The sequence below is a fragment of the Lontra canadensis genome, unplaced genomic scaffold, assembly GCF_010015895.1.
Source record: "Lontra canadensis isolate GAN:19392208 unplaced genomic scaffold, GSC_riverotter_1.0 scaffold7, whole genome shotgun sequence".
Classification (NCBI taxonomy): Eukaryota; Metazoa; Chordata; class Mammalia; order Carnivora; family Mustelidae; genus Lontra; species Lontra canadensis.
Window position 1 is genome coordinate 28,790,120 of NW_022631001.1, and position 64,320 is coordinate 28,854,439.

Sequence of the window (64,320 nt, forward strand, 5' to 3'; positions counted from 1 at the left end):
AGGTGCCCCTGACTTACTCTTTCCTGATAGATCTTTAAGAATACATCCAACTGAAGAAAGTTAAATTTCATTCAGATGTAGATATAGTGTTCCAAATTTTTCAAAAAGAAGGAATGTTAAATGGAAGTTTAAAAAGCCAACTGACAGAATTCAGGGCAAATACATTCTCAAATACATATATTAAACACACAGGTGTCTTTGTCTTTTCTTTGCCTACTTATTTTATTTGACTCATTTTCTATTGCAATTTTTGTCCTTTTTTCTTATTTATTTATTTATTTATTTATTTATTTATAGGACTGCCTCAGTTATTTTCCCACTATTAAAAAAACTGCTTCCAGGCTGATACTTATCATTTTACTTATTTTATATTTGTCTATACAGACATTTTCTATGAGGGTATAATTGTGCTCGCTTCCGCAGCACATATTCTATGTAGGTATAATCAATTGGGTAAGCATTAATCTTATTATTTGTACTTTTTGAGTTCTAATAAGAAATAAGTTCTTATCCAGTTGTCATAAATTTATTTTCCTATATTTTATTCTATATATTTTACATGTTTGCATAGAATATGAAACACCCCTCCCTTTTTAAAATGACAAAGCTTAAAAAGAAGGATATGGTAGAGAAAGCCACAATCAGTTTTTTGAAACTCTTTCAAGCCAGCTCAAGCACACTTCTGCTCCTATGTTTAAGAATGCTTTTTAGGCCCCATAGTCCCTGTTAGCTCCTGGTTGTTGCCTCCAGACTTCACCCCACTGAATTTTACCCATATTCCAAAACCCCATCAAGAAGAGCACCCCCTGGACACTACCCACTCTAGAGTCCCCATCAGATTAAGGAAACTTTCTCTTAAGATACATATCACTTAAAAAGTATAATAAAATACTCATTTGTAAACAAACTGAAGGATTTAACTTCTCTCTGAACCCTCTGAAATTCAAAAGGTTTCAGATACACTTGGAAATGTTGGTTATTTCACCAAGGCTTTGACTGGAATGTCATATTTGAGAGAGACATGCATAGACTCAGATATGACCAAATAGCTCTGAGGAACTAACACGGCTAACTTTATGAAACCTAGAACCACAAGGCTCCTTGGAAATGTTGGCCTTGCTTACAGAGTTCCCACCATCCTCACCAGAGACAGACACAGAGAGAGAGGGAACACAGCAGAGGAAGTGGGAGAGGGAGAAGCGGGCTTCCTGCAGAGCAGAGAGCCCATTGTGGGACTTGATCCCAGGACTCTGGGATCATGACCTGAGCCAAAGGCAGACGCTGAATGACTGAGCCACCCAGGTGCCCTGGATTTCTCATTCTTAATAGCCATACTGATCTTAATGTGTTGCCTTTTTTAATCTCCTTCTGCTCGAAGTTGAGACTCCATCCCTACTAAGACTTCACAACAACAGATGATCCCTATCACCCAGAGATACTTCTGTCAGCGTTGGATTCAACTGCCTCCACTTCTGTAATATGTTCAGGGTGTCTCTACACCCCTACAGCAGGAGGATCTTACAGAAGATGAGAAGTTCTACCTTCAGCAACCTCAGATTTAAGGGTCAAAATTGTTCAGGGAGGAAATGAGGGAACTGAACTCTAGCTGAGGACAAAACATAAGCCTGCACCCTGCAACCTCCCCTCCCACCCCCGGGGACTCTTGGGTGGGACATGTATGACAATCTTCCAGGAATCTGCCAACTGTAGTAATGTGCTGGAGGGGAAAACAAATTTAAGGAAAGGCAAGGTCTCCAGTCTCTTACGTGTATTGTAGGTTGGTTCTCCTTAGCATATGAAAGTTCTCAAAAGAACTTTCCCCCAACTCCCAGTCCTCAAGATCCTCATGCAGCAGTTCTCTCTGCCCCCGGGTTCTGTCCCTGTCTTTTAATAAGCTACCATTTTGCACCCCAAAAAAAAAAAAGAATGCTTTTTAAATTTTTTTCCATTTGGATGTTGTTTTATTTTCCATATCTGTATTATAAAATAGGGGAAATTCTCCCCTCAGTGTCCCAAATGAGGTAAAAATTATGATGAAAGTTTACTATGGGTTCACAGTTTCTCCCTAAGAGATGCAATCTTGTACATAAAAGGATCAGAATAGCTCTGTTGTGAGAAATGGCATAAGGCTAATCTTTTTAAAGTTTTGTTAGTGAGACTATATCTGTTTATTTGATTGTTATTTGCTTCTATTTGTTTCTGTTTTTATTTTGTCTTTTCTTCATCACTGAAAGAGCAACACCTGGTTGGGGCTTAGATGTTCATGGAGAATTGAAGAATCCCACCTTAAAACAGAGAGCTGAATACTGGATTAGTGCTATTTGAACACCATTTATCATTATTTTAATAATGAAGAGAAAATCTGTTAAGACTTATGACCAGGGCTTATCAATATGTCCTGAAATTTCAATCTCATTTTAATATTAATATTAAGACAACCAAATTAAGGAGATGACATGGAAAAATGGATAAGACCTGCAATACTTTGCCCTCTGTTAAAGTTATGAAAAAAATTAGATAAATAATTAGGGTCAACTTATTCATAATTCTGGAAGTTAATCAAATGCTTGAAGCCACTTGCAGAGCATTTATTCAAGAAAAATGGCTCAACTGAGTCAAGAACAAAGAGCTTTGTGAAGTTTTAAGTTGTCTGAAAATTATTCTCCTCTCTCCAGCTATGTAGAGCCTTAAAAATAACAGCTTACATTCCCAGAGAAGTTTGGCAGCCACTGGAAGAAGCAAAAAGGAAACTGGGCTCATTCAAATCCTCATTCCCAAAGAATTTTCATTATCTGACTTATCTGGTCGTTCCTTGGAAGACCTGATTTACACAGCTGAACAAAGTTTGTCCAGTATTAAAAGGTTTCTGGGGGAAGGAGACATTTATTGAAAACAAAGCTGGCAAGTGTTTTAGTTTTGTTGCTGCTTGAGGCAACATAGAGCATTACAGTAGACAGTAAACTAACCAAAAAAACTGAAATGTTAAAGCTATAGAAATGAGACATCTGTAGAAGCTTTGGAAAAGACTGGCATATCCTTGTAAATCTAGAAGCTCAGAGACATGTGAGGGCAGTGAGCATGCTCAGGAAAGACCTAAGAATGCTCTAAGTTCTCACCTCTTGCTAACCTCAGGCTCTGTAAAAGCTGGAAATGAAGGCTAAGGCAGGGTTGTAAACTGCATGGCTGAGTAGTGACTATGTGCTCTAAAATGCACACAGAGCCCCTCAGTAAAGACTGGGTGGTTTATTGTTCTTGGTATCTACAAAAATCTCTGTTTAATCATTAGCTGACCTCTAGGATAACTGAGTAGGGACTTCAGTGATCACATGTGACAAAGAATATAAACTTTAGAGAATTAGTTCAAGAAAGTGATTGAAGAAACAACAACTAGAACAATTAGCAACACAAGCATACCCTAGGAATAAGGGAAAATCCAATTTCCAGAGTTATCACAGTTTAAACCACTGCCCAGTGTCTTTGCATGTCTCATATAGTTCACAGACTAGAAAAATAATAATCAATAGAAACTGTTCTTGAAAAACCCAGATGTTTGAATTATACAAAGACTTGATATCAGCTATTTTAAGTATGTTCAAAGAGCTAAAACCAACCATGTCTATAGGATTAGAAATATAAAAAAGAAAAGAAAAAGAAAACAAATATAAATACTGGAGTTGAAAATTATAATAACCAAACTGAAAGGGGCTCAAAGGCAGATTTGAACTAGCAAAATAAAGACTCACCAAATGAAAAGACAGGTCAATTGAGGTCAACCAATCTGAGGGACTAAAATTTTAAAAAGTAATAAAAAATTAATAGAGCCTAAGAGACATGAGACACTACCAAATGTTCCAACATATGATACATAATGTGAGTCTGAGAAAGAAAGGAAAGAGAGAACAGTGCAGAAAGAGTATTTAAAGAAATAATGGGAGTGTCTGCATGGCTCAGTTGGATAAATGTCTGCCCTTGGCTCAGGTCATGATCTCAGGTCCTGGGATTGAGTCCCACTTGGTGGGGAGTCAGTTTCTCCCTCTCCCTCTGTTCCTCCCTCCTGCTTGTGCTCTCTCTCTCTCTCTGCCTCATAAATAAATAATAAATAGTGATGGTGATAATAAAGAAAAAAGAAAGAAAGAATAGCAATAAACTTCCTAAATGTAATTTTTCAATGAATCTATGCATCCAAGAAGCTCAATTATTTTTTGGTAGGACAAATACAAAGAAATCCACAATGGGACATTTCATAATGATATTGCTGAAAGCCAAAGACAGAAGGGGCGCCTGGGTGGCTCAGTGGGTTAAGCCGCTGCCTTCGGCTCAGCTCATGATCTCAGGGTCTTGGGATCGAGTCCCGCATCAGGCTCTCTACTCAGCAGGGAGACTGCTTCCCCCCCTCTCTCTCTGCCTGACTCTCTGTCTACTTGTGATCTCTCTATGTCAAATAAATAAATAAAATCTTAAAAAAAGGAAGAAAGAAAAAAAGACAGAAAGAAAGAAAGAAAACATGGAGGGAAGCAACTCATTATGTTCGAGGACCCGTTAATAGGACTGACAGCTGATAATTCATCAGAAACCATGGAGGTGAGAAAGCAATGGAATAACATTTAAAGGGCTGAAAGAAAAAAAAATCTCAACTAAGAATTCTATATCTGACAAAAACTCTTCTTCAGAAATGCAGATGACACTCAACGAACTAGGATAGAAGTTCCCTCAACTCAATAAGTCACATCTGTGTAAAGTTCACAGCTAACATCGTACTTGATGTTGAATGATTGGATGATTTCTCCCTAAGATCAAGAAGGTAGGATGTCTGCTCTTGTCACTTTTATTCAACAGTGTACTGGAGGTTCTAGCCAAGGAAATTAGGCAAGAATAAAAAATAAAAGGCATCTAGATTGGAAGAGAATAAGTTAAACTATCTCAATTTATAGTTGACATGATCTTTATATGGAAAATCCTAAGGAATCCACTAAAAATAAAAATAAGAAACTATTAGAACTATACATGAGTTCAGCATGTATAATTTACACAATATTTAAGGTCAATATAAAAAATTGCTTATATTACTATTCATTTGTAATGAACAATCTTGTAACAAATTAGTAAAATGATTCAATTTATAAGAACATCACAAAGAATAAAATACTTAAGAATAAATTTAAGATGTATAAATTGTATACTCTGAAAAATAGAAAGTATTGTTGAAAAATTAAAGGAGACATGCTCTGCATAATGAATGGGGAAAAATATCACATGTTCATGGGTTGGAAAACTCAACATTGTGAAGATGGTAATACTTCCTAAATTGATCCGCAGATTCAACTCAATCTCTATCAGAATCACAGCCGACTTCTTCATAGAAATTAACAAATTGTTTCCAAAATCCATATGGAGTCTCAGGGATCCAGAATAGTCAAATCAATTCTAAAAAAAAAAGGCAGTGTGAAATAAGAGGACTCATAATTCCTGAGTTAAAACTTATAATGAAACAGTAATCAAGGAAATGTGATGCCAGTGCAAGAATAGGCACTTAAATCAACAGAAACTTACAAAGTTCTTTCACATTCATTATCTCACTTGTCACTCACAATAAAATCATAAACACACAAATCTGTGCACACCACATACTTTCAGTCCCAAGTGCAATTGGACACTCCCTGAAGCCACCCTAACTTTACCAAGCAGAATTATACTTCTAGCCTCTGGATTCCCATAGGTCTTTACACCCACTGTCTTACTTAATTACTCATAGCTGCTCATGGTAAGAGGACATGTTTTCCTTACTGTAGACCTGAAATATTTACTAAAGAAGGGATGATTCTTGACTTTCCCAGTTTTTAAATGAGCAAGATAGGAACAATAGTCCCTATATATCCTTTCCTTCAGGATGACATTTGAATACAACAGATTTTAGCAATGAAGGGGTGAAGAGAGAGAATTAAGGTAAAAAAGGAGCAGAGGTTTGAAGACAGACACTAGACAGATGGTGAATGAAAGAAGCCCAAGAGGAAAATGCTCTAGGAAGGATGAAAGGATGAGAGAAAGAGAGGAGAGAGAGTGGGATTGAAGGCATGGAAGAGAACTAGTATCGGGAAGGAGATGCAAAAACAAGTTCAATGGAAACTCTCACACTAAATAAGAGCCTCTGAGTTGATGCTGACCATCACTGCACCACACTCCTTTGGTTCTCAGAGTGTCTATCAATTGATTTCTTTTCTCTGGCTCTATGCCAGAGCATCTCCTTGTGTTCCTTAGATCCTGTGTTGAACAGAAGCATATTGGCCCAAGTGTCAGGGGAAGGATTTGAAACTAAGGGGGGAAAGGACATACAAAGGGAGGAGAATCCATATCCCCAAAGGAAAAGAGGAAACAAAGACCATATGAAGCAAGACCCTAGATTCAATTCTATGTATTAAGGAAGGCTGAGTTGTGCAAGAAACATTGAATCAAAAAACTGTGAATCTGAGAAGGTGGCCTCAGGGAAGTAAGTCTGGGTCATATATTTTCAAGTTGGAGAGGAGGTTATTAATATGGTGGAATGAATGGGTAATGGGTACAAGATAAGTAGACAGCTCTTAGCAACATTCAAGGAGATGTGAATGATGAAGGGGAAGAGTGGACTAGGTCACCCAAGGGAATTTTGTTCTGCAGGATACAATGGGGGAAGAGCAGTTCGAAGGGTCACTTTTTATAATGGGTCTCTTTTATACAGGTGAGGATTGATGAGCAGGTCATCCTTGGCTTGTAAGAAAGATAGTAGAATCATAAATGGCACACAAGCACTATCCTCTGACATTGAGAAACAATGGAAAAAATGTTTTTATACTGCAATTGAGGGAGCATTTATAAATGATAAAGTTCCTGGATGGAATAGTCAGGTAAAGGACTCAAAAACAGGTGGGAATTGGAAATAGAAGGAATACTTTTTCTGGTAATTTCCCCAAAGCTGAGAAAAGCAAGAACTAGAGGGCAAGAGAATTGGGCATAGATGGAGTAGGAGATCTGAAAACAGGGGCTTCCAGAGAGAAAATTGTGAGTGGAGCTCCTAGGGATACTCCCTAATTTGGGGGTGCAGCAACATCAAGGCTGCCTCAACTGGACTAAAAACACAAGCCCCATGGATTAGCAATAGAGAATTGCTGTAAACTAAGGCTGCCTTGGAGGCTGATTATGGAGAAGGAGAACTGAAGTCAGAGAAGAATGTTGACTAGGACAAATGGGACCCAGGAAGGTGGGAGCACATAGTGGAGGGTGCCCATGGTGAGTGATGTTGGAGGAAGAACGGAGGCAACAATTGGCATGGGCTGTAGACTAGAAGAGAGTGTGAGAACAGAGGTTCTGTGCAAACCCATGGTTTTTATGGCATGAGTGTGTGCCCCTGACAGTGTGAATTTATGTGTCCATGTGAGTGGAGCCTTACCTATTCTCTCATCTTTCTTAATGCTCACCACATGTCAACTCTGTCCCAGACACCAGTAAATAGGACAGCAGCCCTGACCCTTAAGGAACTCACAATATATTGGGGCTGAAAAGATTTCAGTATGGTAAATTCTAGAGGGAGATAGGTGCTTGCAAGGGAACGCAGGTGCCTTGAGGGGGTGCACAGCCCCCCTCGGGGGATGAGGAAAGTCTTCCTGAATGAGAAATATAAACTGGGTAAATAAAAGTGAGGATGGAGGTAGAAGAAGCAGAATATATGAAAGACCACAGAGAAAGAAGAACAGGTTCAGAGACAAGTATTTGATCCAGTTTCAGCAGAGGAAGCAGGAAACATTTGGGTGAATCTTTCAGTCAGAGGGATATTATGATTTGTAATCAAGTCAGTACTGTGCTCAAAATTATCTTTAGGAAACAATTTACATATGGAGGCTGTTGTAGAGACTGGAAGAAGTGCACACTAGGTGGTGGGAGTGGGGGCAGTGTTCAGGTAAGTGGATCTGAAGCCTGGTAAACCGGGTAGATGACAAATACAGATTTGGGAGGTATTAGCACGAGCACACTGAATGAAGCCCAGGCTGTGGGCCAGATCAGTCAGGGCGAGTGGGGAGTGAGGAGAGGTTGCAGACAGCCCAGAGGAAATACCGACAGTCCTGTGGGGACAGTCAAAGGCTTGATGAGGACTGGAAAGCAAGGCCAGGAGACAAGAGAAGAACCAGTGGAGGATAAAGAAATCAAAACCTAAAGAGGTGTTTATGGAAGGACTGACTTTGAAGGAAAGAAGAAAGAACAGTAAGTAGTGGAACAGGTAGTAGAATAAGATGTTTATATGAGAGCTGTTGTTGTTTTGTTCATTTGTTTTCAAGGTTTTAAAGACATGAATATTTATAAATGCAAAAGATCTAAGAAAGAAGATCCAAGAAAAATTAGGAGAAATTGAAGATATAGAAGAGAGAAGTAATAGATGGAACAAAGTCCCAGAGGAGGTAGGAAAAAAAGAGGATTCAGGGAATAGATGGGGAAATTATTCTTTTAGAGATGCATACATACTTACACACATATGCACATATATACATAGGCACACACACAGGAATATGTGTATGTGTGTGTTTACACAGCTAGTTTTAAAAATAGTTTAAGAACACACACACATGAAAGTAATTGTGGGACCTGCAGATCCGGGTCTTTTCTTTTTTTCCCCCACATAATGTCCAGTGCTCTTTCTAAATGCCACAGCAGACTTCACTGCCTCCATACTTGTCAGAGCATCTGTGATGGAGGGAAAAGAGATGCAGTGTCTTCAGTGCCCATTGCCCCCAATCCCATTCTCCCACATTGTCTGCCAAGCAGAGAAAATTGCTCCTTGGTGTGGGGCTGTAGCCCTTCTGTGCAGAGCCTGGGCTATCACAGAGCTCTTTACAGTTCACATACCTGTAGCGATTAGAGATTGCTTTTGGTGTTCTAGCTGTTCCTGTTCTTTTCAGAACCTGTGGCACTGTACTGGGTCTGGCAATGTTTTTGAGCCCTGTGAAAGTCCTAGAATAATACTGAAAGCCTTGGAATAAGAACACAGACCCTTTCTGTGGGAAGGGTCTATAGCCGTGCCCTTTGTGCAGAGAGCCTGTGGGTCATTGTCTAGAGAGAATACGCCTTTGCAGAGCCCAGAGTGGTTGTAGGACCTCTAAGTGTGTGCAGACCTTGTGGATGTTTGCAAGCCTCTCCATGCATTCTGCTGGTGTGTATGAAGTCTGAAGCTACATGTTTCCCCTTTGGTACAGGAGAAGAAAATCATGGCCCTTTCATCTGCCAGCAGCACAGCTGCTGGGAATGACTCTGACACTCGAGTGGCAGGCTGCCTCCTCACTGGCATCCCTGGGCTGGAGCACCTGCACATCTGGCTCTCCATCCCCTTCTGCACCATGTATGCAGTTGCCCTGGCAGGCAACGGCATTTTAATTTGTGTCATCCTCTCCCAGCCAGGTCTGCACGAGCCCATGTACGTATTCTTGGCCATGCTGGCCAGTGCTGATATCTTGCTCTCCACTTCCACAATGCCCAAAGCACTGGCCAACTTCTGGCTGGGTTCTAGCCACATTTCTTTCGATGGCTGTCTCACCCAGATGTTCTTCATCCACTTTCTCTTCATGGCTGACTCTGCTGTCCTGCTGGCCATGGCCTTTGACCGATTTGTGGCCATCTGCTTCCCGCTGAGATACGCCACAGTCCTCACAAGCTCGGTCATTGGGAAGATCGTCGCTGCCACCCTGACCCGCAGCTTCATCATCATGTTTCCGTCCATCTTTCTTCTCAAGCGCCTGCACTACTGCCGGATCAACGTCATTGCACACACTTTTTGTGAGCACATGGGCATCGCCCGTCTGTCCTGTTCTGATATCTCCATCAATGTCTGGTATGGGTTGGCAGCTGCTCTACTTTCCACAGGTCTGGACATCATTCTTATCACTGTTTCCTACATTCATATCCTCCGAGCCATCTTCCGCCTCCCTTCTCTCAATGCCCGGTCCAAGGCCCTGAGCACTTGTGGCTCTCATCTCTGTGTCATCCTGCTCTTCTACATCCCTGCCCTCTTCTCTGTCTTTGCCTACAGGTTTGGTGGGAGATGCATCCCACACTATGTCCATATCCTCCTGGCCAACCTCTATGTGGTCATCCCACCTATGCTCAATCCCATTATTTATGGAATGAGGACCAACCAGATTTGGGAAGGGGCTAAACAGATGTTTTCCCATCTTGCCCAGGAATCTAAATAAATGTTCTCAACTTGACCTCAACCTAATCCTTTCTGTATCTATCGGTTGTTCCTATAGTCACCCTATCCTTATCTCTACATCTCCCAGATATTGCAGAGCTATTATCATCTATGTCCCAATTTATTAAAATAGACGCTATACTCAAACCCACCTTCAATTTCTTTTTTAGAAATCTACAGTAATATCCACGCCACTTTCTTCTACCTGTTATTCAAAACCTTTTGATAACCCACTGTCTTAAGAAAAACTGATTAGGGAAATGTGATAACTTACCTGAATCTACCATCCAAATAAGACTTTTCTCAACATCCACTTGTATCTTCTCCTTAATATATGTATAAGAATATGTATTATATGTATTCCTATTATATATATAATACATATAATATAGAAAAACATGTATCATATTCTATATATATACAGTGCTTGGTATATAATAAATGCTTTGCAAATATAGCTTTATTTGTATTGTTGTTTTAAGTAATAGCTCATCCAACTCAATTAATAGCTAATTACCACATAATTAATAATAAGTTGTCCTGAGAAAAACCATAAAAGACTCTTAATCATAGGAAACAAACGAGGGTTACTGGAGGGAAGTGGGTGAAGAATGGGGTAACTGGGTGATGGACATTAAGGAGGGCATGTAGTGTAATGAGAAATGGATGTTATATGCGACTAATGTATCACTGACCTCTACTTCTGTAACTAATAATACAATATATGTTAATTAATTGAATTTTTTAAAAAATTAGTCCTGGGACCCAAGCAGAATCATACATGAGTTTTACCTCTACATAGAAGAATAGGAAAGAGAAAACAAGATTTAAAAAAGAATTAATCTAATATTCATAATAAGGGAATTCAACCAAATATAATTTTTAAATATAAAAATTAACCATATTTAGAAATTGTTGTAGACACTGTTTTAAGTATACCTACTACAAAATACATAGACATTATTGCTATTTTGCAGACACACCAAGTTCATCTCCTCCTCAGGTCCGGTTACCTGTTAGTCTGACGCCTAAAATACCCTCTTCCTTTATCTTTACATGACTCAACCCCTCCTTTCATTCAGTTTTCTGTTTATATGTTTCTTCCACAGAGATATTCCTATGATCTTCCAATAATAAATACTTCCCTTTTTTTCATGGCAAAACAACCAAAACCAAAGCTGTTCCCCCCAAAAATCCCCAAAATAAAATACCATAAGTAAAACCAGAAGTCAATATCAAACTGGGAAGAAATATTTTCAAATTATATTACAGATGAATGGTTAATTTTTCCTATGATATAAAGAGCCCATCAGGTGTAGGGAAAAAAAGATCAACAATCTAATGAAAGAAGACAAAGTCAATTGGAATATGCTTAACTATTATCAAAAGAAAATATTAAGGCTACACCAAAATACAATTTCTCACCTGTCAGATTGGCATAAATTAAAAGGATTAACACTGTGTTGGCAAAGATTTAAGAAAACAAGCTTTCTCATACATTGCTTATGAATATAAAATATGACAAATTTTTGTGGAATTTGGAAATATCTTAACAAAATTCTCATGCATTTATCCTTCGATCGAGCAACCACACAGGAAATTGCCTTTTAGACATATCTTCACAGGTACAAAACAATATATACACAAAGTTGGTAATTACGGCAAAATTTTTATAATACTAAAGTAATTGAGACACTTAAATGGAGTCTGAATTCTGGAATCCAGTGCTTACTAGGAGTGGTACATTCTTTAAGTTCCACAAAGACTTTAAAACCACACAGATTTGACTTAGAGAAATTCACCATATTCAATACATACCAGCCATTTGTCACTAGGCAATATATTGAACCTCTTTAAACTTCTCTTACTTCTCTGTAAAACGTGGTAAGACCCACTTCAGAGTTGTTTTGATTATTAAAGAGATTAGCCTGACATAACAAAATAAATGGTTTTTAAATGGACATTTTGTTGCTATCAAATTTGTCACTATTGGGGAGCCTGGAGGCTCGGTCAGTTAAGCCTCCCACTCTTGATTTTGGCTCAGGTCATGATCTCAGGGTTCTGTGTCAGACTCTGCACTCACCTGGGAGTCTGCTTAAGATTTCGTCTCTCTGTCCTTCTGCTCGTGTCCCTCTTTCTCTAAAATAACAAGTAAATCTTTATTTAAACAGGTGTCACTATTATAAAATAGCTGGAAATACACTTCCTTTCAGGTGTATTTGTGTGCACCTCTGGGGGAACTGTATTTCTATAGGTTTAATACCTCAAAGTGGAACAGTTGGATGATAGATTATGCATATTTAAAATTCTAATAAAGTACGTCACTTTTATTACTAAGAAGGCTTTTTTAAAAAGCCTTATTCACATATTTTTGTTCATATCAATTATGACTTGAATTAAACAACCCTAGGGTATTTGTTCCATTTTAGCACAGTCTTTGTAATTGTTTTAGTGACTTTTGGTAATGGATTTTCTTTCTTTTTTTTTTTTTTTTTGGTCCTTTACTCCTCAGTCTGAATAACCTTGAAAAAATCAAGAGCCTTAAAGGCCTTGACAGAAACAGAATCTCACCAATCTGAATTAGGAAATAGTTGCTAATGAAGAACAAGGAAAGAGACAACCTGTGTCACCATCCTGGACCTTCTGACAATACCCTTGAGCACCAACTATGCCCCCAGCATCCACAGAGGCTGGCTGCATCCTCACAATCTGGGAGAAGTAAGAGTCAGCCAAGGAAAAAGCCAAGCTTATATTACTGTATGTCATGATTGGATAATCTTCCAACCTAGAACACTCTACCTTTTCTCCATCTGGCCATCCTGGCTGAAAACTACAAGGCGCTGAAGCTGGGTCCTAGAGAAAAACTTCACAAGAATTGTCAAGAAACATTGGCAAAGATTTGGAAATGGGAGAAAAAGACTATTGGTGCTCTTGGAGTGGAATTTTGGATGTTGTCTAACAGACTCTGGGAATTATCTGGTACTATAAGGATGTATTACTGTGATTATCTTTGACTGACTGGGGTCTAGGCTATTTTGAAACCCTGCAAATTGTAGAAAATGTTAACAAAGCAAATGTTTTCTGTCTGGCATTGCAAATGATTTCTGTTCATGGCAAATGAAATTAATTTTGTCTGCTGAGAACACAAATTTCTTGTCAACTGCTGGCTTCCTCAGAGTAACCCATAAATAATCTGCTGATAAAACAAGGCAGTTTAGTCTTAATATAAGAAAGGAGCCAGTGTCTTCAAAGGGAGAGTGGTAAAGTTGAGATATTTATGAAAATTTAGACTTCTATTCAAAATAGGTCTTGCAGTTCAGGGGCTTAATTAAGACTGGGTGAAGATAACAGTTTAAGACTGATGGAAAGAATAAGGTTAAAAGAATTTTAAGGTAAGAAGGCTTGAAAAGTCTTGAGGAGTAAATGCTGTCTATTAAAGTTGATCACATATAATTGTATTTCTAGGTTGAATAATAAACTTATTTGAAATTTTTACCTTCCTGGACAAGAGCCTCCTAAAATAGCAAAATCATGTTGGAATAGTAAGTTTTTATTAATGTAGAGAGTAAGTTATGTAGGATGTAGAATGCTTCCATTCTCATTCCCTCAAGTTGTGTTTTATTTGAACTGATTTTAGTATCTTACTGGCTCCTTCCTTAATTAATGAATTAAGTAGATCTTTGACATGTGTTTATTTATAATTGTGTAAATGTTGTCCATTTTATCTCTGTTTTAAATCCTTTAATGAGAAAGGAGATGAGAACCTAGGAGGATGAGAGGGAGAGAAAAAATTATGTGACATTAAAGACTCACGTGAATTTAAAGTGAGGGGTGCATGTGTGTCAGCTAACTGGAGAGAGAAGCAGCAAAGAGTCAAATAAAAACAGGATTCGTATTTTGCCAAGAAGCCACAAAGACGATGGAGAACGGCAAAGTCTTTGAACATGTCAAAGAGTGATTATAATAGTGGAATTTAAACTGGGAAAATTAAAGAGTAGTACAGACATGGAGGGAGTACTGTAGACAGGGAATAGGAGGCAGGAACCTGTTTCATTAAGGTGGGATTAAAGAAAATTATGGTGATGGCACCTAGAGACAGAGAGTGAAATAATTGAAACCGAGGTCATATAGAGGTTTTGTAATTACGTGACAATAGGTATGCAGCATGACCATGGGAAGGAGAGACTGAGAAAGGATGGAAGACAAGCTTATTTTAGGAAAGATAGTGAACAGAATGAAGGTCAATATAAGCAAGGATCTTCCATGAATAGAAATATTAAAAATCATGATAAGAGAGTTATGGAGAGAGGGAGAGAGAGAGAGAGACAAAGAGCCAGAAGCAAAACCAAGAATGTAAAGATAATATTCCAAGAAGTTGAAAATACAGGGAATTTTACTGATAGATGACGATAAGTCTCAGATGTCCAGTGGAGAATTTCAAAAGTTGGAGAGGTGTGGAATATGGAATTAAAACTAGGGATATCCAGGGTCTTATGGCATGAGAGTCTGCGCAATGACCTTGAATCATGAGATTCTTGCATGTGACATAACAGGGATAAAATGCATAGTGACATTGTTCCTAATGGTCTCAAACCAGTGAGTGGTGGTGACTATCCTGAAGAAGGAGGTGTGACAGGTCAGTCCAGGAGAACTCATCATTGTCTGCTCCAGCCTCTGGAGATGTGGAGGCTGGGGAAGGGCTGGTCTTCTCTGAGGTAGAGGGTCACTGTCTTGATTCCTGGGGCATCACTCCAACATTCCATGCCCCTTTTGCACAAGATAGACATCATCTGTTCTCCACAAAGCAGTTGAGTTCTCCAAGGCTCCCTTCAGCCTTAAATGCACAATGTTAGACTCCAGGACCTCTTAGGTGCTTACAAAATATTTGATTCTTAAAAACAGTATTGCCTATAATATAGAGGAGGGGTAAACTTTAAAAACAAAATTAATCAACAGTTAACTGTCTATTAACCATACTGTTAGGTTTCAATTTGACTGTCCTAGTTAATTATTTTGAACAGGTGGGATGTGGGCATTTTTTCTTTGTTTTAAATCATGTAGGAAAAATAAACATCCCTGAGGCCAAGACCTCAATATCACCATCTCCTAACCTCTGATAATACCCAAGTCCTTTGTATTTGCTGTTCTTCAAGATCCTGTCACAGTGAGGCAAGCATCTCTTCCTCTTTCAATTTTACCATAGATGTTGCAGCATTCCTGACAAAACCCCACACTGAAAATAACTGGATATACTTTGAAAACCTCCCTATAGCAGGCTTTCGGGCTCCTTCAATCCCATCCCATTCTTTCTCTTTTACCCCTCCCCCACCCCCAGAAGTTGTCCTTGCTCTCTGTCCCAATCTGCATATGCAGGTATAGGTGATTGAAACCAGGTGTCCTTCATCCTCCCCCCAGAGAGTTTCACCTCCACTGGAAGACTTCAGAAGTGGGCTGGTATTGAGTGGAGAAGTATAGGGGATTTTGTAAGTTTTAAGTTGTGACCTGAGCTTGGGGAGAGAGCACAGAAAAGCTGATCTTGGGCCCAAAGTAGCTGTGGAAAGGCCATTGACCAGCAGACCCTGATACAGAAAGCTAAATGGAAGAGGAGAGGCAGCCCTGAAGCCCTGAATAAAGGGATGGGGCCATCAGATGAGAGAGACGGAGAGGCCCACAGCCCACATTTCTCTTTCTCTTCCTGCTCCAGGAGGTAAGCCCAGTTTCTTTCTTTCCTCCTAGCTGCCACCTTCGCTGGACACCTTAAAGATCTACCCAAAATACAAGGAGGTACACTTTCCATTGCTTATAGGATAATAAAGTCAATTCCCATAAGGACCCCTGGGTGGCTCAGTCAGTTAAGCATCTACCTTCAGCTCAGATCATGAGCCCAGGGTCCTGGGATCGAGCCCCAGCCTCCAGCTACTTGTTCAGTGGGGAGTCTGCTTCTCCCTCTGCCCTTACCCTTGCTTATTCTCTCTCTCAAATAAAAAAATAAAATCTAAAAAACACAAACATGAACAAAACAAAAGAAAAACAACTCATAGAAGATATTTATTGAATGGAAAGTAAACTAGCAGACACATTACAGAACAAGACCTATTTAGTACCTGACATGCCAGTTAATTTTAGGCAAACTAATGTAAGTTGAATTTCTTAGGGTTTCTTTCTAAAGCAGATTTACATCTTTCACTATCTTTTCTGTGATAAGCTGAATTTTCAGGGGTGAAAACTGAATTGTTAAAGGCCTGTGAAGGGTGAGGGTGGTGGACTGGGCTTGCATGAAGTAGGGTTTCAACACTATGGGGAAATAAGAGAGATCAAGGAAAACTTGTTAAGAGAACGCAAACTGATTTGAAAGATAAAAAGACGTTTTAAAAAGAGCAAAGCAGTGTGGCATTTGACGTGGAATTTTGGAGTAGCTAGTCCCTTGAGAGAAATACAAGTCAGAAGAGAAATGCAAATTTTATCAAATGGAATCAGGTATCCGCTCTGATTTATTTATCCTCATGTTGAAAAAAGATTTTGATAATGGGGCTTCCGGGTGGCTCAGTCGGTTAAGCGGCTGCCTTTGGCTCAGGTCATGATCTCAGGGTCCTGGGATGCAGCCTCACTCATGTCAGGTTCCCTGCTCAGTGGGGAGCCTGCTTCTCCCTCTGCCTGCCACTCTGCTTACTTGTGCTCTCTCTCCATCTCTCCGTCAAATGCATAACTAAAATCTTAAAAAAAAAAAAGATTTTGATGAAAAGAGTTTTGAGCTAATCCCTATGCTAGATACCATCTTTCCTTTGTATCTTTTCCAGACCTAGATCTTAGACTTCTCCTTTAAAAAAATTGTTATTGAAGTATAGTTGACATACAATGTTGTATGAGTTTGAGACGTACAACATAGTGGTTCGACAATTCTATTGATTACTCAGTGTTCACTACAATAAGTATAGTCACCACCTGCCACCATAGGATGTTATTACATATTACTGACTATTCTTTATGCTGTACTTTTTCATTCTGTGACATTTATTTTGTAACTGGAAGTGTGTTAATTCCCTTTACCTATTTTGCTCCCCACTGAGCACACACCCCAGGCCTTCTTTAATATTGGGGTTCCCTTGAGCTTTCTCTTTGGCCCTTTGCTCTGTCTCTCCAAGGTGCTTTCCCTGGAAGGAGGTGCCTTCAGTGTACTCCTTTGAATATCACTTCTTATATCTTCTTACTTGTATTCTTCATCTCTTAAGATGTGAAAGTAAGAAATCTGGATGTATATCTAGAGTTATATATCCTTAATCCTCATGTACACATTATCACCAATCTGTATGGAGAGAAAACAAATTATTTCACAGATCCACTCTCTTTTATCTGAACTCAAGAGCATCTAGTTAAGCATGTTTTCCTCTGTACTAAAGCAATAGCTAGACATTTACTCTCCCTGGATCGAGGCATTTTGTTACTTGCAGACCTCTGTACCCCGCTTACTGCTGCTAGGTGATCTCTTATGTGTCATTTACAAATTCAGAACATGTCATTCCCCACTTGCCCCCTACTATCTCACATCACACACACACACACACACACACACACACACACCCCTGAATAAAACTCTTTAGTGGCTTTTCAGTGATGTTAAGATCACCTGGTGGGGCAAGAATATGGTCCTGGGACAACTGGATATCCATGTGCAAAAGAATAAAATTGGACTTCTATTTCACACAATAAAAATGAACTCAAAATAGGTCATAAACCTAAGTATAAGAGCTAAATCATAAAACTTTTAAAAATATATAAGAGTAAATCTTGATAACCTTGGATTATGTAAAGCCTTCAAAGATATGACAACAAAAGTTTAAGTGACAAAAAATGATGACTTTCAGCAAAATTCAAAATTTGTTCTTCTAAAGGATCCAGTCAAAAAAGTGAAGAGACAACCCTAGCACTGGAGAAAATATTTAGAAATCAGAATCCACAAAGGACTTTTATCTTGAATATATAAACTCTTACTTAATAATAAAATGACAAGCCATTTAAAAAAAGGGGGGGCTAAATAGACATTTCTCCGAAGAAGATATGCAAATAGCAGTAAAGTATATGAAATGATGCTTAACACCTTAGTCCTTTGGGAAATGCAAATTAAAATATCAGTGAGATACCACTTCACACCTACCAAGATGACTATAAAAGTCATAATAACAAATACTGGCAAGGATGTGGAGACATTAGAACGCTTTACACTGCTGGTGAGAATGTAAAATGGTGCAGTCACTGTGGAAAACAGTCTGGAAGATTCTCAAGAGTAAATACATAATCTGGCAATTCTATTCTTAGGTATACGCCCAAGAAAAACAAAAAGCTTATGTTAAAAACAAAACAAAAAACAAACTTGTAAAAGAAAATTCATAGTCACATTATTCATAAAAACCAAAAAGCAGAAACAATCCAAAATACCTAAAACCTGATGAAATGGTAAAGAAAATGTGGAAAATCCATACCATGGAATGTTATTCGGCCATCAAAGGAATAAAGTACTCACACACATGCAACAATAATGAACTGTAAAAATAATATGCTAAGTGAAAAAATTCATGTTGCCCAACTCTTCTGCCCTGACTTTTATCTTGACATCCCCCGCCCCCAATCAGCCTCTCTGCAGGCCCTCCTCCCCCATCCCACCTTCCCAAACCAGGTCAGGTTCATGTTCTAGGTTCCCTTGGGTCAAAAGCTTGCCCTTCCTTTTCTTCTCAAAAGTCGCTGTGCCTTTGAAACATTATAGTTCAGATCTCGGGCTTCATAAGCTTTGCATATATTCACAAGGACGTAAAAACCCATATATACGGTCTCTCATAGGGTTCATAGGTCATATAGGTTAAAATCTTGGTATAATTTTTAAAGTTAACGATGTTTTTGCAAAACATACCATTATGATGCGAAACAGTTATCTTTACCTACTCGTTTAAATTTGGATATTCTTTATTCAGACATTTTAATCAGGCGTATTTTCGGTGTTCCTCAACACTGACACGAAGTCGGAAAACCCAAGGGATGACCACTTGCAAACGCCATCTGCGGAGTTCAGGTGTTTTCCTGGGCCCCAGGACGTGCGGCGCACAGGTAGGCGGAACAGCGCCCCCGCCGGCAGGTGGGGCCCGCGGGACCACACCCCTGGAGTGCCCGACCGGTGCGGCGCTGGACTGGCGGGTCCTATCAGCAGCCCTCGCCCTCCCTCGCCCCGCCTCTGGGCCGGGAGTCTCTCCGCTGGGGTGGAGGAGGCCGCTGCGGTGTGTCCTCGGCTCCGATCCAGGCCCCAGAGCCCAGGTTAGTGAGCCACTCTGTTCTCTGGCCAGCCACCGCTGTCCGCGCAGGTTCTGGGAGTTCGACCCGCCCTGCAGGCTGGGTTGCGGGGTTCGCGGGTGAACAGGAGTGAGGGAGACCTCTGCGGTTTTGAGTTGACTGACTTTTGCATGGGAGCTCCTCAGGCCAGGCTCCTCCTGGTTCGGGACCCGGGGGTGGTCTGTGCAAAGGGTCGTGACAGGGGACCGCAGGAGGTAGGGGAGGCAGTCCTGAAAGTTTTTTGAGTTCGGGAATGCGTGCAAACCATGGGACTGGCGTGGATTCCGAGGTCAGCATCCCCTCCCCCATCTCTGCCTCTCTGCCCCAGGAAGTGACACCGCTTATCCTCCACCCGGGAGGCCCTGACCTCTCCCCGGGGAGCAGGAGGGTGAGGCTTCCGCCCTCGCGGGACCTGAGGGTCTGTTCCAAGGCCGGGTCCTCGAGCCCTGCGTTTCAGGGAAAGGAGCAGGCCCACACGCCCCGGGTCCTCACAGTCTACCCAAAACTACTGGGAGTCTTGACCAACTGGGGCTGCTCCCATCTGGATCCTCTAGGGCTTCTCATTCTGTCGGTATGCCGGTCACAGGGAGACGTCTGCCATTCTGTGACGGGCCACTAACTGTCGCTCCTGGCAGAGGTGAGAGAGCAGTAAAAGATGCGGTCCCTTCGCTTTCCGAGCTTATGACATAGATCATTTTATTTTTATTTCCTTTTCATCCTTCTGACACTAATCTCTTGGAGCTTCTGTTTTTTCTTCCATCTGTAAAATGGACCCAGTAATATTTATACCCTAGAGTTTTGGTGAGTATTAAGTGAGGGAGAAGTTTAACATGGGCGACTGCCTGACAAAATGTAAATTAAGTCTTTATTCTTGAAAAAGTCGATGAGCTTTTAAAAAATGGCAATTTTTTTTTTTTTTTTTTGCAAGAATAGAGGGGGGAATAAAATTTTTTAAAATGCACTATGGTAAAGAAGAGTATAACCAACATCTAAACAAATGAAAGTATAATAAGAGTTTTAAAAATTTGGAATTGCAAGTGGAATATCACAAATGCAGGGGAAAAAATAATAATTTTGTGAATTAGCCATTAAAAAAAAACCACTCAGTGGACTGTCTAAAACTCAGGGAAAAGAAAACTTGTGCAGGACAGTATTTTAAGAATTTGCAAAGTTATTTAATTGTACGTTTCTGAAGTGGATGGGATAGAGATTCTTTTGAAGTAAATTTTAAAAAGAATTTAAGACTGATTTTGTTCCAGTTCCAATATTTATCAAGTGTCACCTGTTAGATAACCATTCCAGATAATAGGTTAAAATAGAATATAACCCTACACAAAGGTTAAAAAAAAAATACAGTTATTCCCTAAGTACAAGAAACTAAACTCTCTTATAAATGCAGCTTCTACCTGTTTAGTTTTTTTACCACATTTTCAGTAGAGCTCCCAGCTGGTGGGTAGACTGCCCATCTCATTTCCAACTCATTCTGAGGCCCCATCCTGGGCTAGCTTGTAGTATTTCTTGCCCTGTCACTGACTTTTATTCTGAAGCCATTTGATATTGAATTGTAAGCTTCCGTTGGAGTGGATACTTCTGATCTAACTAGGAGCTTATCCTCTGACTTTTCCTCCCCACCCCACCCTCCCCCTTCTAGCTGTTTTGCTCCCAGATTGCATCTGCCTGGGAAGGACGTGCCTTTACGTAAGACAGGGCTTCTGAAACCTTGCTGTGCATAGATGTCACCTAGAGATCTTTATTGACTTGCAGAAACTGAATTGTCCAGGATGAGGCTAAGATTCTGCATAAAGAGCTCCAGGGATGCCAATGCTGATAGCAGACCACCAGACATTCTTTTTCAGGCATCTGCTTCTGATTTAATAGTTCACCAGGACATGAATTTGGGCTCTTTCATTTGCAGATTTGATCCACAGGGCTCTGGCATTTCAGCCTCTGGGATCTGCTCTCCTCCCACAGCCAGGTTGTCATCTCTCAGTCTGACCACACTGCTCTTAAGACAGGCTTTCCTGGGAGACTGAATTGACCCACCTTTTTGGCTCCTTCGGGGTGCGCTCTGGTGTCTTGGGTAGTGAGCAACAGCTACTAAACATGCTAACTGTATGCTTCCCTCCACAATTTCTTCCTTTCTGCAGCCTCAACTTTATACCCTCTGACAAGACACATGAACTCTTTCAGCAAAAATCTTTCTCTGTCCTGAATATCTATAGTACTGCATTAGATGGAAAAGAAATACAGAAATATAACAGGACCACATTTTTCATTTTAAATTTTCCAGTGGCCTCATTAAAAAGAAGAAACAGGTGAAATTGATTTGAATATATTTTACTTAACTCAGTGCATCAATAATATAAAATACTAGGATGTGTTATCAATATAAAAGGTGTTAGTGATGTGTTTTAGATTATTTTTTCTAACAAAATCTTTTGAAATCTGGTGTGTATTTTATACTTAAAACATCTCATTTTTTGACTAGCCACATTTCAGGTGGCTACAATATTAGACAGCTCAGTTCTAATTTATGCTTAGAAGATCAGAAAGCCAAGCCTTTAACTTTGCTCAATGTGTTTCTTTGTTCTGTTTTTGTAGTAATCAGCTCTAATGAGCTATAATTTACATCTATAAAATCAATTTTAGGGCGCCTGGGTGGTTCAGTGAGTTAAGCCTCTGCCCTCCGCTCAGGTCATGATCTCAGGGTCCTGGGATCGAGTGCCGTGGTCGAGCTCTCTGCTCAGTGGGGAGCCTGCTTCCCTCTCTCTCTTTCTGCCTGCCTCTCTGCCTACTTGTGATCTCGCTGTCAAATAAACAAACAAAAAATCTTTTTAAAAAAAATCAATTTTAAAGCATACAATTCTGTGAGTTTTGTTTCGTATACAGTTGTACAACTGCCAACACAACCATTTATAAAGGTCATTTCCATCACCCCCAAAAGTTCCTTGTGTCCTGATGCAGTTAATCCCCTTCTCACAACCCTGGGCTTTGGCATCCACTAGTTTGTTTTCAAATAGCATAGTTTTATTTTTTCTAGGATTTCATATAAATGGAACCATACAATAACTTTTGATATCTAGCTTCTTTCCTTTTGTATCATGCTTTTGAGATTTATCTTGTGTAAGTATCAGTTCCATTTTATTGTTTGGTAATATACCATTGTATGGAATATACCACAATCTTTTCATTTACCAGTTAATGGTTTTATGGATTATTTCCAGTTTTTGGCTGTTAATGCATTGCATCTATGAGGCAGAAATGCCCTGTGTCCTGTCCTGTACATGAAGGTCACAACTGAGACCCCAGGGCTAGTGTGTCTTCAATGAGGTGGTGCATTTGTGAGTTGGCTCTTCTTTAATGTCCCCGAGAAGAGTCCAGCTAGATGAGCAGAGCAAATGGTTTCCAAGGAAAGTGATTAAATGCAGAGACACATACTCACTCACTCTATACACACGTAGATACATACATAAGAAAAAATGTCTAAAAAATTCTCATTGTGATTTAAGACAATGGTAATATAATTGCACAACCGAAAATGTCTAATAATGAGAATAAAATAGTGTTTTTCAATGAGGGCATCTATCTTAATTCAGCACAAACAGTAAAGTTAGAGGACATTCTAGGATCTCAAGTGTATAGTTAGAGAAGCTTCTAACTTTCTTTTTTTTTTATTTAATTTTATTTTTTCAGTTTTCCAAGATTCATTGTTTATGCACCACACCCTGGTGCTCCATGCAATACGTGCCCTCCTTAATACCCACCACCAGGTTCACCTAACCTCCACCCCCCTTCCCTCTAAAACCCTGTCTATTTCTCAGAGTCTGCGGTCTCTCATGGTTTGTCCCCCGCTCCGATTTCCCCCAACTCACTTCCCCTCTCCTTCACCCAAAGTCCTCCATGTTATTCCTTATGCTCCACAAGTAAGTGACCATATGACAACTGACTCTCTCTGCTTGACTTATTTCACTCAGCATAATCTCTTCCAATCCCGTCCATGTCCATGTTGATAACAAAAGTTGGGTATTCATCCTTTCTGATGGAGGCATAATATTCCATTGTGTATATGGACCATATCTTCTTTATCCATTCGTCTGTTGAAGGGCATCTTGGCTCTTTGCACAGTTTGGCAACTGTGGCCATTGCTGCTATGAACATTGGGGTACAGATGGCCCTTTTCACTACATCAGTATGTCTGGGGTAAATACCCAACAGTGTACTTGCAGGGTCATAAGGTAGCCCTATTTTTAATTTCTTAAGGCATCTCCACACTTCTTAACTGATCCTTTCCGCAGGCACACAGAGACAACTAACTCAGGTCAAGCTCTCTCACATTGTCCTTAAGTGCCATCTCATTAAATCTTGTTATGAATTTTAATAGTGGATTTTTCTCCTAGTTCCAAAAGAAGTAAGAAGAAATGAAAAGGGGTAAGAAAGTAATCCATAAATTCTTATAACAGATACTTATGAAGAGCTATCTCTCCACCAGACTTTGCTTTGTCCCTGCTAAAAATATGAAGAGGCCCTTTTCCTCCTGGTGGCAGGCAAGAGCACTGCAGGATCAGAGAGCAGCACCAGCGTAAGGGTAACCATAATTAATCTTTATTGAGACTATTCTCTGCATTGGCTTAGGTAATTATCACAACTATACTCCTAAGGGAGGAATTGATCTCAGCAATGCACAAAAGATGGAGCCGCATCTCAGATCGGGAATCATTCCAGTGTTCTAAAACTGGATCAGTATATTTAGGATTTAGACCTGGGTCTACGTTGCTCTAGCACCAGTGCCTTTTCTGCCCTACACTGCCAGGAAAAGGAAAGCAGCTTAGGTCTGTACGATGTGCTGCCAGGAAGGAAGCAGAGCGGAACTGTGGAGGGAGCCTACAGATATCTTAGGAAGAGCTGTAGGGTGCTTTTCAGTGCTAAGAAGAATGGAGCTATCGTATGAATCAGCGCAGTGACGTCACGGCCTGAGTGCCCTTGCAGGTGGTGTGGGTAGCGTGAAGAAAACATTCCCTTTAAGAACCAGATGGGTTCGTGGTTAATAACCTGAGACTGGGAGGTGCATAAAATTGGATTGTAATCTTTACTTTGTCACTTACTCACTCTGAGACTTTCGGCAGTTAAATACCTTCTTAAGAAATTCATTTTTGGGGGCGCCTGGGTGGCTGAGTGGATTAAGCCTCTGCCTTTGGCTCAGGTCATGATTTCAGGGTCCTGGGATCAACCCCGCATCAGGCTCTCTGCGGGGAACCTGCTTCACCTCTCTCTGCCTGCTGCTCTGCCTACTTGTGATCTCTCTCTGTGTCAAATAAATAAACAAACTTTTTAAAAAAAGAAAAACTCATTTTTCACCTTCATAAAATAGGTGTTATTAAACTTCCCTTATAGAATTATTGTGGGATTTGCTTTTTTTACAGTATCTTTTTTTTACAGTTCATCCATTGCCTAGCACTTAAGAAGTGATCAGAAAATGGTCCTGGTGATGATTTTCCTCCTTCCTGTTACTGTTCTTAAAACAAATACCTTCATACATCATTATCTCCCACACCAGCCACAAAACCATGCTTGACTCTCCAGTCTTTTCCCACAAGCACACATCTTCCTGGGGTCCTACACTAGAATGCCTGTGGCCTTCACTGCCACACCTTTCTTTCCTCCCCTTTCCCCCCAGCGCACAGGTCCCTGTCAAAGTTTATGACGGGCCATGTTGAAATTTCATCAAACAGAACCTTTCTCATTTCACATTCCTAAAGCCCTGGGTCTGTGTTTGACTTTTACTACTGTTACCACCGAATGTCTGGTCAAAGTTCTGAGGTTGAGGAGGGGGCCTTGAGCTAGGACTGTGGACATGTTAGGTTCTGCCAACTCTGTGACTTACAAGATGTTTGATTTTATAATGTCATTCATATCTATTGTTTTATCAGAGAGCCTCAAATACTCTTATTTATTTGGAGTTTTTCTGTGAGGGATAAGGAAAGCAGGGAAATGGGAGTTTTAAATCGCAACTAGGTATCAAAGATTACCTCAGGGTTATTATGGTCATTATTTTTTCAGTGTGTCTGGGAAGGTGACCATGATGGATGAGAGGGCCCGGTGAGGAGCAGAACTCTGAGAAGCTGCAAGTGTCTTCACAGTAAAAGGATTCTCACGGGAAAGCTCATGACAAAGGAGGTTCTAGATGTTCATTCCTCAAAAGTTGAGGACCTTAACACACTTGAAACTAATGTAATACCGTATGTTAACTCTACTGGCATTAAAATTTAAAAAGAAGTTGAGGACTTGTGTGTAGATACTGCTATTTCTGAGGATACGGTACTGAACGAAAACAGAACAGTCTCTGATTCCTAGAGCTTATATTCTAGTGGGAGGATTCAGGCAACAAAAGATATACATTAGGTAGTGATAAAAAGAAAAATCAAGCATATGGAGAGTGACTGTGTGGGTGGCCAAGCTTTAGTGAGGCTACACAGAGCCATCTCTGCCGATAAGGGAGTGGGTAAGGAGATGTGGAATGAAGTCACTGAGTCAGGTGGAGATTCGGGTGAATGGTCTTTCTTGAGGAAGTAACAGCAAGTCTAAATATCTGGAGGCAGCACTGTATTTTGGTGCTTTTTAAAAAAAATTTTTTTTAATTTAATTTTATTTTTTCAGTGTTCCAAGATTCATTGTTTATGCATCACACCCAGTGCTCCATGCAATACGTGCCCTCCTTAATACCCACCACCAGGCTCACCCAAACCCCTACTCCCCTCCGCTCCAAAACCCTCAGTTTGTTTCTCAGAGTCCACAGTCTCCATGGTTCGTCTCCCCATCCGATTTCCCTGAATTCACTTTTCCTTTCCTTCTCCTAATGTCCTCCATGTTATTCCTTATGCTCCACAAGTAAGTGAAAAACCATAGTGAAAAGAAGGGCCGTATGTACCCCAATGTTCATAGCAGCAATGTCCATGATCACCAAACTGTTTCAGTGCTATTAACACCAAGGTTGTATGAGAAAAGATCAAACAGATGGTGGCTCACTCAAGGCCACTTCTCTCACGGGCTTCACTTGGTCCCTCCATCCACCAAGAGTGAAGGAAAATCAATCCTTGTTCTGATGCGGGTAGAAATTGATGTCTAATATGAGCTGGGGATGAATAACATGTTTGAAGCTTGCATAAGAAGCCCTTGTGACCCCAGGTATCTGGCCTGTTTGTCCAGGATACTCAGCTACCTTTTATTGACACTCGTTTCTTACCCTGAACCTTTTTTTTTCCCCCCCCTCACCTACCCAGGATTCTGTAAGCAAGAAACACTTTAGAAATTCTGGCTGGGCAGGCAGGAGCCACTAGAGAAGCTACAATGACCTCAGCGCTCCTGGTGGATATACGAGATGAAGTAACCTGCCCCATCTGCCTGGAGCTCCTGACAGAGCCCCTGAGCATAGACTGTGGCCACAGCTTCTGCCAGGCTTGCATCATGGGGAATAGCACAGAATCAGTGATGGGCCAAGATGGGGAAAGCAATTGTCCTGTGTGCCAGACCAGCTACCAGCCTGGGGACCTGCGGCCAAATCGGCACCTGGCCAACATAGCGGACAGGCTCCGAGAGGTCGTGTTGGGCCCCGGGATGCAGCTGGAGGGGATTCTCTGTGTGCACCATGGAGAGAAACTCCAGCTGTTCTGTAAGGAGGATGGGAAGCTCATTTGCTGGCTTTGTGAGCGGTCTCAGGAGCACCGAGGTCACCACACGGTGCTTATGGAGGAGGTTGTCCACGAGTTCCAGGTAGGATTCCAGAGGGAAGGCAGGGAGGAGCAGGGCCCTTGGCAGGAAAGTGTAACTTTTCTCCATGCTGTAATCTCATTTCTTTGGTTTCCCCATTTGCCTAGAGGATGAACCTAGAAAATGCCCTCCTGCCCGAGAGTAGAGACTTTATCTCTTCCTTGCTGCTCAAGACCTGCTCCGCATGAGTACAGGTTGCTGCGGAGGGTAACTAGGGGGCTTGGTGGTTGAGTGTGGGGGATATGGTGGTGGTGAGTGGAAAGTCCTGCATGGATAGGTTCCCTGGGAGGAAAGAGAATCCACCAAAGCCCTTTGGTTTTTAATGCACACCTCCTGTGCATAAAAGAGCCTTAGGCCTTCTTATTTCTCAGTCCAGCAGGACAGGCTTCCGAGGTCAGCATACCCTCCCCCCCATTCACTACGTTCTGAGCACAGAGATGAGGTAGTGCTTCACCCTGCTTGCCCTGATGTTTCTTTAAGGAGAAGTTCCAGGAGTCTCTGAAGAAGCTGAGGCTAGAGCAGCAGGAAGCTGAGAGACTGGCCACGGTTATCATAAGGAAGAGGACATCCTGGAAGGTAAGAAGGATTCTTCCTGAAGGTCTGAAGGTGTCCTGGGAGAAGAATTGGGGCAGGGCATGGGAGTCTGGGTCCTATCTCTTCCTAATTTGGCTGGCAGAGCTCCTCGTTGCATAATCCTTCACTGCAGCCCTTCCCAACAAGGGTGTTATTCATGGCGCAAGGATGGAGAAGGGGGAATTAGAGAATGAACATATCAAAAAAGGAATTCGGGTTTTTAAAGATACTTACATAGGAGGGGAACCGTGGCCATTGGCAGCCGGCAATTCCTGATTCCAGACCTTGTTCTACAGTTGGAAGTTCTGAAAGCTCCCGGAAAGACAGGTCACACACCAGCTTATCATTCCCACATGGGTACTCAAAATTGGAAGGGAGATGGATGCAGAGGCCCAGGAGGCTGGGGAGGCAGCTTTAAATCTAGACCTCCCCTGGGAGCCACAGTCTATGTCATAGAGTCCTAGATAAGGTAGCATGGGGCTCATGGTTTGGGAAGAGCTGAAGGAAAGAACAGGTTCTGAGGGACTTCCTTCCCATCTCTGCTCCTCCTTTCCCGGTGAAACCTGGCCAGGAGAGCAGCACTGAGCCTGATCCTCCACCCCTGCCCACCCCCAGCCCAGTTGGAGAGCAGAGACCCTAGCTCAGCAGATGAGCAGGCTTTTTCTCTTGCATGTTCCCAAAGAATCAGATGGAACCCGAGAGACACAGGATCCAGACAGAGTTTAATAAGTTGAGAAGCATCCTAGACAAAGAGGAGCAGCGACAGTTGAAAAAGCTGGAGGAGGAAGAGAGGAAGGGGCTGAGTATTTTAGAAGAAGCTGAGAATGAGCTGGTCCAGCAGAGCCAGTCACTGAGGGAGCTCATCTCCAATCTGGAGCTTCGGTGTCAGGGGTCAGCGCTGGAGCTGCTGCAGGTAAGGCTACTGAGGAGCCCCTAGTCTGAGAGTCACGGCAAAGGGAGACCAACATTCCTTCCCTTCATGCATGGGGTTCATGACCTGGTAGGGGCGAGAAAAAGATTTATTTGGCCCTGGTGTGCTTCTTGCCTATTAAACCATATGGAGGTCATGGGTAAAACATAGGATGATTAAAGTACAAATGCTTGGGGACTGTCTCATTTTTATTTATTAAATACAAAGTGTAGTCCAACAGTTTGTTACCGTGGAGATCTGTTATACCCACTGATGTTCTAGAGCAACATTTCTGAATCTCAACACTACTGATACTTTGAGCTGGAAATTCGTTGCCATGAGGGGCTGCCCGGTACCCTGTAGGATGTTTGGCAAGCCTCCCTGGCCTCCACGTACTGGATGGATGTCAGTAGCATCTCCCCTCAGCTGTGACAACCCAGAATCTTCCAGATATTGTCAGATGTCCCTGTGGGGTAGGTACATAATCCTCTCTCCCCCTGTTGGGATTCACTGGCCATGTGGTACCTATTGTCTCTGAGGCTGTGTTGGGATTTGTCGGGTACTTTTTACCCCAGCTTAGTCACAGACAAACACACATCAGGCTCAAGTACTTAGAGATTCTTTATGTCATCATCATTCCTTCTTTGCTTTCACTGTCTCCTCTTGGGCGGAATCATTTAACATGTTGTAATAGAAGTATAAACAGGTCTTTTTAAGGCACAAAAAAGGCTGGGCTCTGGGGTGTGTGTGTACATGTGTGTGCACGTGTGTGCACTAGAAGGGTGCAAGGTGTCAAATTTGGACAGATTTGATGCAGGAGCTTGAACAGAAGTTGAAATCTTTTCAGGTGTTTTCTACGTAGAGTGAATGGTGTGACTGATGGTGGAGACAGGATGTATTTTGTAACATTCTGGAAACTTCAGGCTATTCCTTACTTTCTTGCTTTCCTCTTGCTCTCCCTTTGTTGGTAGAATAATCATTTCTTTACTTATTCTTGGGCCCTGGCGTTGGGGTCATGGAGAAGCTACACTCTACCTATTGGGGCTTTTCTCACGCGTTGCTTCTGGTTTCCAATCTCCGTTTTATTCCTCTTGCCCTTTTTCTTCAGCTTGGGTATTGGGTTACCCTAACGCTTCTCCCTGCCCCATTCTAGCCCCTCCACAGATATTTCAAGTTGTAAAAATTGCTCCGTAAGTGCAGAGATCATCAGTTTGTATGATTTCACCCAGGTCCCTGTCGAGAGCCTCACACCTCTTCATATGACTGCCCAGTGGGTCTTTTAACTTGAGTGCTGTTTCACAGTCAGGTTTTCTAGAGCTAACCCAGCACACTATCCTCCTCCTCTTCTCCATATCTGTGTGACTTTGTTGCTCGTTAAGATTTGATAACCGATGGAAGTCTGCAGCTCTCAAGTTTCAGTGTGACCCTTGAGAATAAAGTTAATGGAAGAGAAGGAGCCAAGAAGTGGCCCCAGATTGGCCATCTGACTTCCTCCATACAACCATGCCTGAAGGCTGATGCATCCTGGATATTCGGTATAAATTGACACATCTACCCCCTTTGCTGCTTTCTGTATTCAAGCCGTTGAGCTGTGTTTCTGTCAAATGCCGCTGAAAATAGCCCCAACACAGAGAAAATAATTATTCCTGTGTTGTGTAGATCAAGCCTTTTCTTCAGTCAGTGTGGTGCGTAGAACAGAAGTCAGGGAGACCAAGGGGGAGGCCATGAGGTAGTTTTGCTCTAGGGAGGCTGGCGGTGGCAGTAATGACAGTGAAGGGCAGGTGGCTAGAAGATGGGGACTGGCTTTGTTTGAGATGGGACATCAGGGTGAATAAAAGTTAGTTTTTAGGATCACGCTTTGTCTGAATTTAGTGATTAAATGGATGGTGGCAGCACTGAGGGAGATTAAAGGAAAGAGAACTCACAGTTGCAGGAAAAGTAAGGGTTTTTTTGTTTTGTTTTGTTTTTTAAATGTCTTGATTTTGTGGTGCCTGTGGCTCATTTGCTGGCATATGTGAGAGAGATCTGAGCAGAAGGACAGGTTTGGGAATCATGAACATGGGTGTGTTGAAATCAAGACAACTGGATGAAGTCAGCAAGGGTAGCATAAACGGTGAGAAGAGGTGAAGTTTGAGAAATAACCACTTTTAAGGCTCTTGAATCTTGAGATAGCAACATCTCATCTTTGAGAATGGCAGCATCTCAAAGACAGAAATTATGACTTAATCATGTGGGATTCTCTAGTGCTAATAGATGATGCAAATATACACACTCTGTCATCAAAATAAAGGTACCAGTGAATGAGTTCAGTCATCTCCCAACATCTCTACGTAGGGTCTCAGGGACAGTCTACTCTGAGTTTGTATTCTATTTTGTGGCCTCCATTTTGGGTCCATCTTTATTCCCATCATACCATGAGGTGGTGGGATTGGGATAAGGAACATGGATGAACCTATTACTCCCTGACTTAATATTTCTCTTTCCTTCCTAGGATGTGAGTGATGTCATGAAAAGGTATGTTTAGGAGAGAATACAGGGTGGTTCCCTTGGGTTGACAAAAGATTCCTATACCCATAGAGTTATCTTATGGTCAGTGGAAAAGTAAAGAAGAAAAATCACAAGGCAGGGAATGTTTAGGACTTTGATGTCATGAGTTGCTCATCTTGAGAATTTTTGAGTTCCCTGAAATAAAGGGAATTACCTAGTTTCTATGGTAAGAGAATTTGGGGTAATTTTGGGGGGGATGGACACAAATTGGGGACAGTAGTGTTCTTAAGAATAAGATTTACAGTATCACTAACACCTGTAGTAGCCCATGATGCAACCCTTTGCTACAAAACTACCTGTTTCCAGCCCTGATTTTAGTAGCTTTTAGTATTTTATTGGGGAACTTTCCCATCTGTCTTTCCAAGGTCCAAGAATCAGTGCCTCGGTCATTTGCTTTCAATTTCCCTTTCTCTCTTGGCTTTAGAAGAGTCCTGCCTTGCTACCTATTTTTCCTCAGACATCCCATTTTTCTCAGTTCCAGTAAAAACATAGACATGAGGTCTTGAGAAGATTGGTTTGGGCCCTGGAACAAAAACATGTTCTCTTCTCTGTCCCAGACTCTAGAATCTCATCCATCAAGGTGACCTCTGAGGTTCCCCACACACCTGGCACCTTTAAGCTTCTCACAGACACATGAAATATGGAGTCTGTTGTCACTTCTGAAGTGTTCACTCATGGTTTAGAGGTGAAGATGTCTCCTTTCTCCAACTGGCATGATACTCCCAGAGACAGTGCCTCCTCAAACACTGTTCTGGAGGCCTTTGTTCCTAGGCCTTTGACAGATCTTAAGGCCTAACCTCACTGTTCAGAAGGAAACCCTTTACTAGTACTCTCAGAGTCCCAGCAAGCAGGTTCCTGGTATTCTCCCTGTCAACACACACATCTCCAGCCCCTTACACTAGACCCTTAAGATGGCACTGACTGTAAGTATTTAGTATCTTTCTTAGACTTAGCAAAAGATTTCCCAGTGATTGTTTAATTTTATATAATCTTAGGATGTAGAGAGAAGGGAAATGGTATTTTACAAAAACAAAACAATCCTTTGCAGGATTAGATCTTATCAAAATTTACACAGATGGTGAGAAGCTAATTTCTAGTCTAGGTCTTCTGGTCCCAGTGCCAGAGCTCTTTGCAGACGGATGTTAATTTTCTTCAAGAAAGAATGCTGAAGTTCTCCCAGGAGCTTGGTCGATGAGGGGATGGATGTTGGAGAAACCCAAGGCCAGCAGTGTAGGATATTCATAGGTCTGTTCTCTCTAGAAGTGAGTTCTGGACCCTAAAGAAGCCAGAAGCTCTCCCTACTAAGCTGAAGAGTATGTTTCGAGTTCCAGATCTGAAAAGGATGCTGCGAGTGTTCAGAGGTGAGGAGATTCAGGGGACAGCTTTTTGGAGGTGGAATTGTTGTAACATAAGCAATAAATAGAATAGAGTATAGAGTTGGTGTTTGGGAGTAGTGGTGCAGAGAAAGGACAGGGAGAGAGGGACATTCAATGCTGAAGAAGATGCAGTTCATACTTAAGGGGGAAGCAAGATGGCCAGCTTGCATCCTTATAGAATTCCCTACCTCACCCCTCAACCAAGCAGACCTGACCTATGTCCATTCTGTACAATGTAATTGGCTCTATTTATCATTACAGAACTGACGGATGTCCAGAGCTATTGGGGTAAGTAGCAACCATGGCATCTTTGAGCTGACATGTCCTTATCCTTCCTCATATGCTCCCCCCTGGACATACCACACACTCTGATACAAGGTGTTAATACCATCTCTCCATCGCCCCACATAGTTCCAATTCCTCCACTTCTGTGTTTCCTCTTCTCGGTGTCTTAAGTCCCTCTACCCATCGTCATCTGCTGATTTTGTACCTTTTCCCACAGTGGACGTGACTCTGAATCCACACACAGCTAACTTAAATCTTGTCATGTCTAAAAACCGAAGACAGGTGAGATTTGTGGGTGCCAAGCTGTCTGGGTCTTACCTAGAAGAGCATTATGACTGTGGTATCCTGGGCTCTCAGCACTTCTCCTCTGGGAAACATTACTGGGAGGTGGATGTGACCAAGAAGACTGACTGGATCCTAGGGGTATGCTGTAATTCAGTTGACTCTACGTACTGTTTCAACCAGTTTACGAACAGTCGGAATGTTTACTCCAGATACCAACCTCAGAGTGGCTACTGGGTGATCGGGCTGCATCATAAACATGAATATAGAGCCTATGAGGAGTCTTCCACTTCCCTGCTCCTCTCCATGATGGTGCCCCCTCGCCGTGTTGGGGTTTTCTTAGACTATGAGGCCGGCACTGTCTCCTTTTATAATGTCACGAACCATGGCTTTCCCATCTACACCTTCTCTAAATATTACTTTCCTACCACCCTTTCTCCATATTTTAATCCTTGCAACTGTGTAGTCCCAATGACCCTGCGTCGGCCAAGCCCTTGAACGTTCCTCTGTCTGCATCCACATCTGAGCAGGATCCTTCACTCTGAGATTCATCTGTACCTCAGTCTCTCCTTTCTGAACTTCCATTTTCTCGTATTCTTACATCCTTCCCTTCAGACATTGGCTCAGCGCCAAAATATACCCAGAGGTGATAGTTAACATCCCTAATTAATTACAGATCTTGGGATGGGTTGGGGGGTCGCTTTCAACATGTTACCCTTAAGCATGATATTTGACGGAGTTTTTTTTGTTGTTGCTGATTCATGGGAGCAAATTCAGCAGGTTCCTTTCTATTAATTTGCTATACTTTTTGGTACTGAATGGAAAATTGAATTTTAGCAGATAGTATCTATAATTATTGAGATAATCCTCTGTCATTTTTATTCTGTAACTGGAATACATTGATTTGTTTCCATTTTTAAGTGTAACACCAAGCCCTGGAATAAATCACTGTTCTTCATGTGCAATATTGGATTTGTTTTTGCTAATACATTGTTTAAGTTTCATTTCTATCTCCATTTATGAAAAAAATTGACCTGCATTGTAACATTGTTGTCAGGTTTTATAAAATGCAATGAATAAGCAAAGAAATTACTGTATTTCTGTGTAAGTATATATAGGATAGAGTGCTAAAAAGCATTATACAAGTTAACTTTGGTGGATTTAAATTCAAAGAAAGAAATCTTAACTTCCGTTTTCACTGCAACCTTCATGGATTTAAAAATTTAAGGGTAGTAATTGAAAATTTAAAACAAATTCTCTCAAATTCACTGAAGTAGATAAAGGGAGAGAAGAAAATGATCACTCCAATACAGATTTTTCTCCCAGAATGGGAGGGAAACATACCAAGAAAATATAAAGTGGTTTTAGGAAGAGAACGAGTTTTTCGGGCTTCACGGCCTATCTTTATGCTCAAACGTGAACAGCTTGTGGGTGAGCTGCTATGACTTTGCTAGAGGTGGTGTATGCTTTTGAGCCAGCTCTAGAAGAAATTAGGAGGTGGATGTGAGTGTGGAAACAAATATCAAGGAGTCGACTAGAGCTGCTGTCCAGTATGGTAGCCAAGAGCTACCAGTGGCTATTGAGTACTTCAGATGTGACTAGTCTGAATTGAAGTGTGCTTTATGTATAAAATGCACACCTGACTTTGAAGACTTAATTTTAAAAAACAATGTAAAATATCTTCTAGTATTTCTGTTGTAGATTGCAGTGATAATATTTTGCATATTCTGGATTAAAAATCCATATTAACTTCACCAGTTTCAATTTGCTTTTTAGATACTAGAAAATTTAAAATTACATGTGGCTTATATTGTCTTTCTATTGGACAGCTCTTTCTGTAATGCAGTCTCTATCCTTACCAGGGCCCTAGTGTGGGGCAGATAGGTTCATCTCTATACAGACCCCTTACCCTTCTGAGGTATTTTTGTAGAAGGTAATGGCAGAGAAAAGAAGATTTCAACATGTTTAGAAATTTACAAGGTGGAAGATCATAGAAAGGGATCATGGCCAGAGAAAATGATTCTGCCTAGTCCAGTCCCTGTCTTTAGCCCTCAGTCTGTTGGACATTTGATGTTTCTTCATGGTTTGAGGAAATAGTAACTAGTTCATCCTCAGGGCTCAGCTCTGGTGTCTGTGGGGACATGAAGTACAGGTTACAGTAAAAACCCCATACTGGTTTGCTCTAGGGCAGAATTCTCTTTGGGAGATGAAATTTGTGGGAGACCAGAGGCCAAATGCACTCTTCATCCTGATTTGCCCTTCAGTGGATGAATGGATAAAGAAGATATGGTCCATATATACAATGGAGTATTATGCCTCCATCAGAAAGGATGAATACCCAACATTTATATCAGAGGGGGAGACAAACCATGCATTTCAATTAGATCTATGAAAGGAGATAGAGCAGGCAACTCGTTGCCTACAGAGCTGGTGGGGGTCTGAGGATGAGGAATGGTAGAATCTGCCTGAGTAATTGCTCCCTTCCACTTATTTCCCATGTAATAAGTCCCAGGTAAAAAGGAGTTAGCTCAACTGTCCTCTGCCAGTGGAGGTGTTCAGTGAATGGCTTTAGACAGTAAGGAAAGACAAAGTACTTGCTGGGATTGTGTAGGTGAGATCTGGGGAAGGTTGTCCAGTGAGATTTGGAGGAATGAATTTGCAACCCTGACTCTCCTAGGGGTCTGGGCAGAGGCATAGTGGCCTTGACATTTTGGGTATAATGCAATAGACTAACCTGCTACGAAAAGTAAACCCAAAAACAATGGATCAAATACAAAAAAAAAAAAAAAAATTCTTATAAAAATCAAACATGAGTGTATTTAGTGCTGTGTGGCACTGTTCCATGTGGGTTTTATGTACCAAGCTTGCTTCCATCTGAGTCTGCCATCCCCAAAGACAGTATTGTCTTAAGCATCAAGCCTGCAGAAGGGTAAAAAAACCTGGGGAGGCAGTTTGATTCTTAAATTCCTCTCTTAAATATGGGATTCATAATTTCTGCTTACTTTCTATGCTGAGAATAGCCACAGGGCCATACCTACCTGCAAGGAAAATTGTAGAACTGTCTAGCCATATGCAATTATGTACAATCAAATTTCAAGGAAGGGAAAGTGCACAGATTTTTGTGGAGACCTAGTAGTCTGTTACATGGGCTACAAGAAGCACCTGGAACTTTAGGGTGTTCCTCTTTCTCATAGAAGACCCAGAACCTTAGCTTTTTTTTTTTTTTTTTTTTTTTTAGAACTATGTTTATTCCATCCTGTAGCCTAAAATTGTGAAAGAAAGGGGAAGTGATGAGATGTTTTGCTGTCATACACATGGGCATGGGCTATGTAACAACCATCTTTTTAAATTAAAGGCCAAGCTAAGATCAAATAGTAAATAAGTTAAAGGAGACAGAACAAAAGGAATGGAACTGGTAGAGAGTTTATCAGGATTTTCAGGAGGTTGGAGGACAACAAATTTGGAATGCATGCTCTGCTCTGACTGGATGGACTCCTAAACAGATTGCAAATGGGTTTTGTCTCTTACCTTGTCACTTCCAGGAAAGATTTTGCAGAGATTGAAGTGAGATCTAATGAGAGCTGAGCTGAGGAGGTTGTGCATGTGGACATACACAAAGAGATGAAATACTCAAAAGGAACTACAGGAACAAACATGGATGGATAGAATAATTTACTTAAAAAAGAAATAGATGTCCATTTAGTTACTGAATAATGAAGTTAGAGGGGAATGAAATAGTTGTTAAATACTCACAAGAAGTTGAATGTCAATAAATGATTGAAATGTTTACCGAAAGAAAATGAGGTCAAACTTCCTCTGCCTTCCCTTAAGTTATTGAAGTGATAATTCCATATTACAGGTAGAACCTCTGTTTACCAAACAGTAAAATGGTTGATAGGAGGACAAACCTACAACATTAGAAAAACTTAAGAAGTAATACCGAGAGGAAAACTTACAGAAGTGATACCGAGAGATTACAATGTGACGGCCTGAAGGTCTCAGGGGCAGCTATTTTACCAGGAAGCTCAGAAGTAGAACCACCTTTTTAATATCTCTCCCTGTGACCCACATACATGGGCTACATATTTATGGCTTTTTAAACCTGCACATCCCTCCACAATACCATCCCTAAATGAGGGTTGCACACGTGTTATTTCCAGTAAATGAATTGTTAGCATAAGTGCACCAAATTTCCACTCGAAAGGGAATTAACAAATATTCTAAAATTTGTATGGAACCAGAAAAGATCCCAAATAGCCAAGTTAGTATTGAAAAAGAAAGCCAAAGCTGGAGGCATCCCTGTTTGACTTCAAGCTGTATTACAAATCATCAAGACAGCATGGGTATGGCACAAAAACAGAGACCTAGGCCAGTAGGACAGAATAGAGAACCCAGAAATGGACCCTCAACTCTGGGCAACTACTCTTCGACAAAGCAGGAAAGAATATCCAATGGAAAAAAGATAGTCTCTTCAACAAATGGTGTTGAGAAAACAGGACATCCACATGCAGAAGAATGAAACTGGACCACTTTCATATACCCTACAAAAAATGAATTAAAAATGGATGAAGGATAGTGATTTGAGGGGGCGCCTGGGTGGCTCAGTCAGTTAAGCAGCTGCCTTCAGCTCAGGTCGTGATGCTGGGGTCCTGGGATCCAGCCCTGCATGGGGCTCCCTGCTCAGCGGGGATCCTGCTTCTCCCTCTCCCTCTGCCTCTCCCCCCAAGCTTGTGCTCGCTTGCTCTCTGAAATAAATAAATAAATCTTCAAAAAAAAAAATAGTGATTCGAAGGGGCACCTGCACCCCAGTGTTTGTAGCAGCAATGTACACAATAGCCAAAATATGGAAAGAGCCCAGGTGTCCATCGATAAAGCAATGAATAAAGAAGATGTGGTGTAAATGAAGGGGGAAAGCAGGGTTCTTGTCTTACAGTTGAAGAATGAATCTTGTGGACAATGGAGAGTAAGTAAAGCAACATTTTATTAAGCAAGGATACAGAGGGTCCCAACAGTGTCGCCACTGAGAACTTTTAGGGTTGGTCTTTTACAGAAAGCTAACCGGGGAACTTAAATCTTTCTGGCTTCTCTACTGGCAGCACCATTGATTCACCATTGATTAAGGACTAGTGATAAAACATATTTAATGATTTACTTCTTTTTAGGGTCTGGTTATTTTTTGTTGACCACAGTAGACGGTCGTAAGTAAGACTTACTCCTGGGAGACCTGGGGTGGGTGGTCTGGAGAGTTCCCTTATCTCTTGTTTTCTTACATCTCCACATTGTTTGGGATTTCTGTGAGCATGACATAGAGCCCAGCTTTCTCTCTCTCCCAACCCAGCCCCGCCTCCTTCTCATATATATACTGTGGGGATGGGGTAATTGAGTGATGGGCATTAAGGAGGGCACTTGATGTAATGAGCACTGGGTGTTATATGCAAATGATGAATTACACAATTCTACCCCTGAAATTAATAATACCTTATATGTTAATTTAAATAAAACAAAAAAATCAATGTTTAGAACATTAATTACAAAAAATATATTCCTTCATAATTTGGAAAAACTTGAATTTAAATACATACCATATTAAGTAAGTCATTTAAATGTTGGCATTTTTGATAATAATGTTTTAATATTTACATGAGAATACTGAATATTTTGTCTTAATCTATTTATGCTACCTTTATGAGCCAAAGTTATTGGGATGGCTGTCATCAAAAAAAAGAACAACAAAGTAACTCATAGGAAATTGTAAATGTTGGAAGAAATGTAACCCCTGGGCACTGCTGGTAGGAAGGTAAAATGGTGCAGGTGTTATAAAAAACAGTATGGTGGTTCTTTGAAAAATTAGTAATAGATTTACCATATGATTCATCAAATCCATGCTGGGTATATATATCCAAAAGAATTGAAAACAGGGTCTCAAAGATCTATTTGTATAACTGTTCACAGCAACATTATTTGTAATGGGCAAAAGGTGGAAGCAAACTAAGTGGTAATCAATGGATGAATGGATAAACATGATGTGGTTGCAATATTATAATTTATAAGAAATTTATGTATCTGGTTACCCAGAGGCCCAAAACCCAGTCCTCACACGTATTTGGTCTTCATTTGAGGTTCCTGCGTCACAGCTTTCTAACCCTTGGAATTTCCTGTGATAGGGGCAACAAAGTATCTTTTGTTATGTTAATAAAGGTGACAGTAGGACTCCACCCAGGAGCAAGAGCTGGTTCCCCCAAGGACCAGTTTGTGATTAAGGGGTTGGAACTTTCTCTGTTCTGGAAGAGAGAAGGGCTGGAGGTTAAATCACCTAATGGCCATGACTTAGGATATGTATGAAGCCTCCGTAAAAACCCAAAGACTAGGACCTTGGCGCTTCCAGGTTGGTGAACCTGTGGAGATGTAAGCAGAGTGGTGCACTCAGAGAGCGTGGCTGTGCCTCGCCCCTTCTCCATACTTCACTCTCTGCATCTTTCCCATCTGGCTGTTGATTTGATCCTTAAGCTGTTACATGTGTTTCCCTGCCTTTTGTGGGCCACCCTAGCAAATTAAAGGACCCTAAAGAGGAGGCTGTGTGAGTCAGAAGCCAGGGTAACAGCCTGGGGCTTGCACCTGGCATCAGAAATGGGGGCGGGGCAGTCTTGTAGGACTGAACACTTACTCTGTGCTGACGTTATTTTTAGGAATGTAGTGTCAGAATTGAATTGAATTCTTGGACATCCTAGTGGGGGCCTAGAATTGCTTGGTGTTGTGTGGAGGATCTTCCCCATGCTAGAACTAGGTCTGGGAATGCTTAAATGAGTGGTATATACATATAATAGATTATTGAGCCTTCAAAAGGAGGGGACTTCTGACATATGCTACAACATGGATGTATCTTTAGGACATTATGATAAGTGAAATAAGCCACTCACAAGACAAAGAGTGTATGATTCCACTTGTATGAGACCTTTAGAATAGTCACATTGATAGTGACAAAGAGTAGAATTACTTTTGCCAGTGGCTGGAGGACGGGGGAAATTGGTAGTTTTTTTATGAGTATAGAGTTTCAGTTTTGCAAAATGAAAAATTCTGGAGTTTGCGCAACAGTGTGAACATGCTTAACACTACTGAATAGTACACTTAAAAATGATCAAAATGGTAATTTTTATGATTATATATGTGTGTACACACACACACACATATATATATTTTTTTTATTTTATTTTATTTTATTTTTTTTGAGAGGGAGAGAGAGCAGTGGTGCAGAGTGAGGGGCAGAGGGAGAGAGAGAATCACAAGCAGGCTCCATGGCCAGTGCAAAGCCCAATGTGGGGCTAGATCTCACAACCCTGAGATCATGACCTGAGCCCATGATGCTTAGGTCATCATTAGATGAATGCTTAACCAACTGAGCCACCCAGGAGTGACTTATGTTATACATATTTACTACAATTAAAATTTATTAAAAATGTAAAAATAATAATTATGAAATGGGTAGGTAAAATATGATTTTATCTTAAACTGACATATTTTGCATATATATTGCAGAAAATATGTTTGAAATATAACTATTATAAATCTCTGTAAAAGATTGTTTATGAATATAAAAAATATATAGAAAAGAGCAAAGAAAAAATAAATTAAACCATACTAACAACAGCTGTCTATTTCATGGATTTCATTATTTCTTATTATTTTAAAGTGAAAATTTCATGATTTTATATGATTTTAAAAAGAAAAATATTATAAGAATCTTAATGTAGTACCTATTCTGTCAGATGATCTAACAGACTAATGGAGCAATATATATGGAACTCTGAACCTTCTGTTGATTGGACATGTTGGGGAGGAAGAATTTCTTCTACCCTTCAAAGTCCTAGCTGGACTAAGAATCAAATTGACACGAGACAGATTAACAGGACAAAATCAAACTTAATAGCAGTAGCGTAGATATGGGGAATTCACACAGACATGGAAATCCCAGACTGTGAGGCAACAGGAAGCTTATATGGACTAAGGAGAGAGTTAAGGGTCTGAGGATACAAAGGAGAGAAAGACCCTTAGCAAGTAGGTGAAAGGAGGAGTTTGGCAAACAGGTTGTCCTTTATGCAGATAAGATTCTTAGGTAAAGAGGAATCTCTCTGTTAATAGCTCTCCTAGTAAAGCTGGCTGTTGAAGGAGGGTAAAGAGTTTTTCCCCAATCTGCTGGGTTTTGGTTGCTTTTTACTCAAAATAATATTCATGACAAAGTGCCTTATCTTGGGGCAGCCTGCTCTTGTTCCCTACAAACACAACAATAAATAACTAATTACAATGATGTGTGAGAAATGCTTTTTAAAAGTGTACTTGGGGGCAAGATGAAATGCTCAGTCGTTAAGCATCTGCCTTGAGCTCAGGTCATGATCCTGGGGTCCTGGGATTGAGCCCCACATCAGATTCCCTGATCTGCAGGAAGCCTGCTTTCCTCTCCTATTACCCCTGCTTGTGTTCCCTCTCTTGCTTTGTCTCTCTGTCAAATAAGTAAATAAAGTCTTAAAAAAAAGAAATAAGAGTGTACTTGGCTAAATTATACATGGATAAATTTTAAATGTCTGCAGTAGTCCGCATGTTTGTCGTGGTTATATGTCCACTTTATATTGTTAAGTGAGGAAAATGTGTTCCAGAACAGTGAATAGTATTTGGTATATTTTAAAGGCAAATATGTATCTAGATAGAACACATACAACACAGAAAATATTTAACAATATTATCTGAAATGATAGTAGTGTATATCTCTACATTGAAAAAATAATGATTTTTTTTAAGAAGTAGCCTATGTTCTTTTTTTTTTTTTAAATAAACATATAATGTATTTTTATCCCCAGGGGTACAGGTCTGTGAATCACCAGGTTTACACACTTCACAGCACTCACCATAGCACATACCCTCCCCAATGTCCATAACACCACCCCCCTCTCCCAACCCCCCTTCCCCCAGCAACCCTCAGTTTGTTTTGTGAGATTAAGAGTCACTTATGGTTTGTCTCCCTCCCAATCCCATCTTGTTTCATTTATTCTTCTCCTACCCTCTTAACCCCCCATGTTGCATCTTCACTTCCTCATATCAGGGAGATCATATGATAGTTGTCTTTCTCCAATTGACTTATTTCGCTAAGCATGATACCCTCTAGTTACATCCACGTCGTCGCAAATGGCAAGATTTCATTTCTTTTGATGGCTGCATAGTATTCCATTGTGTATATATACCACATCTTCTTTATCCATTCATCTGTTGATGGACATCTAGGTTCTTTCCATAGTTTGGCTATTGTAGATAATGATAAACTCTTTATTTGGACTCTTGTCAAATTGTTCGACATTTACCTGCCTTACTAAAAAATATATTTAAAAAAAAAGGAATGTGAACCTGTTGTTTTCTCATCAAGACAGTATGATTTTAAAATGCTGCATTGGGAAAATGATTTATAGCATGCTCTACAAAGAAGCTAAGATTTTAGATGGTTGAGATCTGAGTACAGGTTCACCCATCAGTCAAAGAAACAGGATATTCCTGGAAGAACAAAATCAATGAGGATATGGACACAGAAGTAGTAGAAGCACATGGCATGACTAAGGAGGGGTGAATGATGAATTATGCACTGTGTCTGAGGAACAGTTATGAAAGATGAAATGAGAAATATTGCTGGAAAAGTAACCTGCAGCAAAATGCCTAACTACCGGAGGTGGGAATTCTTGAGAAACTTCCCTATGAATCGAATAGTGAGAGTTTCTCAAATCCCATACCCTGGCATCATCTAATACCAATCAAACATTCTAAAGCTACCAAACTGTCCCTGACTGTGGGATCACCAGGCTTCAGGGTATCCAAGCACCTTAAAAATTATACCCAGTGACTAAAGTCATATTTCTATCCTTTGGATAAAGGTTATTCATTCAATCATATTTCATTCAATAAATATCGTGGGCCTACTGTATGCCAAGAACAGTTCAGGTTTATGCTATGAAGAATAGCATAGAATCACGAATAATGATTTTTTTTTAAGATTTTATTTATTTATCTGTCAGAGAGAAAGAGCACAAGCAGGGGGAGCAGCAGGCTAAGGGAGAAGCAGGCTCCCCACTGAGCAAGGAGCCAGATGCAGGACTCGATCCCAGAACCCTGGGATCATGACCTGAGCCAAAGACAGTTGCTTAACTGATTGAGCCACCCAGGCATCCCTGTTATCAAGCTTTTGACCATTTGTCACCGATAATTTATCTAGTGTGCTGGCCCCTCTGCAAAAATGGCTGACAGTAATTCTTGCAACTATAGCAAAACCCTTTCCTTTATGGCAGCTGGTGTGCTGCTGTTGTCCTCCATGTGATCTCTCTCCACCTGGTTTCTTAGTCATTTGTCTAGCCTGAGCTTTTTAACAGGCTGCTGGCTTCCAAAAGGGCAAAATGGAAGTTGCAAGGTCCGTATGCCCTGGAATTCACAGAACATTTCAACCCTATTTTACCGGTCAGAACAAGTCATAAGGCCATCCCAGATTCAAGGGGATGGGGAACAGACTGCACATCATGACGGTGGGAACTGGCTTATGCGTGCTGCCATTTTTGCAGAGGGGCCAGCCACACTATATAAATTATCGGTGACAAATGGTCAAAAGCTTGATAACAGGGATGCCTGGGTGGCTCAATCATTAAGCATCTGCCTTCGGCTCAGGTCATGATCCCAGGGTTCTGGGATCGAGTCCTGCATCTGGCTCCTTGCTCAGTGGGGAGCCTGCTTCTCCCATAGCCTGCCACTCCCCCTGCTTGTGCTCTCCCTCTGACAAATAAATAAGTAAAATCGTAAAAAAAATCATTATTCATGATTCTAAAATTTGCAACTTATTAAAATCCAGGGGATAAATATAACTTCAACCTAAATCTTTATGAGGAACAAAACTTTACAGATAGAAATCATTGGTACATATTTTTTATATTTATATTCCCTTTGAAAATGAGTTAACATTCATTAAATAGGCCTCTAGGAAGGCTAGATTAGGTGGAAAAGGCTTTCCAGGAGAGAAGATTATCAAGAGGAGAGGAGGGGAGATGGGAAATGGTTTGAGAGAGCCAGCCTATTTGGGAAAAAGGTGAGGCTGGTGGAGACTGGCTCTGTCCCTGGAGCCCTAGTGGAAGTGTTCCCTCCACGGTTCCACAAAAGAGGATAAACAGCCCAACTCCAGACCCACAAGCTGAATTTTATTATGGAGTTCATGTGGTCTGCTCCTGGAGACCCAGCGCAAGGCTGGTGAATGAATTAGACATCTGAGGGTAGGGAGGTTTCTGGATCAAGGTAAGGACTGGGCTGGTGTTCTGTCCCCAAGAGACCAGAGGTGACAGGACTCTTGGAGGCTACTGGTACATGTGGACAAAGTGCTAAAGACCAGAGGGGCAAATCTGATTGGTTCTAGCAGATGTGGAAAGCGAGGTCTGGGAGGGGAACTGAGGATATATGGGTGGGATGGAAGCTCCTGACGAGTGGCAAATCAAGAGAAGCCATCCTGTCGGTGGCAGATGCCCTAATAATTACACACTAGAGATGAGCAAACAGAAAATGCATTTGCTTAGACTACAGACTCCTGGAAAACTGCAAGGAGCCCTGAGAATGGCAGCAAGCTGGCCACCTGCCCCAAGCCGGATGGTCGGAGGCGACTCTGGGAAAGGAGCCAGAGCATCTCTGCAGTTGTGAGAACTAGGAGCCAATTTTCCTTCCCAGAAAGAAAGAAATCAAGGCAGCAAGAGAGGGAGCTGGAGTGGAAGAAATAATGTTAGTAAGTATAAGATTTTTCTTGGCCCCTGAGCTAGATATTTTAAGATACCCCTTCATCTAATATCTTCAGAAACCCCGGGAAGAAGGTACTTTATTATTGGCTCCATTTCTTCTTCATTCTGGAGAAAACTGGATGAGATATGGCGCTCTTCTTAGGAGGTGCCATCTGAGCCACACCTGGAACATTTTACTGATCCTGTCTGTGTACATACCCACCACTCTCTCAATCCATAAGCCCAGTTAGGACGGATGCCTGAAATACAGCCCACGCTCCAAACAAGCTTCCTGAATGATTAAGCTAATGAATGAAGGAAAGTTTGCTAGGAAGAAATGGTAAAATTGCATGGTAGTTTCTAGCAGAAGAATCTTCCAAATATCAAGTATTGCACACCCTCCCCCAGAAATAATGCCTTCCCCCCCTCAACTTTGTCATTTCTTATTATTTTTTAATTCTTTTTAAATTTTTAAGTGTCCTTTACACCCAATACAGGGATCAAACCTACACCTCAAGATCAAAAGTTGAACAATCTGCTGACTGGTCCCCCAATTTCAGTCATTTCTAAGCTTAGCTCCCCAGGGTGTGAACATTGAGACACAGAAGACCTCACTGTTACCACTGAAAGTTCTCGTGATCATCTTCCCAAGTGAGCAAAATGTATGTGATGAAGTCCAAGAGATTTCAAAGCCATTCCATCAATTATTGTTGTGAAATTTGGCAAGTGATTCATATTCTCTGAGTCTCTCTTTAGGTGTGAAATGGAGACAATGAAAATATTCATTTCCTAGTTTAAAGGTCTGCTCTCGCTACATGATGCTACATGCAATGTGGATACTATAGTTCCTGGAAAAACAACGACTAGTAAATATTAGTTTCATTCCTCTCTGATTGTATTACATTCAGATCCATTCTGTTCCTAGAACACAACTTACTTTTTAGCATCCAGTTTCTCAGTCAATTACTAGTCTAATAACTCTTCAAGACAGGTGATGGCTGCCCCCTGGGTAAAGGGTGAGGTCTAAGTATGAAGTTATGATCAAGGCTCTTCACTGCCTGTGCGCCCCTCCCTGCCTCTCAAGCATTGCCTGTGCACCTGTCATCCTAGGCTGGAAATGTTTCATGAACATTCACGCAGGGATCTGTATATTCACCTTTTCTTATGCGGCCTCCCTTCTGATAAATTAGTCAACTTCACCTATCTTTTACACTCTTCCTGGTCATGCATAATGAGTTTCCCTATTTATGTATAATCCTCTGTTTGAAAGTGAAATACAGGGGCGCCTGGTGGCTCAGTGGGTTAAAGCCTCTGCCTCCAGCTCAGTCATGATCTCAGGGTCCTGGGATCGAGCATCGAGCATCGGGCTCTCTGCTCAGCAGGGAGCCTGCTTCCCCCTCTCTCTCTGCCTGCCTCTCTGCCTACTTGTGATCTCTGTCTGTCAAATAAATAAATAAAATCTTTAAAAAAAGAAAGAAAGTGAAATACATACAGTAATGTTTCTGACTTTGGTTAGTTGGAGGTGAGTATAATAGGCTGTCACTCACTGAGGCACAGACCATATCTTTCATCTTTGCATATTTTCTATTTGCATGTTCCGAGAAGATGAAGAGTGTGAGATATGCCAAAAGCTCTACTATTCACAAAGAATATTAGAATAATTCCCCTTGAGAATATATTAAAAAGAATATGTATTTTCAGGGTGCCCGAGTGGCTCAGTCAGTTAAGCCTCTACCTTCAGCTCAGGTCATGATCTCAGGGTTCTGAGATCGAGCCCTGTGTCAGGCTCCCTGCTCTTGAGTCTGCTTTTCCCTCTCCCTTTGCCCCTCCCCTGCTCATACTCACTCACTCTCTCTCTCTATCTCAAATAAATAAATGAAACCTCTCTCTCTCTCTCTTTTTAAGAAAATGTATTTTGTAAACAGAAAGTAAGATCCCAGGCCATCTGCTCCAGGCATGACTGCCTTAAACCATACTGGTGTTAGCCACACCGTCTTCCACTTACTGGGCGTCCCGGGGCTAGAGGACCAGCACATGTGGATTTCCATCCCCTTCTTCATTTCCTATGTCGTCGCCCTGCTTGGGAACAGCCTGCTCATCTGCATTATCCTCACAAGGCACAGCCTCTGGGAACCCATGTACCTCTTCCTCTGCATGCTGGCTGGAGCGGACCTGGTGCTCTCCACATGCACCGTACCTCAGGCCTTGGCCATCTTTTGGTTCCATGCTGGGGAGATCTCCCTGGATCGCTGTATCACTCAGGTATTCTTTTTCTCTTCCACTTTTGTCTGTGAGTCAGGGATCTTGCTGGTGATGGCGTTTGACCGCTACATTGCCATATGCTACCCCCTGAGATACACCACTATTCTTACACCTGCTCTGGTTGGGAAAATTGGAGTGACTGTCTGTCTGAGAAGCTACGGTACAATTTTCCCTGTAATATTTCTTCTGAAAAGATTGACTTTCTGTCAAAATAATATTATTCCGCACACCTATTGTGAACACATTGGTTTGGCCAAGTATGCTTGTAATGACATTCGTGTGAACATCTGGTATGGATTTTCCATTCTAATGTTAACAGTGGTTTTAGATGTTGTGTTAATTTTTGTTTCCTATGTGCTGATTCTTCATGCTGTCTTCCGCATCCCTTCTCGAGATGCTTGCCACAAAGCTCTCAACACATGTGGCTCCCACATCTGTGTCATTGTCCTCTTTTATGGGCCTGGGATCTTTACAACCCTTACTCAGAGGTTTGGACGCCACATTCCTCCTCATACCCACATCTTGCTGGCTAATGTTTGCATGCTTGCCCCACCTGTGCTGAATCCTATCATTTATGGGATCAAGACCAAGCAAATCCAAGAGCAGGTGGTCCATGTGTTGTTTACAAAGCAGAAATCACTTTGGTTTAAAATCTGAGTTTTTGGACTCTCCAGCCATCAGTGAGGTGGTCTCTGGAAGTGGTGGGTGGGAGGGATCCACTGAAATACTCGGAAATGGCTCAGTGAGTTCTGTCTGTGGGGCAAGTTCACCAGGGTGTTGCAGGACTTACTCCTTTGTCCTCAAAACAACCTGAGCACAGCACTCCCGTTGGAATGAGCAAGCCTGCTCCCGCAAAGACCCTGGGACAGGATGTTTTGATTTTCAGAAGTCTTATATCCTTAAAGACTCTAACATGATCTTTAGAAATAGATGAAGTGAGAGCTGTGCTCTGGGCTGGGATTTTGTTCAGCTCTTCCTGTGAGCTTCCTCAAGCTCTGAGATGTCTTGTCTTGTGATGTCTCTAAACAATCATATACTCCTTAATGCCCTTCATTTTGGCTAATGATATTCTTAGAATCAGTGATTCCTATGTTTTACAGTTATTCCTATTACATTATAATTTATATCCTGTCAACATGCATGTCTGTAATATGAGAATGTAAATGAATTGTGTGTTTTGTATTTGGCAGAACAACCTCTGAGGGGATTGAGGGAATGGACACTGGTCCCTCCTGTGGTTTCTGAGGGGTGATGTGTGCTGGGGGATGATGAGGAAGGGGTCCTCCAATCTCAATGTCAGGCCATGTTCTTCAGTGATCCCCTCCTCAGTGGGGCATTCAAGGCCTTTAGTGACCTGACTCCTAACGTCCTTTATGGCAACACTGCCCATGTCACCTCCATCAGACACCAGGCCATTAAGGCCTCACCATTTCCAGATCATGCCACATTCTCCATGTCCCTGCTCTGCCTTGAGATAACCTCCATCGGCTTGTGGAAACGCCTGTTCCTCCTTCTACACCCAATTCTCACCTGGTCTCCTCTGTGACATGTTCTCCAACCACAGCTCCTTCCCAGTGTGCTCTCTAGTTGGTACATCCTCTCAGAGAAAGATCACGTGCTGTCCATGTTTCTTTTTTAAATATACATTTAATTAAAAATCTGTGTCCCTTGTAGAAAATATTAGAAATTATGAAAAAAGACAAACATGACATGAAACTCATAACCCCATAAATGTACAGCCCCTAATCAATTTTGTTAAAATTTTGTCTCCTATGGTTATAGATCTGTATCTGTATACGTACATATCTTTATCTGCATCTGTATCTATATTTGTGTCTGTATTTTTTTCTCCATCTGTATCTATAGCTTGATCTGCTCCTTTATCTACCTGGAAAATATTATATGATACATATATAAAATACTGATTGTACTATGCATATGGTCTAGAACTATTTTTCTGCTCTGGCAGTACTTGTTGACATTGTTTCTAATACATATGCATTTATATAATCAATTACTGTGCCTGCATAGTATTTTACTGCAGGGTTTTACTGTATTTTATAAAACACTATTCTTTTAAGCCCTTTTTGTGTGGCATTATGACTATATATTTACAACTTCAAGGCTGAATTCTATTTGCTGTTTAAGTATGTAGTCCAGATACATTTAGATAAATTATTTTTTAAGTATTATATTTCAATGTAAGGTGCAAATAGTCAGTGTAAGACAGCTGGAAAACAACAAATGTATAGAGAAAATCCCTAGTCAGGAGAAAACCACTTGTAACATTTTGGTATATTGCCTTACATTCATTGTTACATAAAATGTTACATAAAATGTAACATAAAATGTTTTTTTAAACATTTTAAATTTTATTAGACATTTGGAGTGTTCTGTTTTTAACTATGCATTTTAGTGTACTTTTCTTTCTTTACATTTTTTTTAATTTGAGTGTAGTTGGCACACAATATTAAATTAGGTTTGGGTATGGAACATAGTGATTGCACAAGTCTAGACACTGTTCTGCGTTCACCACAAGTACTGCAATAAACACTGGACACATGTATCTTTTTGAATTAGTATTTTCATTTTCTTTGGGTAAATACCCAGTAGTGCAATTGTCGGGTCATAGAGTAGTTCTCTTTTTATTTTTTAAAGCTTTTTTAAAAATTTTATTCATCTGGGAGATATACAGAGAGCACAAGCAGAGGGAGAGGCAGAGGGAGAGGAAGCAGCAGACTTTCCACTGAGCTGAGAGCAGACATAGGCCTCGATCCTAGGACTGGAAATTGTGATCTGAGCCAAAGGCAGATGCCCAACCATCTGAGCCACCCAGGCACCCCAGGTTAGTTCTATTTTTAGTCTTTTGAGAACCTCCGCACTGTTTTTCACAGTGGCTGCACCAGTTTGCATTCCCACCAACAGTGCATGAGTGTTCCTTTTTCATCACATCCTCGCCAACAGGTTGTTTTTTGTGTTTTTGATTTTAGTCATTCTGTTCAGCTTTTTTCTTACTATAACATTGGAAGTAATGACTTTCATGTTCTCTGCACGTTGGAACTAAAACTGCAAGTCTCTGATATTCTAATTCTCAGTAGTTCTCTTTCACTAGAAACTCTTACTCTCTTTGCCCAGCTAAGTGTTCATTTTTCAGTTTGCTTGCTCACATTTTGACTGACAGAGGCAGAGGAAGGTTCTGGAGTGCTGGGATGGGTGCCGTCAGCAACCATGTAGGTGGGTGGGTCAGCGTTGCCTTTCGCCTGGAGAGCCTCATTCTTTCCAGTCAGGAATGAGGTGAGGCCTGTTCTGTGCCTCCAGCAACAGAGGTCAGATGGTGTCACCATACTTGGTAATATTCCCAGGTCTTCTGGCATTTTCACTGCGGGTTATCCCTTAACCAACTTCTGAACTGACACAAATAGAAGTAACGAGCTGCTTGACCAAGTTGTTTCTGCCAGGAATTTTTCAGTCCCGCTGCTACCAGCGGATGACCTTTGCTGAGGGAGGGGATATCAAATAGACACAACCAGTCTCTCTGCACAGGGACACACACCTTTATCTCCAGCACTCATCCACGGAAACTGACAGCAATCAGCTTGTATCACCACAATACAGCGCCCGCTCTTGAATTATTGACAAAAATAATCTCCAGGGACAGTCAGGTCTTTCATTCTTTGAAATTCCCAATTCCCCAGTTCGAGATGAGAAAGTGGTTACAGAGTTTTGTTTTGTTTTGTTTTGTTTTGTTTTGTTTTAAAAAAAGACTTTAAATAGCAAACCCCAACAAAAAGATCTGCCAGCTAAGCGTCATGCTCTTTTCTACAAGAGCCCTCGGCCCTAGAAAAGGCGCCCTCTGCTGACAATACCAGGAAGCCTGCGAGCTGCTTCCAGTTTTTCCATTTTCAGGGAAAGACCAGAGAAGGGATCTAAATTCAAAATGAAAAAAGAAAAAAAAAAATCCTGTGGGTACCAAGTGTGGATTCTCACCACCCAGAAATCAGTTTTAGGACTTTCTCCTTCTCATTATTTCTGAAAGTGCATGTGACAGGAATGCCATCTGGTATTTCTGGCGCCTTAGGACGACGCTGGGCCATAGTTAGAGATTACATGTCCACCATGAAAGTTTGGGGGGATTCAGGAGAAACTCAGGGTACAAGGAACCTTCAGTCTGCAGGCCTGTCCATGGTTAGTGAGCAAGCAGCAGTAACTAGAACCACCACCAGAGGGCGACCAGAAGTTTCTCAATCCTGGGAACCTGAGTTCGTCACTGCAATAGACCTAGGATCTGCGCTCCTGTGTGAGATTCTTACGATCTTCCCTTTGAGGACGACGCTGGACAATCTCTTGATACCGATTGCACCCCAGATCCGTTTTGGTTTTATTAATCTCAGGACCCTCAACCTTTCCCCCTCTGTAAAGTCTCTCCCAGGCTGTGCACCTTCCCACTGGCTCGTGATGACGACAAACACAGCACTGAGGCAAATCAGCCGACTTAGGAAAGACACCGACATATGCTCCGCCCCAGATAAGAACGGGCTCAGGCCCCATCCAATCCCCAGTTAAAGGATCTTTCCAGGGGCGGCTGGGCAGCTCAGTTGGTTAAAGCCTCTGCCTTAAAGCTCGCATTATGATCCCAGCATCCTGGGATCGAGTCCCACATTGGGCTCTCTGTGATCAGCAGGGAGCCTGCTTCCCCATCTCTCTCTGCCTGCCTCTCTACTTGTGGTCTCTGTCTGTCAAATAAATAAAATCTTAAAAAAATCTTTCCAGCACACTTTTGGGAGCTTTCCATGTAAGAAGGAGCCTATAATCGGTTGGCTGCAGAAGGCCCCTGATCATCAAGATTGAGAAAATTTAAAACAGAGCATGATTCAATATGTTACCAGGTGTTTCGGGATGTAATTCCTTCTTTTTCTGAAGTTGGCATTTTATTTTTTTTTTAAAGATTTTATTTATTTGACAGAGATCACAAGTAAGGCAGAGAGGCAGGCAGAGACAGAGGAGGAAGCAGGCTCCCTGCAGAGCAGAGAGCCTGATGTGGGACTTGATCCCAGGACCCTGAAACCATGATCTGAGCTGAAGGCATTGGCTTGACCCACTGAGCCACCCAGGCGCCCCGAAGTTGGCGTTTTAATGTACCTCGAGCACATTCCACAATACCTTGACCCTGAGGGTTGTAGGGAATGCCTGTTTGTAATGTGACCTGAAAAGCAGCACAGAAGGACAAAAAGGCTTTACTAGAGTATGCAGGGGCCTTATCGGTTTTAATAATTTTCCGAAAACCTAAAATAGAAAAGGCACAGAGGCAATGAGCAATTACATGCTTAGTTGCTTTTCCCATTTGGGCTAAAGCAATAGGGAAATAAGAATAAGTGTTGGTAATAACATGGACATAAGATTGTTTATCAAAAGACGGGACCTGAGCAACATCCATCTGCTAAAGGTGACCTTAACAAACCCCGAGGGTTAATGCTAAAGGACGGGACAGGGAGAAAGTCAGGGCAAGCAGGGCAGGACTTTATGATCTGATGAGCAGCCTCTCCAGCGAGAGGGAACTGTTTGTGAAGAGCGGAAGCATTTTGATGATGAATAACATGAGACTGAATGGCCTGATCGACCTGTATAGTTGTAAGGAAAAGTGTATGCGTGGTCCTATCAGCTTTTGAGCTTCCACGCACCAAGGGACGTGGGAGAAGTGAATGAGCTTGAATGTGACTGATAAACAGGGAGCCGAGCAAGTTCAAATAGGTTTTTGCAAGGTTAAAAATTGTTGCAGGAGAGTAGCATCGGGGGTAGCCAAAAGCTGAAGTTTCAATAGTCATAAGAACAGTGAGCATGTATTTACGATCTGTATATAAATTGAAGGGGTGCGGCGCCTCGGTGGCTCAGTGGGTGAAAGCCTCTGCTTTCTGATTCAACCAACCAACAGCCTGCAAGAGGCGAGAAACAAAACCTAATAAGGCTCTTCGCATCCCTGTCTAGTTTTACTCAGTTCCTCTGTCTTTCTGCCAGAGTCAGGCAGTCGCCTCCATGCTTGTGTGGTGAGGCGATTAATTTGGTGATTAAGCAGCAGCTGGATACTTGAGCTGAGAATCTGTAGGTGCACACTGACCCTCTCCTACCAACCTATCAAAAGTTGGATTCTGTTGGCGACTCCGTTCAGCTTGCTCGGAAGCTCCTCAGAACAATCTGATTTCTAACAAATAGTCTCCCCAGAAGAGGCAGGCACAGCAAAGCATCACCCATCCTTAGGAGGAATAGCCTCAGTAGCGGGGCTACCCACCAAAGTTAAAGTAAAAAGAGCTCTAGGGCCATGCAGAACCAAACGGTCATTAATTCTTTGAGAGTCTCAGAAGGTAGTGGTTAATGCTCTTGAATGACCTGACCTTGAGCGTGGATAGGCTCCATGACTGGGAAGCAGCTAAAGCCCGTGGTCTCCTCCCCACATCCCTGAGCCTGCAAAGTGCCCATGGTAAAGGAGATTGGACTGGAGCTTTGAGACAAGCTCCTGCCCATGGTATTTGAAGCGGAGGAGGCGGCCGTGAAGGGCAAGCCAGTGCCAGGGTGGCAGGAAGGTGTAGAGGGAGCAGCAGTAACAACTAATTTAGAAAAGGTAGCAAAGCCTCACCGAGGTCCTCCTCATCCTCCTCCTCAGTATCAGAGGGAGGAGGCAATTCCCTTCCCTTTTCATACTTTCCTTCCATCCTCTAATTCTCTTTGGTATTCCTCCGGCAGAGGCTCATCCTTTAACATTGGCTCCAGAGGAGCAGAGGGCTCCATTTGAGCCTCTGCATAAGTCTTGACCCGTGTATCCATAGGCCCATTGTGCTTTCCATGCTTCGGATCAAGACACTCACGGACCAGCCTCCACAAGGGGAAGGTGTCTCCTGGCATGCGCAAGGGGCCGCGAACGGTATAACTGATGAAGTTCTAGAACCTAAGTGAGTTTCGGTGGGCTGAAGTCTGGAGCCGATGACCAAGAAAGAATTCTTGAGACATCTTTGGTGCAAAATGGTAAACCACCATTAAAGGTTTAATAAACCGTTAAAGCACTGGGACAGGACCCGTGGGCAGGAAGAGCAGCTGCCCCGGGTTATGTACTTTGTGGTTGGGGGAAGGTGAGGGGAAGGGAGGTTTCAACGGAATTTTCATATGCTAAAAAGGGCCTACAAGGGGCCGGGGTACCGGAGGCCTTGTGGCTTGATCAGTGTTGTCTTTTGGCAAGCCATTCACATTTCTGCTATCAAGCGTCTTTGTTAGTGAGATTTGGGTTTAGAAGAAATTTAACTTTACTTAGGGCTTGAGGAACTGATTTATTTGCCTCTGGAAATTGTGCTATTGATAAGGTAACTTCTTTGTTTGTAGATCTCTAGGACATTTGTAAACCAAGGGAGACTCCTGTCTTGCAGGATTGTGATCTCTGCAAGTTAACTATTTGTTTCTTATGGCGGTCAGGGGTGCCTGAGGAATGTCACACACATTACCGAGGGGAGCGGGTGGAGGGGGGGTGCAAGGAGCCAGCTTTTGCTTTGTCTTCAGCCAGCCTCCTGCTCCCTCATCATAATGAGCTCGCAAAAACAATGCCCAGCCTTTTCCCAAGTAGCCGAATTAACTGTGTCCTCTGGAAACTAGGGACAAACATCCTGGACATGTTGTGAAAAATGTTCCAGTTGTGCAGTGTGGACTTGACAGCCTTGAGCCTCACGCATAGATTACAACATTTGTACTAAAAGCTCTCTCTCCTTGGAGCCTAACTGTCCCATAATTTATTACTCCTAACTAAACATCTCCCCACAATAAGAACCTACTGCGTGCACACAGGGAGTTCCTTCACCTTTTCACTTTCACTTCAAAGGCATCTTCTACTTTGTGGGTCCCTGTTGGGGCGCCACTTGTGAACCAGCATGAGAAGTCCAAGGGAAGATGGAGAGAGATGGGTAGGGAATTAAGAAAGACAAGTCAGGAAGCTGGGATCAGGAGGTCTCCATGAGCTGGTAACCCAGTGGAGTCCCAACATGCATGAGAGTCTCTATTTTATAATTAAATAACAAGAATGTTTATCAAGGAACTTGAGGTCAGATGACCACAAGTTCTACACAGCTGCCTTGCTTCAAAACAAAAGAGTTTATTCGAGCATATTTACAGAGAGACTCAAGGACCCTGTCAGCTTGACCCAGAGCGCTTATGTAAGCCAAAGCAAATAGTGAGTTACCTGCAGGCATTTGCTGAGCTAGCCTTTGGCAAAACTCCCTTGACTGCAAGGACCCTGTCAGCTTCCAGTCAGTTGCTCACATAGACCAAACTTGCTTGTCCTTCCTTTCAGGCCATTCTCGTCTCCTGGAAGCATAGCTCAGCTGCCAGTGACATGCCAGAGAAACTCTTGATATCCTAAGAGGAGTTTTCAAAAATGCCATTTTCTTCTATGTTTAATATATTAGATGTTGGTAGTTGGAAGTTAAGGAAATAATAAAAAGATGGCAAAGTCATTGCACAGTTGCAAGCCCACTGAATTCATAGAGAAATTAGGTATAGAAAAATGGGGGGAAAAAAGTGAATAACATTAGTGATGAGAATTGGATGTTACTCATACAGAAGTGATGGACAGTGCTGAGGTAATTTACACACCCGAAGTAGTGATTTACACACCTAACCTAACAAAACTGTCTAATGACTTGTTATCTGAATGATGTAAATTACCAATATTGGTTAAGGATAAGCAAGCCTAAATGGGCAATTATTGACTCCTTAAAAGTGGCCAAAGCATATGTCTAAATAGAATAGATACAAAAATTTTTATGGGAAAGTTGTAAAATTTCAAAGCATTTTTTTTTTTAATTGTCTTTCTGCTTGGGGCTTGCCCTTGGGCCCCAAGAGTGAGCCAGGTGATGAAGTAGAGCAGAAAGAACAATGGTATCTTGGAAAGCAATTCCAGAGGTGGTGCTTTTTATGTAACCTGCTCTTCAGGAGCCCAGGAGACTAGGATTTCCTTGCTGAGTACAACATAGAAAATTAATCAGTTTATTCTCCTCATGTGCTCTTCATGGAGGCATAATGTGTGCTGGGATCATCCTGCACCCAGAAAAGGTGGTGACTCCTGACAGGGACACTCCTGCTCAAAATGACTCCCATCAAGTGTGGTGTCAAAGCTTATCTCAATTTCAAAGCATTCGTTTCTTTCCCAGGCCCCCAAAGGCATAACTCACCATTCCAGGCCAGTGGTTCTCAACCTGACACTCAAATAAGAATCACTTGGAGAGACTATATCAAAATAAAAGGCTTCTGCAAAGTGAAAGAAACATCAACAAAACTAAAAGACAATCTAGGGAATGGGAGAAGATACTTGCAAATGACATATCGGACAAAGGGTTACTATCTAAAATCTGTAAAGAACTTATAAAACTCAACACCCAAAAAACCAGATATCTAACTAAAAAATGGGCAGGAGGCATGAATGGACTTTTCTCCAAAGAAGACCTACAAATGGCCAAAAGACATATGAAAAGATGTCCATCATCATTTACTGTCAAGGAAATGCAAATCACAACTACAATGAGGTATCATCTCATACCTGTCAGACTGCCAAAAATCAACAAGAAACAACAGATGTTGGTGAGATGTGAAGAAAAAGGAACACTCGTGCATTGTTGTTGGGAGTGCGAACTGGTGCAGCCACTCTGGGAAATGGAATTGAGTTTCCGCAAAAAGTTAAAAATGTAACTACCCTATGATCAAGGAATCACATTATTGGGAATTTACCCAAGAATACAAAAATGCTAATTCAAAGGGATATACGCACTCCCTTATTTACAGAGACATTATTTATGATAGCCAAATTATGAAAGCAGCTCAAGTACCTGAAAGGGTCCGTAGACAAAAGGACACAAAAGGACGAGACTAATACAAAGAGAAGGTCAAGCAAAGCTTTATTTCGGACCAAGCATCGAGAATCAAACTGACCGGCGAGGGCCATCTCTTGCAAAGAGGCGACCCCTCCCAGTCTCACAGACTTTTATAGAGTAAAGGCCATGTGGTTGAGCCTGGCCACACACAGGTGGCCAATTGAATTACATTCTACCCCATGATAGTCATCTTATTCAGCCTATGACCTTGACTAGAATTGGCGCCTTTGTCTGGTGCCCAAAAGGCAGGGGCTCATGTTCCCTGGCGGGTAATACGTGCGCTTTTACTTGATTGGACGTCTCCACCTGGCCGAACACGTCCTTGGCGGGTAGGGAGGTAATATGTGTGCTTTCCCTTGATTGGACGTTTGGCCGGACACGTCCTTGAATCTGGACTCCGTTATCGGGGGCTTTTTGGCTGTATTTCACCAATTCTGTTTCTAAGCGCTTTCCTCTTGGGGGAAGGGGCAGGTTCAATCTAAGTTTACTGCATAAACAACAAAATGGCTCACTCTGGCTAAGTAGGCCCTTACAGTACCCATCAAATGATGAATGGATAAAGAAGAGGTAATATATATCTACAATGGAATATTATTCAGCCATAAAAATAATAAAATCTTGCCATTTGCAATGATGTGGGTGGAGCCAGAGACTATAATGCTAAGCAAAATAAGTCAGTGAGAGGGACAAATGCCATCTGATTTCACTCATGTGGAATTTAAGAAGGAAAACAAATGAGCAAAGAAAAAAGCAAAGAGATGCAACTGCCCCTCAGAACAACGTATTACTTAAAATATAACCCCTGGAAGATTTTACTAGTTACCAAGCACACTTAGATATAGCTTTAAGAAAAACACATACTGGCAACAGGTCTTTGGCAGAGAGGACTATATATATATATATATGACCTTGAAGCTGAGCAGCTGGGAGCTTCGGCCTGCTCAGGGTGGGACCGCCACCTGCTTCCCTTTTCCGTTATCTCCCCTTTCTCCTCCCAAAAGCACCTGTTGCTAGATGAATCCTTTGAATGTTCTTATTTAACTATAAACTTTAACCTCCTTCTTGTTTGTCCACAAGACATGTGACTAATGTTTGACCTTCATCAACTCTTCTGTTGGTTATTCTTTCTATCTAATAAAAGTGAGACTGAGGCGTTGCTCGTGGCAACAGTCTTTTCTACAGTTGTCCGCTTCTCCCTTTCTCTTGCAGCTGACTTGTTTGTGCCTCATTCTTCTCCCGTTCACTGACTGGAAGCGGCAAAGCGAGAGAGAAACCGAGAAACAGACTCTTAATTATGGAGGGCAAACTGATGGTTACCAGAGGGGAGGTGGGTGGGGGGACACGTAAAACAGGTGCTGGGGATTAAGGAGTGCACTTGTGGGGCGCCTGGGTGGCTCAGTTGGTTTAGCAACTGCCTTTAGCTCAGGATATTGATGAAGTTCTAGAACCTAGGTGAGGTTCAGTGGGCTGAGGTCCGGAGCTGATGACAAAGAAAGAATTCTTGAGACATCTTTGGTGCAAAATGGTGGTTTACTAAAGCATGGGGACAGGACCTGTGGGCAGGAAGAGCTGCTGCCCTGGGTTGTGAGAGATGGCAGGTTATGTACCTTGTGGTTGGGGGATGGTGAGGGGAAGGGAGGTTTCAACGGAGTTTTCATATGCTAAAAAGGGCCTACAAGGGGCCAGAATACCGGAGGCCTTGTGGCTTGATCAGTGTTGTCTTTTGGCAAGCCATTCACATTTCTGCTATCAAGCATCTTTGTTAGTGAGATTTGGGTTTAGAAGAAATTTAACTTTATTTAGGGCTTGAGGAACTGAGTTATTTGCCTCTGGAAATTGTGCTATTGATAAGGTAACTTCTTTGTCTGTAGATCTCTAGAACATTTGTAAACCAAGGGAGACTCTGTCTTTCAGGATTGTGATCTCTGCAAGTTAACTATTTGTTTCTTATGGCAGTCAGGGGTGCCTGAGGAATGCTACACATATTACTGAGGGGGAGCGGATGGAGAGGGGGTGCAAGGAGCCAGCTTTTGCTGGCTCATCAATATGATCCTGGAGTTCCAGGATGGAGTCCTGGCATCAGGCTCCCTGCTCAGCAAGGGTCTGCTTCTCCCTCTGCCCCTCCCCCTCCTCGTGTGCTCTTTCTCTCCATCTTCTTTCTCTCAAATAAAATCTTAAAAAAAGGAGTGCACTTGTGATTGAGCACTGGGTGATGTATGGAAGTATTGAATCACTGTATTGTACACCCGAGACTAATCATAGTATACTTGTTATGCCCCAATAATGGGTCCATGATTAAAGGAGCGAGACTGATACAAAGCGAAGGTCAAGCAAAGCTTTATTTTGTGCCAAGCATCAAGAATTTAACCGAACGTTCAGGGCCGCACCTCTTACAAGAGAGGGCGACCCTTCTCTGTTTCACACACTAGCTTTTAAGGGCAAAGGCCATGCACTCGGGCCTGGTCACTCACAGGAGGCCAATGGGACTGTAACACACACAGGAAACTCCATAGTGATGCTAGGTGACCAATTGAGTTACAATTTACCCTAGTAGACATTTGACCCAACCTATTACACCTTGGTTAGGATTGGCGCCAAAAAAAGGTTCCCAAAGGGTGGGGGCCCCTACTCCTTGGTAGCTAGGGAGACAGTATGCAACCCCCTACTGATCGGATGTCTCCACCTGGCCTGACCCCCCCTTGTGTCTGGGCTTTGTTACCTGAAGCCGGTTTCCGGGACTTGTTTTAAAGTGAATCCCCTGGGGGAAGGGAAGCAGGGACAGTTTAACTTTAATGAAAGCTTCTTGCTAAACAGGTCCTTACACACTGTATGTTAACTAACCGGAATTTAAAAACTTAAAAAGCCAAAGTTTTACATCTGTGTGACTACTGCCCAAATAGGAATTAGAAAATGATACTCCAAAAAGTTGTCTTGGTCCTTTCTAGCCAGCTCTTCCAACACCCTCCTTCCCTGGTCTGCCCACTCCTGGCGGTGGTGTGCTCTTTGGGGGCAAATGGAAGGGGGCGACCTGAGGGGATAATTTAAAATTGGTAGGCTGAACTGACAGCCTGTGCACAACCATAAAATGGGAGGAGACTCTTGGTGCCTAGCTGGCCTGGGAAGCAGAGAGGATTAAAACAGCCTCTCCACCTCAGCACCCAGCACCATGGACACGTTGGACCAGATCATCCTTTGCTGTGGGAGGTGTCCTGCAGAGTGGTTAGCTGTACCCCTGGCCTCTACCCACTAGATGGCAGTAGCATAACCCAGGTAGGACTACCAAATTTGTCCTCGGGCTTTGCCTAATGCCCTTGGGAGGAGCCCTCCCTCTCCCACTTGTGAACTGCTGAGCTGAAGCATTTCTCTTCCAGTGGCCCTGTAGGGTTGGTTGCTCATTGGTTCCAGAAGCTCCTTCCCCTTTCATTTTCCTTTCTTCACTGAGGATTTCACTTTCATTTCCCCTCCAGTAGCTCAGGAGGAGTGGTTTCAGGCTGACCCAGCGGCCTGTTTGGTGAGGAAATGCTCATCACGCCTGCCCTGGCTTTTCTTCACCACTTAAATCAGGAGCCAAGACTTCTCTGCGGGGGCTTCAAGGTGCGTGGGGAAGTAAACGGGGGGCAGGCAGTGGGAGATGCCAGAAGGAAGGTACCATGTGAAGGTATGTGAGTTTAATGTGTGACCGAGTCTCGGTCTGAAGGGAAGAGCCAGTTTGTGGACTTCCTGTTCTGAGTGCAGAATCCTGATTCTGGAGATGGACGGCCTGGAGCAAAAGGAGCGCCCAAGAGGTGGGGGCATTGTTTCTTTCCTGGAGGGGCCCTTCTGTCTCCAGGCTGCATCCACCCTCATCCCCTCCTGTTCTGTAGTTTGAATTGTCTACCTCATGTGGGGAGAACTGGAATCCTTTCCCTCTGTCACGCTCTCTTCCTCTTTCTCAAAAATGAACAGAAAGTTATCTTTTGTTCTGCCCAGCTCTTCTGCTTGAAGAAAAGCCAGTAGAAGAGGTCCCTGTGTTCTAAATGTTTGAAAACCCAGGCTCCTAGAGTGGAGCACCAGACAGAATGGAGTTTTGGGGGCAGGTATGGCAGGGCTCATATCGAAGCTGATTCTCTCATTCCCTGCCCCCTGACCGGAACCAACTGAAGGGCTGTCTGCGGCCTTCCTGAGAGGTCTCCTCAGCTGCCGGCCTGTAGGGTGATGTGCCTGCCACCTGCCTCTGTGGCCCCCTTTCACCCTGTGTCCTTCCAAGCTTCAGTCTCGGGTCTCCCTGCACATTCCTGCATATAGGTCCCTGTCCTCTTGCTTGCAGGAGGTTTGGCATTCCTCCTCTGCAGACACATCGTTGCATGGTTACCTCAGTTCCTTACTATTTTTCTTCATGCAGAGCTAATTCACAGGAGCTGATTATTGCTCAGAAGGAGCCCAGAGATCCAGTGGTCTTGCTGTGAAATTTGCGTCATGACTGACAGTGATGACATCCCATCTTCAGCTCACTTGGGAGCAATGTTCACATTGATGGGCTGGTTACATACTTCTGACACATGTACCTCCAGTACCTCTGCTTTCCAGAAGTCTTTGTTGCTGTCTTCCTGGGGTCTGTGCTTTACTCCTGGATAGGGTCCATTTCTGCACAGATACTGATGTCCCCCAGGGTCCAACACAAGGCCCAACACGTGGCATGAAATTTATTTATTTAAACAATTGATTTATAGGAACTAAAGCTGCTGGTGTAAAAAAAAAATGCAACGAATATGCATTCAACGTGGAGTAAATGTTAAATACATATAGGAGCTTACAGTTGTGTGGGGGAGAGATTGTAAACAGACAAATAATTGATAAAGTATACAAGAAGGGGACTAATATTAGGGGGTAACAGTTTTTAAGTGTCAAATGTAATGACTTGGTAAAGGCCTTGCAACTGTAAGTCAAAGTTTTCCTGAAGGCATCCTCGTGAGGAGAGAACTTGATAATGTGAGGGATTTAAAGGCTTTAGCATGGGTTTCCTCTGGAGATTGAAAGGAGGTCCCACATGGGCTGGGGCAGAGTAGGCCAGGAGGAGAAGAAGGTGTGTCTTGTGGCCCGGACTAGTAGTGATGATGACCTGACGACCGGCTCACGCTGGATGATCTGGATTTGAGCACAAGGGTGACAGGACTGGTGTCTGCTCTAAGGAGCACTCTAGTCAGCGATGTGAGAACACCGATGGCCGCACACTGAGGAAGGGCAATGATAGTTTCAGGGAGAACCATTTCCCAGAATCCACACAGGAGACGCAGGTGGCTCCTGCCAGGGGGATGGCAGTGGAAATGGTTGGGACTGATTTGAAGAAAACACTCTTAGCATCTTCTGATGAACCAATGAGACCAGGAGCGATTTTAATAAAAGTGATCCCATGTTATAAAATGAGTTTTTTAAAAATGACTTTTTAAAAATCACTACTTTCTAAAAACATATTCACCAGAGAGCTAGATATCTTGGAGAGAGGGTCATGAATGGAGGTCTTGGGGGTGGGGAGGTGCAAATTTAGTCCTGGATTCTAAGGAGTTCCTAAAGCAGGAATTCTATTCAATATAGAGTTATGGGAAGGAGGAATTGCAGTATTTCTGAGTTCCCCAGGTCTCTCCATGTCAAAAACAGGTCCGACTTTCCCCACAGGCAGTTCTGACCCAGGAAACCATGAGAAGTGTCTAGGACGCTGTCTGAAACTTGAAAGAACATCCTTCCCTCCACACCACTCCTGGAGACACTTTTATTTTACTCTGTGACCTGGGGAGAGGCAGAGAGTTGCATTATTAGAGTCCAGATGTTAGGAGAAGACTCCAGTGTAGGATACCGTTATCTGATGCTTGTGGCAGCCAGTTGACCTGGGACTCCCATCAGGCAGATACTACTTGCATTCTCTTCTTCTTTTCCTGATCGCTGCTGGGCTCTTGGGTCACTCTTGGGCATTGATGGGGTCTGTGCCCCTGTGTGGGGGCTCTGGCTCCTTTGTACCTTCCTCCTCCTTGGGCCAATGTGATGACAGTTGCTTTAACATCAACTTCTTGTAGCCCCACTGTGAACATACGGGGTTTATAACCTCATAGTAGAATACATGGTCCACTCCCTTGTAGCCTTTAGATGTTTCTCAGCATTGGCTGGATACTGAACAGAATGAAAGATAATAGAGAACCCCATGCCTATGGTTGGCTTATAGCTTCATTTATAAGCAGGTATTACAATATTACCATGTTGTATAAACCCCTGCTCTTGCCAGTCAATAAAGCCTAATCTGACCATAGCCACTGCAGCCAGGAGCTGACCGCGTGTGGCCTTTGGACAGTTTTCAGTACCTGTATCGTTGGCTAGATCACATTGACCAGCCCACTTTCAGCTTTATTTTTCACCAGGTTCACTTCATGGATGATGGGGGAAGTGAGCATATTTCTAGACCTACATTTATCTCCATACAGCATTCATCATGCCTCTCTTTTCTCTTTTTAGAGCAAAGGGAAGGTTATAGTTTATTACAAACCTCAGTTCTTTCTTTCATTATCAGACCTTTTCAACTGTTATTTTCCTAAGGTTTTATAACAAATTATGGATTAGAACCACAGGAGTTTATTCTCCCACAGTTCGGGAGGCCAGAAGTCCAAAGTCAAGGTGTTGGCAGAATTAGTTTCTTCTGTACGGAGAGAATCTGTTCCACATTTCTCTCCCGGCTTCTCATGGTTCCTAGCAATCCTTGGCATTCCTTGCCTTCTTGCTGCACTGCTGCAGTCTGCTGTCATTCCCACATAGATTTCTTCCCTGTATGTGGTGTGTCCTCTCCTCCTCTTTAAGGACTGTGGTCATTGGATGTGGAGCCCACCTGTTCCAGCATTGCCTCATCTTAACTTGATTATGTCTGCAAAGATCTTATTTCCAAACAAGGTCACATTCACACAGGTAATGTCGATGTGGGGAATAGAGTTCAATCATTGAAGAGTTTTGAGGAGGATCATGATTTAATTGAAAACATTTAATATTTTTAAACATTTAAAAAAAGTATCATGACTAATATCTACTGAAAGCTTCCTTTTTTAAAATTTTTTTATTTTTATTTTTATCTGCTTCACAGTTCCTTGTCTATAATAAGTCTGGGTTC

The 64,320-nt window shown here is 42.1% G+C and overlaps 3 protein-coding genes across 10 annotated transcripts; all 3 read left to right on the top strand.

The window, feature by feature from the left end:
• The first annotated feature begins 7,960 nt into the window (after positions 1–7,960).
• Positions 7,961–10,208, top strand: LOC116864895 (olfactory receptor 52B6). The gene is made up of 2 exons (XM_032852708.1): positions 7,961–8,047; positions 9,216–10,208. Exons 1-2 carry the CDS (start codon positions 7,961–7,963, stop codon positions 10,206–10,208), a joined length of 1,080 nt encoding a protein of 359 aa, XP_032708599.1.
• A 9,208-nt stretch (positions 10,209–19,416) lies between these two features.
• TRIM6 (tripartite motif containing 6) lies at positions 19,417–34,929 on the top strand. 8 transcript variants are annotated; one of them, XM_032853282.1, is made up of 9 exons: positions 19,420–19,507; positions 25,580–25,750; positions 26,800–27,289; positions 27,767–27,862; positions 28,542–28,772; positions 31,261–31,283; positions 32,577–32,677; positions 32,954–32,980; positions 33,195–34,929. In XM_032853282.1, exons 3-9 carry the CDS (start codon positions 26,867–26,869, stop codon positions 33,755–33,757), a joined length of 1,464 nt encoding a protein of 487 aa, XP_032709173.1. In that variant the 5' UTR covers positions 19,420–19,507; positions 25,580–25,750; positions 26,800–26,866; the 3' UTR covers positions 33,758–34,929. The 8 variants fall into 8 exon arrangements, with proteins under 8 accessions (XP_032709179.1, XP_032709171.1, XP_032709176.1 ...); XM_032853283.1 differs by having other exon boundaries at positions 25,580–25,696; XM_032853280.1 differs by lacking the exon at positions 25,580–25,750 and having other exon boundaries at positions 19,418–19,507.
• Positions 34,930–46,992: 12,063 nt separating this feature from the next.
• On the top strand, positions 46,993–47,955 carry LOC116864896 (olfactory receptor 52B4-like). The gene has a single exon (XM_032852709.1). It carries the CDS (start codon positions 46,993–46,995, stop codon positions 47,953–47,955), a length of 963 nt encoding a protein of 320 aa, XP_032708600.1.
• The last annotated feature ends 16,365 nt before the right edge of the window (positions 47,956–64,320 follow it).

Excerpts from the sequence above, each read along its gene's own strand:
- LOC116864895 (XM_032852708.1), top strand. The coding sequence starts at position 7,961 with ATGACAAATACAGATTTGGGAGGTATTAGCACGAGCACACTGAATGAA. Across the intron at positions 8,048-9,215 it reads TCAGTCAGGGCGAGTGGGGA|GAGAAGAAAATCATGGCCCT; the intron begins GTGAGGAGAGGT and ends CCTTTGGTACAG.
- TRIM6 (XM_032853280.1), top strand. The coding sequence starts at position 26,867 with ATGACCTCAGCGCTCCTGGTGGATATACGAGATGAAGTAACCTGCCCC. Across the intron at positions 27,863-28,541 it reads GGAAGAGGACATCCTGGAAG|AATCAGATGGAACCCGAGAG; the intron begins GTAAGAAGGATT and ends ATGTTCCCAAAG. Across the intron at positions 28,773-31,260 it reads CAGCGCTGGAGCTGCTGCAG|GATGTGAGTGATGTCATGAA; the intron begins GTAAGGCTACTG and ends TTTCCTTCCTAG.
- LOC116864896 (XM_032852709.1), top strand. The coding sequence starts at position 46,993 with ATGACTGCCTTAAACCATACTGGTGTTAGCCACACCGTCTTCCACTTA.